Genomic DNA, 64,503 nt, shown 5'->3' with positions numbered 1-64,503 from the left:
GATAGCAACTGGTACATGGATACTGGCGCCATAGATCATGTCGCCGGTGAATTGGAGAAGCTGACCGTCCATGACAAGTATCACGGCGACGAGCAGGTCCACATGGCAAGTGGGACATGTATGAGAATTAATCATGTTGGTCATAGCACCTTGCATTCCCTAGTCAATAAACTTCATCTCAACAATATACTTCATGTCCCTAATGCCAACAAAAGCCTTGTTTTCGTCAATCGCCTTGCATGTGATAATAATAGTTTTCTTGAATTTCATCCGGATCGTCTTTTCATCAAGGAACAGGTAACAAGGAGGACTCTCCACAGAGGCTGATGTGAGGGCGACCTCTATCCTTTGAAGCCACATCCGAATAAACAAGTGCATGGCGTCTTCAGGCCCACCACTTCCTTGTGGCACCATAGACTAGGACATGCTTCCACTCCCATAGTCCAGCAAGTTCTTAGTCGACACAAGCTTCCTTTATTAGAGATTTGAATAATTATGTGATATGTGATGCATGTCAGTAGGGCAAAAGTCACCAATTGCACTATCCCAAATCTACTAGTGTTTCATCTAGTCCTTTGGACCTTGTCTTTTCAGATGTATGGGGACCGGCTCCAACTTCTGTTGGCCGACATGATTATTATGTGAGCTTCATTGACGATTACAACAAATTTTCCTAGATTTCTTTGTTGCATCATAAGTCCGAGGTGTTTCGTTGTTTCCATGATTTCCAAAACTTGGTAGAAAGACAATTTAATCGTAAAATCCATGCGGTTCAAACTAATTGGGAGGGGAGTATCAGTCCTTAAATTAATTCTTCACGCACATCGGCATTTCTCATCATGTCTCTTGTCCCCACACCGACCAACAAAATGGGTCTGTCGAGCGCAAACATTGACACATTGTCGAAGTAGGCCTGTCCCTTCTCGCACATGCATCCATGCCACTAAAATTTTGGGATGAAGCTTTTCTTACTGCCGTGTTTCTCATCAATCGCCTTCCCTCTAGAGTCATCAACAATGAAACTCCCTATGAGCGTCTTCTTGGTAGTCCACCAGATTATACATTCTTACGATCGTTTGGTTGTGATGTGTGGCCAAATCTTTGGCCCTACAACTCCAAGAAGCTTCAATTTAGATCCAAGCGTCGTGTCTTCCTAGGATATAGCAATCTACACAAAGGATTCAAGTGCTTGGATCCCTTAGAGGGGTGTGTGTATGTTTCTAGGGATGTGGTATTTGATGAGAACGTGTTTCCCTTTGCCTCACTTCGTCCCAATGCTAGTGCCCGGCTTCGTGCAGAATTAGCACTCCTTCCTGATATCCTTCTTAATCCTTTTGCTGACTTTGGGGATGCATCTTTGCATGATCAAACAGTGGTTAATTCTGTGCTACTAATGTTGTGTCTAGTTCTCCAGTTGTTGTGGATGTCACAGGAACAAACATGGCTGTCTTTGGTGAAGAAACAGGGGAGATCCATCCATATTTCATGTGTTCCCCGTCGGGAGGCAGAACCAGCGCGTGGCCCCATGCTGATTCGCTTGGACCACCTGCGGATTCTCCTGCACCTGCGATGCAATCATCATCGGGATCGGCGGCGCCAACAAACTTGTCTCCGAGTGTGTCGGGGCCGGGATCCTCTGTGCCTGTCCCACCTCAGCCAGTGTCGGTGGCCTCTGGTCCGCTGCCGCAGATGGATCAAAGCGTGGGGGAGCGACTTCCCAGGATGATTCGCTTGGGTCCGGTGCGGCAGGTGCTCCTGTGGCGCAGGATGTTGCATCTGCTGATGGAGTTGCAGCGGAGCAGCACCGGCCTTCTACACGGCTTCAGCAAGGTATACACAAACCCAAAATACATACTGATGGTATGGTTCGCTGGTATATGGCAAGCACGTCTGCTACAGAGGAACTAACTACTGTTGCTGAAGCATTTGGAGATGAGAGATGGGTATTGGCAATGAACAATGAGTATACTGCCTTGCTGCGTAACAAGACATGGCATCTTGTGCCACCTCCGAAAGGCAAGAACATCATTGGATGTAAGTGGGTCTATAAAGTGAAGAAAAAGGTAGATGATACCATCGATAGGTACAAGGCATGGTTTGTTTAGCAAAGGGCTAAAGTAGCGGTATGGACTTGACTATGAGGACACGTTTAGTCCTATAGTTAAAGCCGCTACAATTCGGATCATTTTGTCCATTGCTGTCTCAAAAGGGTGGTCATCACTTCGTCAACTTGATGTGCAAAACGCTTTCCTTCATGGTGTGCTTGAGGAGGAAGTGTATATGCATCAACCGCCCGGGAGCCATTTATGGACTTAAACAAGCTCCACGTGCCTGGTATGCAAGATTATGCAGCAAGCTTGCTTGTAGAGTTGGGTTTCTCTCCATTCAAGGCAGACACCTCGTTCTTCTACTATAACAAAGGGAGACATACTTTGTTTGTGTTGGTGTATGTTGATGATATTATCGTGGCAAGTTCTTTACAGGAGGCAACTAACGCTTTGCTCAAGGACCTTGAGCGTGAGTTTGCCCTCAAGGATCTGGGTGATCTGCACTACTTTCTTGGCATAGAAGTAAAGAGATCCAAGGAAGGCTTGATCATGTCCTAAGAGTGGTATGCTACTGATGTTGTGAAGCGTGCTGGTATGGACAAGAGTAAGCCAGTTGATACTCCCTTGTCTGTCACAGAAAAATTGAGTGCTACAGAAGGAGTTGTTCTTGGACCTGAAGATGCATCAAAGTATAGAAGCATAGTAGGAGCCTTGCAATACCTTACTCTTACGTGCCCAGATATCTCTTTTGCGGTAAATAAGGTTTGCCATTTCTTGCATGCACCTATACCACTATACATTGGAGTGCGGTCAAGATCGAGGATTCTGCGGTATATACATGGAATTTTGAGTCTGGGATTGAAGTTTAGACGATCTAATTCCATGTTGGTCAATGCTTTTTCAGATGTCGATTGGGCAGGATGAGTTGATGATCGTAGTCTACATGTGGGTTCGCCGTGTTCCTTGGGCCTAATCTGATTTCATGGAATGCTAGAAAACAAGCAACAGTGTCTCGGTCTAGCACTGAAGCTGAATACAAGGCGTTGGCCAATGCTACTTCAGAGATGATGTGGATCCAAAATTAAGTTGCTCACTGTGTTAAGAATTCATCATTCTCAAGTGGCTCGGCTGTGGTGTGACAATATTGGTGCCACTTATTTGTTAGCCAATCCAGTCTTTCATGCTAGAACTGAACACATTGAGATTATTTCCATTTTGTTCAAGAGAGGGTAGCCCCGAAGCTGCTTGATATATGATTCAATCATTCCAGTGATCAGCTTGCTGATGGATTCACAAAACCTATTAGCACCGCCAAGATGGAGTTTCGTGTCAATCTCAACCTTGTAAGTGGCTGAGATGGAGGGGGGGGGGGGGGGGGGGGGGGGGTTGTTAGACGATAGGCTGTTATCCCATCCTCGGTTGTTAGCTTTTATCTAGAATATCTTGGCTTGCAGTCCAAGATGGGAGTTTGTTACTCCGTGTAATCTATCTTGTTGTAATCTACCTTGTACTACAAGTCATCAGGGGCTTCCAGATCTATATTAACATGCAGCCGAGTACCTAGAGAGGTATCTCGTTCCACACATTTCCTGAAGCGGCTCGAGCTTTTAGCCACCAGATGTTAGATGCGCTGCTGGTTCTAAACATTATTAGGTATATGTTTTTTCTCTTGAGACAATGGTATATGATCCCTTTCTATCCCAGGTTTCAATTTAGAAAAATGATGTCCCGTAGTCTACAACCCAACTTCTTAATCACATATTCTATCCGCTGCAAATTATAAGTCGTTGTAAGTTTTATAGATATGGAACGGAGGGAGTAGACCTGGCTGCAAATGGACACATGAAGGACGTGTTGCCAATGTGTCTAGCTCTGTTCACTATACTACTCAAATCTTTTCAGAGGTAGGCCAAATAGATTAACCGAGGCGGGCATCACAACCGCCTCGGTCCAAACGTCATGGTAAATCAATCTCTCCTGAGTCGGTTAAAATGCCTGGCTGCCTCGGAAAATCGAAAAAAAGAAAAAAGCCGCAGCCCACTGGGCCTCGATCAGGGCCTCACGCCGCTGCCCCTGCAAGCTCCCCGTCGCCGCCCCTGCACTCTCCCCATCGCCCGATCTGCCGCCGGGGAAGCCGGATCTAGCCTCCACGCGCGAACCGCTGCCTGATCTGCCGCCGGGGAACCCGGATCCAGCCTCCACGCTCGAGCCGCCGCCTGATCCGCGCCCTTAGGGAGGGAGAAGAGGGAGTCGACACCTGATCCGGCCTCCCCACCACCGGGTCCAGCCTCCCCGTGCACGCCGCCTCCGGATCCGTAGAGCTAGGGGAGGGAGAAGAGGGAGCCGCCGTATCTACACCGCCGCTGCTCCGCTCGCTGGAGGGAGAGGGAGGCCGCGCCGCCGGAGGGAAAGGGAGGCCACGCCACCACGCCGAGGGAGAGAGAGGGAGGCCACACCGTGGCGGGGCGGTAGGGGAGAGGGGCGCCGTGTGTAGAGGTGAGGGAGAGGGGCGCCGTGGCGGAGAGGTGCGCCGTGGGAGAGGAGCGCAACTTAGAGCGCCATGGGGGAAAGGGCCGCGGCTGGGAGAGGGGTGGGGCTGCAAGAATGGACTAGGGTTTCCTCGATATATATACTCCTAGCCAGAAACCGGGCTCATATGGGCTTCGCCAATAGTTAGTGGGCTCTCGGCCATATTAACCGAGGCGGGCTATTTTAAGAGGCTCACCTCCGAAAATAGCTTGATTTTTGCAGGCGGGCCTCCTGTTATTAGATTTTAGGAGGCGGTTATTTTCTACGGAGCGTCTGGTAGTGACTACCAGACGCATCACACAGTCAGTGGCATAGATGGGCATGTTGCTGCTCATGTCTAGCATAGTTGCCTTCTGCATGAGTAGTGGTGCGGGAATTGAAACTGGGACAGCTAAGGCACTGGCATGGCAGCCGCAAACCGTCTGCTACCTTGAGCCGCTTTCAGGAAGCTAGCTTAACACAGCCGCTTCTATTTTTTCCTTGGAATTCACATCTTCACCACAGAGAAGACGACTTTGATTAAAAGAATCAATCAATTCATATGATTTTCTTGGGTCTTTCTTGATTTTTGAGTGATTCATTCAACATGTAAGGACTACTTTGGAACGTAAAAATTTCATAGTAATCATGTAGAAATTTTATAGGAATTAATCCATTAAATCATTTTTATAGGAAAAAATGCTGGAAATAGTAAAATTAAAAGGCCTTCATTCCAAAGAGGGCATAATATTTGTGCCTTTTAGCTGAGAATAAATTCTGAAATAGCTAGTGGTGATGGCTGGTAGCTCTACGTACGACTATATTTTTATGTCCGATGGTGGAATCATAAGTATCCATGTCTGTATATAAACATACCCAATGGAAATTAAACTAAATATAACAGCTACGTGGGTGTATATTCATATATATAAAATATAGATCCATACAAGTGATATAAGTTTTGTTTAATTGTCCGAAAATAAATGGGAAAAGAAACACCTAAGTACAGTAATAAATTAAATAATAATGTACTCCAACGACCGTCGTACTAATAATAAACTCAACTCTATACGTAATTTAATTTAGTGCTATCAGTTCGCTGTGCTCGTACATGATTGTATTAATGTGCACAGGGTGAGCTCTACACACCATGCTCACAAGGAAGTGCTCGTATCGATCAGCACCTATATATATCTATGTTTGATGGTATTTCTATGCTGAAGTGCTGCACAACAAAACTGAAAATCACATGCTCCGCTCTGGGTTTAGCTTTTAGGGAGGTATGATTGCACTACGCTTACCAGTGACCTCCTGTATGCGTGATGCCTAGCTTGTCTTGGTTCTTTTTCCACTTTTCCTATGTCTCTGTCGCCTGATATCTGGCTGCTCTCTTCAGGCGATGCGTGGTCCGTTGGATGCGCTTTGTGATCCGTGCGCCAGGTGTGGTGCTTGTCGGGTCCGCATCTTCTTTTATCGGGTCTAGTATTGTTGAGCGCGGGTTCAGGAATGTTGAGCGCGCCCGCTACCGGTTATGGACAAAACACCGAACCCAACACTGTTTGTATTCTCGATCCGCGCGCCCAGACAGAAAGGGACTCGGTGCTTGTCCGGGCGGAGGGGGCGATTCTTCTTCCTCTGTCCTTGGTCCTCCCCATCCTGCTGCGGATCTTCTCCGTCGCCGGTTCGGAGGCTTCGTCGCGGCGGCGCTGCCAGAGGTCGGCAGGTAGCTTCGTTCGCGGCTCCCTCTCCCTTTGAGTTGAGGTATTTTTGTTTGGGATTTCGTGGTGCCTGGATCTGGTATTTGAGTTGGCTTTGTTTAGTAGAACGTATTTCGAGGGCTTAGTTCATTAGATCGGGTGTTGTCTGTGTCGATTTGCCTTGTGGTGATGTTTATTCTTCGCTGCCGGCAGCATACGACGGTTGTCCGTCTGTGATGGTGGTGTCGATGGGGAGACGAGAGTTTGGAGTGTGTCCAGATGTATCCATTGCTCTGTAGTTCAGTTTGGAGTGTTTGATCTATTCATGTAGAATGTCGGTGCAAGATTGTGGTCCTGCATGTGGTGGGGGGCAGGATCTCCTCCTTCGTCCTCCCTGTGTTTGTGATTTGTGTTTTAGGTGCTAGGATTGTCTGTCATTAGTCATTACTTTACTGACCTTGGACAGTTAATGGAGGTTGCAGTCTGCTTCCTTTCCCCTCACCTAGCCATTTGAAAATAGAGATTATTCAGGAAAGCTCTTACTGTGGATCTGTGGATGCATAGGATGTAGCCTGTACCTGCATTGTATTCAATTTCCATTTTAGTGGATGTGCTGCTTACATGTATCTGTGAGTTGAATGATGAAGCTGCAGGCTACAGGTAGCTGCTCTGCTCTCGACCAGCCACCAACTGCGTCATGTATGCTATATATGCTATTGCTAATGCTATGATATGATTTCGATCCTCCATGCATGTGCAGATGTGCTCGCTGATACACATGCTTAAATAGGACTGCCATTTAGCAGTTTTTGTTTATTTGGTTCTGTCAGATACGTTATACACATGATTAAAGAGGACTGAACATATCAGGAACTTTATTTTCTGAACTACTATATGTCTGCTTGCAATCGAAACATCGCCTGGATTTTTCTGAACCTTTTGTATGTCTGAACTACTATATGTCTGAACCTTTTTCTGAACTACTATATCAGGGTTGGCATGTTGTGGTGGTAAGGACTGAATTGATTTGTGTTTGTGTCTGCATGTGTCTGTGTTCTTCATGTGATTGGTTCTTGCATGCAGTAGGCCTCTTCTAAGATAACATAGCTGACAAAATTGCAATGGACCACATGGTGTTTGAGGTTGCACAATTGGATGGAGCAATATTGATTTGTTACAATAACATTTTTTAGTAATTGCATGGAGCTCATCCAGTTTTTACCGTCTCCTGACTTTGGCAAGTACTGCATATATTGGGATCTGTTTTTATAAGTTTGAGCTCACATGCATGGTTTATTTTAGAAATTTGTTTAAGCTCCCACAACTTACTGCATGTTTTGGAGTTTTATGGGCTCCTGGTATTTCAGTCAGTCGTTGTGCACCCTCTTGACATAGGTGATACACATGTGGCACCTGATCGTGGAAGGATTACATGGCTGTGTCTTATTAAGACACAATTTGTTTCATTCTTTGTGGAGTATGGGCATTGGGCAGGGTTGTTGCAACTCTGTCGCCCATTTGCCCCTTTTCCTGCCAGATTGGAATCAGATTGTACTAATCGGCTCAACGACTTTATTTTAGGAGTTGATAGATCAATCAGGGATTTTGACCACCAGTTTGTTTGGTTGACATTGATTTGTTTCTTTGTTAGATCTAATCATGTAGAATGTCAGTGGTCCTAAAACTGATTTTGTGTGCCTTTGTTATGTAATTTTGATAACTGAATTATGTGTTGTACTATACTATTGTACTATCTGCATATTAATAAGAAACCATGAGAGTGCTATGCATTCCGCATTTCAGGACTGAATTTCCTTTGCACAATATATGAAAATTCTATAGGGTGAGCAATACTGTCCACAAGCAGCATGTCAAGCATCTAGGTGTTCTGGTCAAAATCATGCTCCTGTTCTAGTAATTTCCTTCTTTATATAGAAGTCCTTGTACTAGTAATTTTAGCTTCTTATGCACTTGACATGCTAGGCCCTGACCCCTCATCTGTAGAGAGCTTTGCTAAATTTCAATTCGATTGGTTTTTTACTGCAGCTAGCAATGAGATCATTAACCATTTTTTTGTTATGTAGCCATGGATGATGATGAGTTTCTTTCTGATGGTGAGTCTACAAATGGTGAGAGTGAGGATGATCTTCCTAACAACTCAGAAGAGGAAACCTCTGATCCTTTCAATGATGGCGAGGTACTAAGTTCATTTTGACTTTGTTTTTGTGTGTGCACTTGTGTATTATAATAATTTGATATTTGATATATCTTGTTGCCTTTTTTAGGATCCAAATCCTGAAGATGATAATATTGATACTAGTGAAATGCTGAAAACTTTGAAGCATGTTCAAAAAGTCGTTTGTGGAGTATGTTCTGAAACCTTTGTCTGTTAATATCTGATATATCGTGTTGTGGCTGTTTTAGTTTTGTATTACTCCTGTAGTAGTAGTAGTTTAGGGTCCATGCTAGTTTATTGTTCCTGTATATACTGCATGATTATTATACTGTAGATGATTGAGTGATACTGGTGGCATTGGTCCTTGCCTATTTTTCTTTTCTATTCTTGAATGCTTGATCTCATCATGCACTTTTGTTCTTGTATAGTGCTATTTGCATTTGAACTGTACCTGATATTTTTGTTTCTATTATGTATTCTCAGTTTGCTAAGTTTGTTGAGAAGAAAGGGAAAGCAAGGGGTTCAGGTGTCCAGACTGGAAAGGTAAATTCAGTAGCATTACGATTGAGCGGATGCATGATGAGCATGATATTTCAGGGAATAGGTTTTGTTCAAAAAACATAGCCAACTAATCAAGTTTTTTGCTAAATTTGTCACCATGTTTAGTGATTCTAGTATCCTAACCAGATTTTCTTTTTTGTTGCATTGTTTTACAGAGTATCAGAACAGTTAGAGGTAGAGGTAAAGGGAAATTGAGTGGCGCTGCAGGTACATCAGAGAGACCAGGAAGTAGGTTTAATAGCAAGTACTTTGGAGAAAAGATAATAGCAAAGTTGGATGAGCGCAAAAAGAAAATTATCAGGCATCATGGCTTTGGAATTTTACTGGAGTACGATGGTTGCTCAGCACCCAGAGGCTTTGTGCAATGGATAGCAGATCAAGTAGATGTGAGTTGTAGTGACATAGTAGTTGGAGGGAAAGTGATTCCATTGGATCCATTGTCAGTCCATCTCTTTTTAGGGCTTCCAAATGATGGTGAAGATATTAAGGAGAATTATACTGAGTCTACGAAGAGCAACTTCCTTTCAGCAATCAAAGAGCCCTCTTTGCCCACGATCAAGACATTTGGGGACAAGTTGGTAGGAGGCACGTTATCTGATGATGACGTGCTTCGATACTTCATGGTTGTAGCCTTGTCTACATTTCTTTGTGCTAATTCTAGTACTTATCCGAGCCCGTAGTATCTAGGTGCATTGATTGATGTATCTAAGGTGAAAGAATGGAATTGGTCAAAGTTCATCTATGATTGGATGTTTTCTTCCATTACAAACTACTAGAAAGAAGCATCGGAGTACAATTGGTGGTTGCAGATACTTTCTAGCTGTAAGTGTGCCTATATTTGTATTTTTTTCCTTTATTCAGTTGTCCATTTTTTGGTTATGCAGCATGTTTTAGTGATGCCTTTGAAATCATATGTAGGGTTATTATCTTGATTATATCAACTTTGGAGTATGTAATCAGCTGCCCCTAGATCTGCCAAGAATCCATTGTTGGAAGGGCTCGATGATCAAGACCTTTGCTTCATATGATCGTGTGTCTGGTGACATTTATGGAAAGCGACCGGTGAGTAGTGAACCTGAAAATTCATATTTGTAGTTGTGATGTTGTGTATCCATGAGCTTTATTGATGTATCATGTATCCTTGCTGCATGAGTTTAGATCTTTCTGGAGTTGTATAAATGTTTCTTAGTCTTAGTGCCCTAAGGCTCTTCTGATTCTTACTGTCAGCAAAATGTTGACCTTGTGCTTTCTTAGAAAAAATTCTCTTCTGATTCTGCTAACACAACTTTTCATCTATTTATTGTGGTTTTGCTTGCCCAATATACATTGGTGTTGTATTGTCTAGTATGAAAAAAATCTACCAAAAATCTTGAGTGTTGATCTTAGGTTGCTTACTTGATCAAAGGCATTTATTGCAATCACCAATAATATAAATTACAAGTTACGACCATTGCAATTTTAGTTATAAGCATGTGCAATATGCATGTTAAATCTGTGCAAGTGTCATTCTTGTATTAAGTTCATAGCTCAAGATTGTGATTTCTGTAGCGATGTTGTTGGTCTGACTGTGATTAATTTCAGAGGCTGCCTGTTTAGTTTTTAGAACCAGTGGCTATCTATTTAGTGAAATTTGGTAATACATTGAAGAAGCATGTTTTAGCCAATTATCTTGATGGATTGATAATGTTCTGTAGTCATAGAAGAACAAATCTTTCTATAACTTTTTCCTTTTTTATATCTTTGTAGTAGTTGCAGGCAGTGTTTCATTTTGTCCTGTGCAGTATTTATTAAGTTTTAGAAGTAATTTATCTGCTGTGTGATATCTCAAAACTTTCTACATCTACTTGTCCTATCCAAATAAAAGCTCTCCTTTACTTCTCTTAGCCAAATAAATGGTCTGAACACCCTACTGAAAGAAAGCTATGTTGAAATAGAAAATATCTTCCTCTAAATTTTATTCTAAAAATCATACATGCATGATGAATCCTGGGGCGTTGGATGGTAATCTAATAGCCCCTAGTTCTCTATGAAGTTTGTGTGGCTGCCCATGCCTTGTTAACATTCTGTTATTGGGTTTTTGTTGACTTCTAATGCACATCTAGAGTTGTATTAGCTATAAGGGTTTTTTGAGATCACTAGTTGAGTTGATTTTATGTAGGTGAAATCCATCGATGACACATGCTATGCTGAAGAGTATCTACCGGAAGAGGCTTGTGCTCTTTTTAGGAGAACTTTGGATAGACGTTGTGATTTCATCAGGACAAATGTATGTGTCTTTGTGCAATCCTTTGATTTGATCATTTCATTACTCTTGTATAATGAAATTTACATGATTCATATGTTACTATTAACTTGGCATTACAGGACATGGATAACATGTGCAAGATTTTTGAAAACCACCATACAAGACTAGGCTTTAGGAGCCCGGGCACACTTGTTGCTAAGATGTTTATGTACATGCATAGGACTCATGTAATTAATCATGGTGGTGATGCTTCTGATGAGGCTGAGGGTTCTGCTGCTAGAGTGCCCCCTCCAAGACATGATGGTGATGATGGAGTTGTTGATGGTATCCCTGCTGAATATGAAGCTCCTCTTCCTTCTCCAGCACATCATAATGGTGATGATGATGCTGTCCGTGCTGAATATGAAGCCCCACTGCCTTCTCCAGGACATTTTGTTATGCAAGATGATGTCTTTGATGCGGGAATGGCTGGTGATACAAGTAAAACAGCTGTGAAAGAAGTGGATGGTGTTGCTACTGCTGCAAATAATACCATTATTGAAGATGTGCATCCTACAGTTGCTGCTCCTACTGAAACAAATGAAGAAGAATGTTCTGTGACTGATAAAATTGAATCTGATGGATTATACGATGGATCTGGTGGTGAGAATTGTCGTGCTTCTTAGTCAACTGAAATTATTCGTTCCAAAGACTCATTCAGCTGAAGGTACATGGAATGTTGTGTAACATTTATTTCTGCATTTAGTTGATTTGTTTGGATGTGTGTTCATAATCTTATGATTATTTTTAGGTTCAGCTATAAGTAAAAGGAAGAGGAAAAGATGTGCATCACAATATTCGAGCGACAATAGTGTAGCGTCTAGGACTCGACTCTCTCAACGTCTTGGCAAGTCCCCTCTGAGTCACATAAAAGATCATAATGCTGAGGTGAATGTTCCTATTTCTCATTTTATTTGTCTTCAGTTGTGTATTTTCTAAATTGTTGGGTCACTTTTGTCTTTTTAGGCAACTGTGCCGGATCAAACTAGAAATGAATGTAACAAGGATAATCCTGTAGTTATTGAGGAAGACCAAGTGTTAACTACTAATGTTGCAACTAAACATCAAAAGCTCCATCTAAAAGTGAGTTTTGCATTATTTGGTTCTTGTTTTTATATGCTTTTGTAGCTATTCTGCTATTCCATGATCAGATAGGCATAGGTTCCAGCATATTTTTGCTATTAGTAATATACACTACTAGGTATTGATGTAGTAAATGAAATACCCTACTGAATAGACTTGTTTCATTCTGTTCTCTATTGTTTAGGAAGGCAAAGCAACTAGTGCATATACTGCTTCCCCCTTGGTTCCTACTATTCAATGAAGGCGAGACAACTAATGCGGCCGCTGCTATCCCCTTGGTTGGTACAGTTGAGAGGGCCCCAGGTTTGTCCCGCTAATGAAAAAAAATGCTTTACGAAATCTAAGATATATGAATTGGGCTCATGTTTGAGCATGGTCTCTATGTAGGACAAATAGGAGAAGCACCGAGTCTAAGGAATGCTATTGGTTCTCTGAGTGGTCTTAGTCCTTGTGCAGTGGAGAATGCTCAAGCTGGTTCTAGAGCTGACTTGGATGAAAATACAGTTTTTGCTCAAGATCTTAATGGTTAGTCCCTATTTTTTATGTTGCATTCTCTTTATCAGTAAATTGCACCTTTGTAATTATGCAATTGTAGTATTTGAATTGTGCAATATGACTTTTTTTTATTTCATTTAAGTTTCAGCCTTCTTTATTGTCTTATATTTTTTTGCTAGAAAAGCACCTGTCAAGGAACCTTGTCTGAAGACAAAGACTCCATTCTTTTGTAGCCCTAGTGTACCTTCATTCAGAATGTTTGAAGAACTAGGTGACTTAGGAAATTATGTTGCAGATCCTAACTTGAGGCGCCCTGTTGGTACAACTTGTGATACATCTTGTCCTCTTGATAGAGCGTTGTCTATGGTACATGTCCTCTTCCATCTTGTTTATTCTTCCCATGCTAAGTCATTATATATTATGTATATGAAATTTTATTTATTCTTTGTTGCTGCAGTTGAGTAGAGTTTCTACTTCAGGTCAGAAAGTTGGTGCTAATATGTCCCATGGAGGTGTCCCTGGAAATGTATGTTGTTTTGTTTCTGTAGATGCCAAGTAGTTTTTGATGTACAAGGAATGTTTTCCCACCTGATTTAGTTTCATTTTTTCATAGGTTGAAACCAAAAGCAACTTGAACTTGAAATCTAGGTCTGCATCTAAAGAATGGGTTTTTGTTGATAAGCCGATGTCTCCTAGAGGTGGTAATGTGAGCAATGAGGAGACCATTGGCACTGGAAATGCTGGGACTAAGATAAATGGGAATGTTGAAAATGTAATCCTCCCTATTGCATTATATCGATTTTGTATTATGATGTAACTTTTGATCTCTCTGGTCTTATTTCTATATTTATTGTTGTTTTAGGACGTTATTCGTATGGAGTCTTTACCTTTTACTGAATATTCTAAGATCGAAGAAGATCCAAGTCAACCTGTTCCTCTTGCTGCAGTCAGTCCTTATGGAGATCCTATAAAAATTGTAAATAGGCGTACCTAATCTTATCATTCTAGAAAGTTTGTGGTGGGAGATAATGTGATGGTGCCTGCTTCCTTTTGCTTTATCTTTTTTGGAGACATGGTAGTAGAAGGGGAAGTAGTTAGTACAATGCTACATGGTAGCAGTTGGGGCTGCTTTTGGATCATGTAATAGCTTGTATAAGTAGTTGTAGTAATGTTCATACTCTTGCGAACCAGTACTAGTGTTGTATATATATTTGGAATAAATGCCCCCTTCTTTTTTCTTTATAAGTGTATCGTATTGTGTTTGTGTGATTTTTTGTGATGCAATTTTAGGATATATTGAAATTATTAGATCCTTGCTCTAACACTATTAGTTTTTCCATTTTTCGAACAATTTTATGTGTTCCTTGTTGTATGTTTTGCAGACACCTATTCAATCACGTCTTCCATCCCATCGTGAAAAGTCTGTGGTTGGTGGGCCTTGCTTATCTACAAAGTCTATTGGCAGCAATGGATCTGTATTGAACTCTGAGTCGTCCAATGAAGCTGTTTGGCAGTCTTCGAGTTCAAATGTTGCTATTCATCGTCCTAGACGGCTTGCGAAGCCCAGCATGTACAAGATCAACCCTTTTATTATCCCTCAATCCAAGATTAGTGTCCAAACTTGAATCTGATGTATATGAAGCTGTTTTGAAGATGGGAGAAAGTAGCGAACACTTGAAGTAAGTTTAAAATTTACACAATTTTCCCATTCTTAGCCTTCTGCAGCATCGTGTGTTAATACTTGTACCAATTCACTGTGAATTGTTTTGTTTTTGTGTTTGCAGTCTAAAAGTGGTGGATTATGGGTTTGTTGTTGTCTTGTTGAGTGCACTTTCATCTTCTCTTCGGCCTGGCGGAAAGGTCAACCATTTTGTAGTGAACGCATTTTGCAAGCTGCTGTTCCTTAGAAAACACCCCAGGGATTCTAGAAAGGATTACTTCTTCTCTAAAGTTGGGGTTAGTAGTCGTTGATGTATTCTTTGTAAACTATATGTTTGCACTATATGGAAATAATATCGGTCAATTTGTTATTGTAGGATTATCTTATTGGAAATCATGGTCGTGATGATGAGAAGGAGAAGGAGCTATTTGAGACTGCTGTGAGATGCTTTAGGGTGTGTTTGGTTGAGCTGTGGCTGTGGGAAAAAGCTGTTGTGGGCTGTGAGCCGTGGAAAAGCTGTTGTGGGCTGTGAGCTGTAGAAAAGCTGAAAGCTGTTTGGTTAAACAAGTATAAAATATACCTTTTATCTTTATCTCTCTTGAAACAACTATGAAAAAGCTTTTTATGCCACCAATTTCGAAAAGCAGAAAGCCAAAAGCCAAAAGCAGGGTCAAACCAGCTTTCAAAAATGTACTACGGAAAAGCAGCTGCTTCTGAAAAAGAAGCCTGGAAAAGTAGCCCCTTTGGTTGGGCATTTGGCTTTTTAGGCTAAAAGCCAAAGCCAAAAGCCCAACCAAACGCACCCTTAAGGGTGCTCATTGTGCCAGGCCTTTAACATCTAGCGACTATGTGTGTAACATATCTTCTCTATTATTTGAAAAAGAGTACTAGCATAAATGTTGTGTTCTAGTCCTACTATGTGATGTTACTAATAATCACAATGTTTGTTATTTTGTCAGCTCTATTTTCCAATACTCTTCCATGATCGGTGGTATGTTGTTGTACTGTATTTTAGCCTGAGATGGTGTATAATCTTGGATTCATGCACAGTGTGCTTTGGAGTAGACTCAGCTTTCCACAAAGCTGTGAAAGATGAATTTGTAAGTATCAGTTTGTATTTGTATATGCACCATTTGTCTATTTTCAGTATTGCAGTGGCAGTTTTTCCCATTATTTTTAGTGCTACAGTAGTTTACTATATCCTTCATCGAAATAAATATTATTTTGCATGGTGTAGTCATTTTCTTTTTGCCTGATTTGTAGCTAGACAACTTGACCACTGTCTGGAAACAAGTTGTTAATATCGACTATGGCTTACATGCATTCCATGTCTTCTTTGGAACTGTACCCCAGCAATCTAATAAGTATGTGATTGAAATGTAGTCCTTTGATTTATATAGATCATGTGGATTTTGTTTGTGCTTATAGTCCCATTGTTTCCTGTTTTTCCCTTTTTGTTTTTCTTTTTTCTGCATAATCAATGATAGTGGTGTGTATGCTATAAAGAATCTAGAGCATTTTGAAGTCCATCTGAATATGTTGGAGAAGTACACCGAAGATGATATTAGTCAACTTCGCATCAAACTTGTTAATGACATGGTTTTCAATGAATACAATAGTGCATATGATGGTACATGCAAAGTGAAGGAGGTAATATTAGTTCCAACGTCACTTTGTTTATTATAACTTCATGTTTTTGAATCTGATTGTTTGTTTCTATTTTTTTCTTTCTTAGGTCTCTGGCAATTTGAATCAGGGAGCATGATTTGAGGCTTGTCTCTAGATCTTGCGTTTAGGTCAATATAGGGTGTAGGTTCTTGCTATGAGTGCATGCCACTTTGTAAAGAAGTAGCTAGTTTGGTGAGAGCATTTGATGCTAAAGTGGTTGTAAATTTTAATATACATTGAAGAGGCTAAAGTAAACAAGATGATAATATTCTGTTGGATTGCTGATGTTAACTCTTTTGTACCCATTATTCTAGCTTTATGGTTTTGTCTATAAGTGTTTTTTGTTGTGTACTACTAACCTTTTATAGGGAAGACAAGGAGAAGTTTGAGGGTTGTGCATGTTCCTCTTGTCTTCTTGTTTATAGATAGTTCAATTGGGTCTTGTGTTATATTATTATGAGTTTGATTTTGTTCTTACAGACCAAGATGTTGAAGTATGACTTTTGTGCATGGATACTAGAAGCACCATGAGGGTACGCGGTCAGTTAAAGTTCAACCAGCATCTTATTGAGATCCTTTGTCCTCGGTACCATGGCAACAGGTGAGTTTTGCATTTTTTAAATTTAGTCTGCGTAGCACTTGCTTTTTAACTCATTGATAGTTGTTGAATTGATCATATGATGACAATATGAGTCGCCTTGTTATATGTTTATTGTGATTTCTTTGTTATTTGTGATTGTGCTTACCCTCACCAAGTTTTTGTCCTTGTCCTTCCATAGAAAGAAATTGTCCTTTGTGATTTGTGCTAACACACCTTGTCTTATGTTTGTTGTGTTTGTGATTTCTTTGTTATTTGTGATTGTGCTAACCCTCACCAAGTTTTTATCCTTGTCCTTCCATAGAAAGAAATTGTCCTTTGTGATTTGTGCTAACACACCTTGTCTTATGTTTGTTGTGTTTTGTGTCAGCCCACACCAAGTTTTTATCCTTGTCCTTCCATAGAAAGAAATTGTCCTTTGTGCTCTGTCCTATGTGATCTGTGTTTGTGTTAGATGAAGGTTTGTGGAGGTAGGCCAAGATGTGGGGGCTGTTCCATCTGTATTTTTCAACAAATTATATGCTTGGTCTAAATATACCAGAGTATTTGTTACTACATAGTTCACAGGAGGTTCGATGGCCTCATCAACAATTGTTATGAGTTTTTCTTGATCTAGAATGATTTCATCATTTAGTTGTCTTTCCTGTTCTGTATATTCTATGCAACCATTTCTTGCATATTGATTATGTATGCAACCATGCTTTTCTTGATTGGGCTGTTTTTGTATTTTATTTAATTTGGTTGTTTTCTTTAGGGGTTTAAGAATTTTTCCAAGTCTGCAAGAGAACTAGTAGACCGAATGCAGAAGATTGATAGTCCATGAGGAAGTAAGTTTATCCATTTGCCTTTGTCGTTACAGTTGGATCTAATTTTCCCTTTGCTTTTAGTCTTATGAACTGCATTTATCATGCAGTTCTACTTGTGTCCGTGGTACCTTGCAGTATATTATACTGTAACCATGCTGCCATGCTTGCTAATATTTCTGTCAACTTTTTCCTATGTATTGTGATTTGACTACATTGTCTTGTTTGTTGGGTTTGTCTGTACAGGAAGATGGGAAGGCCACCTAGCTCCAATTCTGCCGATATCAGGAGTGGGAGGCCACCTGAGCAAGTTAGAGCAGAACATGCCATTGTTCAAGTAGAGGGTCGCCTTTCTTGATATTGCTAGGATTTGTGAACTCTTTGTGTGAGTGATTGAAATATTTATGTGTTGATAATTTTAGTTGTTAAGCGTGATGGTAATTTTCATAACAAGGATGACTCAAAAGTTGTTATTTTTTTGCAGCTTGCAACAAAAAAGAAAAATGACAATCCAATTGAAACCATGGATGAAGCATATGGCAGGTATGTATGTCTGCAGCAAGTTCTCTTAGCAGTAGCAGTAGCTGTAGGCCACTGCATATGTAAACCAAACAACTTAAATATTCAGTTATGTAATTGCAGTTTGATGTAATGTAAATTGCAAGTGTAGGTGTCGGGTACCACAAAAAGGGGTCCCCTAAGCAAGAACCAAAAAACCCGCTTAGACCCTGTCAAAATCAAAGCCAAGAGATGACTATTGGCTAAATCCCCGATCTTGTCTGAGGCTACCGACTCTCCGCCTCACTCGAGGCCCCGCGCGTAAGGCCTCGGATAGGAAACTGATTCTCCGTCTCGCTCGAGGCCGGCTCGTAAAGCCTCAGACGGGGAACCGATTCTCCGTCTCGCTCGAGGTCGGCTCGTAAGGCCTCGGACGGGGAACCGATTCTCCACCTCGTTCAAGGCAGGCTCGGCAAAAACCTCGTCACCTCCCCCTCGACCGATTTCTCTGACAGAACATCACGTCCAACTAAACGTGCCCAACCGCTCCCGCAATATCAGCCGAACGACGGCTCAACACAGCAAAGTGGCCGACGCGACGGGGGTCACATCGACGCCATGCCATCTAGGATAGGACAGGGCAGGGGTTATCGACCGCTGTGCTCGGCACTATGCCCATGACGGACACCCATGCGGCGCTGTGCTACCTGACTCCAACTGCTCTGAGGACAGCGTGACGTGGGGAGTCAAGTCTGGGTCACTATGGCCTTAGAATCAGTGTACAGGACCAACTGCGCCCTCCAAGCCTTGGCAATCCACTTTAGGGTCTCGGCAGCCTCGAGATTCGCACCCGCTGAGCCCCCCACGATGGCTCAGCCTCGGCGCCAACTGAGCCTCGGCTCTTTACACTGTCAACATACAGTGACCAGACACGTCGCCCGCCATGCCCTGCTTCAAGCTATCACTCAAGCTCCCACGTCGCACAGGATCGAGCGTGATCGGCGCGTCGCTCCAGTACACCAAGTACAAGACCGCTCCGTCGACCATGCCGCCACAGTAGCAAGCTACAGGGCTCGGACACGCCACCGCCGCTTATAGGACGCTGCGTAGCGAACACATGTATCACCCCTGTCCTCCCTTTGACTATAAAAGGGAGAGACCAGGGCCGTTTCTAGGGAGGCTTAGGCTCTCGCTCTAATGAACTCACGACGAGTTCAGGTCCACGAACACGCTCACATGCACAAAGATGAACAAGCGACTCATGCCACTACGTAGAGACCTGGGGCTAGCTCCCTCTCTCGCCCTGCTTGTAACCCCCGACTATGAGCACCTCGATGCAAGGAATACAAGATCGATCTCTCAGACTGGACGTAGGGCACCTATTGCCTAAACTAGTATAAACCTTGTATCTCTTTGCATTACCATCTAGGATTAGGGACATGTAGTACAAATTCACTAGTTGGTTGAGGGCCCGCCGATCCAAAACACCGACAGTTGGCGCGCCAGGTAGGGGAACTACTGCATGTCATCTTCGTCATCCCAACAAGTTCCGGATGGCAGACCCTGTACGACCGCTATGTCTTGGCATGGTGATCTGGTTTGGGAGCCTAGAGTTCATGTCTCTAGGATCTAAGTACGACATGGTACTCCTCACACCTCGAGCCCCACCGACCGACGACGACATCACACACCAGCAACCCAAGCAAAGGCGATGCTAGGGCCGCCGCCCTCACCATGCCCACCAAGCGCGATGTGGGAGGGACCACCCCGACACCACGCATGCTCAGGGCCACACGCCATGCTCCGCCGGTATCCCATGCCCAGCTATTGGCACAAGGTCCCTGGTTGGGGACTTGTCTAGCCTGAGCCTGGACAAGGGAAAGACACCGGTGGCGTGCAGTGACGCCCCATCATCAAGCTCTACCCCGCCACCTCCTGAGGGGTCGACTCTGGTGGAGCAAAGCCCGGCGACGGCACCATCCCCATATCCCTTCGGGTTGCGTAATGCTGCCGCCTATGCTTCCGCCTACGCTTCCGCTCACGCGGAGCCCTCAGGACGCCACCAACGCTTCGCCCTCGAACTCGACTCCACAACTTCGACCCACACCCACGCCAACTCCTCGGAGGAGGATGAGGCGTGGTCCAGAGCGAACTTCTCCAGGCTTCGCAACCCTAAAGCCATGCGCCGCTTCTTGGCCGCAAGCCACTATTGCTTCGGCTACTCTGACTCCGACGATGAAGGCACTTACGACACCACTCGCAAGTGTTTCCACATTGGGCTCGGGATGCCGAGAGCGGGCGAAGAGGACGAGGGGGCAGGCAATCGTTCCCCGCTTTGCTAGGGAGCAGGCGACGCCACACCTCCACGCGCTGTCCCACCGGCAGCATAGAACGAGAACCTTGCCCCTAGACAACTTCAATGCCCGGACCTGGAGCAGCTCTGTGAGCTTTAGGCCAAGGTCGAACAAGACCGACTCCTTATGCAACAGCTCCGAGACACTCTCGAGGAGGAGCAGCGAGGTTGCGGTGATGGTGGAGGAGCTCGGCGGAGGGCCCGCGACGTCCACCACCGCATCAACGATGATGAAGGAGGTGAGCAACCCCAATCTTCAATCGTGCTAGCCAGAACGTCGCGGCAGCGGCGATGCTAGTCCGAACGATGCCTGAGCCCTCTACCATAGAGGGGCAACAGGTCCATGGTGAGCTTCAGGATCTCCTCGAGACCACCGTGGTATAGCAGGCTAAAAGCTCTGCCTCTAGACGGTGTGGAGGCACCTCGGAACTTCCCATGGCACCGCCTTGGTAGGATAGGGAGGCCTCGGTTCATCCCAAGCCTGCTCGGGCACTGACAGCCAATAGGGTCCCCTCGGTGCATGACCACCTCAGCAACCGATGTGAGGCGCAAGGCAACCATGATGTGGTCAGCAGGCGACAGCGCCATGACAATGAGGGGCTCGCCCGGGGCTACCATACGCACCGAGGTGGCCGCTACGACAGTGGGGAGGACCGCAGTGGGAAGTCAACGTAGAGCCTCCCGATGCCAACCAGGACATGGACTGGTGAGTCCCATTCCTTGATTGCCTCGCTCGAGGAGAGCTCCCTGCAGACAGGACCAAAGCCCAACAGCTTGCGCGATGAGCCAAAACTTACTTTCTCAGCAACAGCGAATTGTATAGGCGAAGCCCGTCTGGCATGCTCCAACGATGCATCACCACCGAGGCAGGCCAAGCCCTACTTTGGGACTTGCACGCGGGGGCCTATGGGCACCATGCAGCGCCTCGCACGCTCATGGGAAACGCCTTCCGCCAAGGGTTCTACTGGCCAACGGTGGTTGCTGACGCCACCAAGCTCGTACGCTCCTATGAGGGATGCCAGTACTATGTGCAGTAGACGCACCTCCCGGCCCAAGCCCTCCAAACCATCCCCATTACATGGCCGTTCACCGTGTGGGGGCTCGACATGGTTGGGCCTCTACAGAAGGCCCCCAGAGGCTACACCCATCTGCTGGTAGCAATCAATAAGTTCTCCAAGTGGATCGAGGCTCGTCCGATCAATCGAATCAAATCTAAGCAAGCGGTGCTGTTCTTCACTAACATCATCCATAGGTTCAGGGTTCCAAACACCATCATCACCGATAATGGGACACAATTCACTGGCCAAAAATTCCTGACATTCTGCGATGACCACCACATCCATGTGGCCTAGTCGGCCATAGGAAACCCTAGGACAAACGGCCAAGTAGAACGTGCCAACGGCATGATCCTACAAGGCGTCAAGCTAAAAATATACAACTGGTTGAAGAAATTTGGCAAGAAATGGCTTGCTGAACTCCCATCGGTCATCTAGAGCCTAAGGAACACCCCAAGCTGAGCCATGGGGTTCACACCATTCTTCCTGGTCTATGGAGCCGAGGCCGTCCTCCCCACTGACTTGGAATACGGTTCCTCGAGGCTACAGGCCAACAACGAGCAAAGCAACCACACCACCCACGGAGATGCCCTCGACCAACTGGAGGAAGCCCGAGATGTTGCGCTTCTACATTTTTGGCCAAGTACCAGCAAGCCCTACGACGCTATCAAGCCCGACGCATTCGAAGCCAAGACCTGAAGGTGGGCGACCTGGTGCTGAGGCTGAGGCAGAGCAACAAGGGCCACCACAAGCTGACCCCGCCATGGGAAGGACCATACATCGTCGCCCAAATGCTGAAGCCCGGGACCTACAAGCTAGCCAACGAGAAGGGTGAAATCCTCACCAACGCTTGGAACATAGAACAGCTATGTCGCTTTTACCATTAAATTTCTAAGCATTGTATACATCGTTTCTCGAAATACAATTAAGAAGCGTTCTTTAGTTGTTCTAATTTTTTGAGAAACCCCCCGAGCCTATCAAAGGGCTCAGCGTTATGATAACACCATAAGGGAGACTTGGCTCTGCCTCTGCAGAGGTGCCCACCGCGGGGCTCGAACAAGACTTGACTCTACCTCTGCAGAACCGAGCCTCCCTCGGGGCTAGAAGGGAGGACTCCCCCCCTAAGTCCCATGTACCATTTTTTTAGTCGTTTTTTTGAAAAAAAATCTATGCCTAACTCTCTAGCACGCTCTGACAAATCGGTTGTAAAAAAACTAAGGACTGAAAGTCTGTCTCAAGGCTAAAAGGCCGGTCAAGTCGCGAGACGACCTACGCCTCCGGGCTATGGCACTCCCTCACCACCTTTCGCCCAAGGGGCAGCTTAGGCTTCGAGGAAGTTTTTTGCAAGAGATATGTTCAGAGACGAGATAGAGGGCAGAGGCTCGGAAATACAGTAAAAATGATTAAGAAGCGTAGACGCACAAGTACTTTAAAAAAGGCCTCGATAGGCCACAGGCGTTACGGTACAAAAATAATCCTAATCTGTTTACATGGCCTCTTGGGCCCAGGTCAAGGCTCAGGGTCTCCAGCATCAGTGGACGGCATGGGAGGGACCACCTCCTCCTCGAACAGCTTGGCCAGCGCCATGTCGGGGCCCTCAGCCGCCTCCATCAGCTTCCTGACCTCCTCATCGGCCTCCTCGTCATCCTCGGCCAGGACGTAGCCATCGCTAATGGCCTCAAGGTCGACGCCAACATAGTGCGAGACGACGATGGCCAGAGCACGCTTGATGCCCATGTGTAGTGCCCCTCGGAGTCGCTCGCGCACTTGGCCGCTCAACGCAATCAGGCGGCTCCCAAGGGAGCTACCCGACTGGACTCCCTCAACCTCTAGGGCCTCGCAGGCGGTATGGGAGGCACTCTACAGCACATTGTGCTCCCCGATCTCGGCATCGAGCACCACCCACACCGCGACGGAAGCCTTAGCAACCCAGGAGACCTCCTTCTCCAACCCTATGCCAAGACAAGCAGGATGGGGTTAAGCGCAAAGGGAAATAAGCCGAACAGGGGTTAAGGCCTATGGGACTCACCCCCGGCTTTCTCTTCCCAGCATTGGGCCTCGACCCGAGAGGCCTCGGCTTTCTCCTTTAGGCGCTGGACCTCGACCCGAGAGGCCTTGGCCGCCCTGGAAGCCTCCTTCTCCAGCTCTGCATCACATTGGGGGGTTAGGGGTCGAGCGCAAGAAAAACAAATAAAACAAGGGGCGTGGCTCAATGGGACTCACCGTCGGCCTTCTCCTTTAGTGCCAGGGCCTCGACCCGGGAGGCCTCGGCCACCTTGAGGGCCTCGGCTAGGGTGCCTTTCATCAACAGGTGCGCACCCTGCTCTGTCCCCAGCTGCCCAGCGATGGCCTTGGCAGAGGCCTTCGCTTCTTTAGCCTGGGACCTAAAGGTGTCCCACTCACTGGCCGCCCAGGTCAGCTCCTCCTCCAGCTCCTTGATCTGCACCGCCAGAGGGGCGGCCTGCTCCCGAACCATGGCTGCCTCGGCCTTCGCATCGGCAAAGCAAAGGCAGAGGTTCTCCACCTCCGCGCTCCACGCCGATAGAAGCTCGTTGGCACCAGCAAGCAGGTCCTTCTGCTGCTGGAGCTGGTCCTAGATGCCCCTCTCCCGCCAGAGGAACAACGACTTCCTGAGGGACCAGTCCTCGAGCTCCTGGATAGGCAGAATAGACATCAAGCGCTGCGAGAGAACTCGGGAAAAAGACGACACCACACAAGAAGAGAAGGCGCGTACCTGGGCGACATCGGGTAGATCGTCAGCCACAACGGACAGCGCTGTCCGTAGCGACCGCTCTGCCAGACGACGGTATTGCTCGAAAGTGCTCCATTGCCCCCCTCAACCATGTCCTCAAGAGCGAACAAAGGCTCCCCCTTAGGGTCATCCCGGCTCCGCCATAAGACACGCATATGATCCCACCCACGGGGCTCAGGTTGTACCCACACGAGGGCTGAGTTTCCCTCACCAGAGGTTGGAGCTGGCTGCTCTGTGGTGCTGACCGCCTCGGCATCCACCGCCTCCTTCCCCCGGGAAGTATCATCGGAGGAGATCGGATGGACCTCCACTTCTCGGGCGCTCTCCTGAGTCAGCGGTGGGCCTTGGACTGGGGGCAGCACTGAGGCTTGCCCCGCCTCCATCTCCACTTCCTGGGCCACCAGCTTCGCCGCGCTCACGCCGGCCTCTGCCACCCCAGCCTCGGTGGTCCCGAGGGCTCCGGCCTCCGCCACCCTGGCCTTGGTGGTCCTGGGGGCTCTGGTCCCCGCCACCCCGGCCTCGGTGGTCCCGAGGGCTCCAACCTTTGCCACCTCGGCCTCTATCTCCTCGGCCTTAGGAATCCGGGGGGCCTCAGCCTCGCCCTTGGTGGCCTCGGTGACTGAGGGTGCCTCAGCTTCATTCAACCCATGGGCCTCGGCCTCGCGGGGCATAGGCTCCTCCTCCTCCACTTGCTTCATGGCCGCCTCGGTAGCCTCTCCCTGGGCTACCGGCTCCTTCGGGTCGGCCCTCGCCGACTCTGCGCCATGTTGTATGGCGGCTTGTGCCTCCACCACCTAGTGGGCAGTGGAGCTAGGGCTCACCTTAAGCACCTTACGTGGCACCAAGGCGGGCACCTCCGCATGACGCTTCTGGCTAAAGATGAGATACTTACACGGTCAGCATACGACCAAAAAGCGAGCGGGAGACGATACGAACTCCGCTGACAAAGCACTTACCTCGAATAGGGACGCAACCGCTTTGGCACTGCGACCCTCCTCTGCAACAATAGTGGCGGCAGCGGTGGCACGGCCTCTGTATCCGCTGGTGCCAGCCGGCCCTCGCCGGACTCCGACGCCCCCTCGATCCTCTACAGGGGCAGTTGCATTGCCCCCGCCGCCACCAAGCTCCACCTCTGCCTTCAAGCCCACCAGGCAGACGGCGCGCTTCCCTAATGCCCGTGCCGCGGGTGTATCGGCCTCGGCTTCGGGGGGGCGATCGCCGGCCCCGAGGCATCCTTTCCTCCACCCCCTGGAAGCACTGGGCTACTCGCCGACGCCCTGAGCGCTATCCCCCGATGTCAGGGAGATGGTCCAGGGGACCCCACCCCACCTCGCTCTTGTCATCTTTGCCCAAAGAGTCCGTCGACAGCGATGGCGATGGGGACGCCTCCATCGGGAGACCGTCCTGCCTCTACTATCGGTGGCGCTTCTCCAGCTCCTCGCGCTCAAGGATCTTCCTCATGCGCTTTGCCTCCTCGGCATCCTTCTTCTTCTTCTGCGCCTCGGTGTGCGCCTGGTTCACCGCCCACCGCTTTGCGTCCTCGGGAATAGGCGGCGGGGAGGCTCGCACGTCCCTCATTCCCTATAGGAACGACGAACACAAATAAGGGAATAGGAAATGATGAGGAATGGGGAGGCCTTGGGGGCTGCAGCGGCGCGTGACTTACCAGGGAGAGGTACCCCCGCGACGGGCACATTGCGATGGGGGTCAGACCACCGCTCCTTAGCTTCCCCTCCACCGTCTCCCTCACCCGACGTAGAATCTCCTCATCGGAGAGGGCGTCGGCGGACATCCGGATGCCCTCGATCAGCTCATCCGGTCTCATGTCAAACAGGCACCGCCGCTGAGCCATCAGCGGCAGCACCCTTCGGCGGTGGAAGGCCGCCACGACCACAGCCGCCATAAGGCTACAACTGCGCAGCCTCTTTAGACCCTCCAAGAGTGACTGCAGCTTGGGCTGATCCTCCTTCGGGACGTCATACCTCCACTTCTCCAGCTGGCTCTCCATGACCTGCCCAGTGTAGGGGGGAAGTCCGCCATCATCGTTGCGGAGGTAGAATCAGCTGTTATACCAGTGGCGGTTGGACGACACGAGTTGCGCCGGGATGTAGAGGTGCTGCCGGTCTTGGCACACTTGGAGAGTGCAGCCTCTGGCCCTCACCACCTTTCTCATGCCTGTTGTGCCCATTGGCTTGGTGGTGTGCCCCGCCCAGAAGAGGTGGAGCCACAGCTCCCAATGGGGGGGCAATCCCTAGGTACCCCTCGTAGACGGCGACGAAGATGGCCGCCTACGCGATGGAGTTGGGGTTGAAGTTGTGGAGCTCCATGTCATAGTAGTGCGGGAGCGCCCGCATGAACCGATCCACCGGCAGGCAAAGACCGCACTCATAGAAGGACACGAAGCTCACAAACGTAGCCATCACGTGGCCTCGGCTTTGGCTCGCCCCCCGAAGCAATCCACTCCGGTCTACTGGGGTCAGTAACCGGACGAAGGAGGCCATCATCGATGAGCGACTGCAGCGTCTCAACGGATATGTCGGACTGACCCCAAGGATCCACCTAGATGACAACCACGTTGGCCATGAGTATGGTGGGGAATGCGACTACGGCGGTAAGCCTTGCTCTCTCCCTCTCTTCCTCTCCCTTCTCCCTTCTTCTCCCCGGCGCTCTCTGTTCCTAGCAACAGCTCGAGGGTAGCAAAAGCAAAGGCAGACAAGGTAAGGAGGAGAGGGGTGAGGCTCGACATGTATTTATGCAGGAAGGGGGCAAAATGGATGGGCGATGAAACCGGGGAAGTTTCCCTCAGATCTAGCATAGTTAATCCAGATCCGATTTTACCGCCCACGCGCCCACCTTTTCCTTATTAATCGCGTGCACAGTTATGTCCCATTCGCTGACACCACGTCGCATCCGACCACAGCAGCAGCAAGCGCCGTTTTGCCTCCCCAAGAAAACCGTCTAAAAAGGTGCTCCTACCATTGTCAGCCTATAGGAGGGGAATACCCCCCACCCGATTCCTTCCAAACTAAGGAACTGGGCACCGAGCCCGCTACGGTCCAAGGGTTCGAAGGCTGGGCCCTCGAGGGTTTCGACAGCCGCCCCAGGACAACAGAGTCAGGGATGACTATGGGTGAGACTATACATGGCTGAGGCCCAAGCAAGCGAAACACTTGGGACGCCCTAAGTCGTGTCCGAGACCGGTAGGGTGGTCTCTAAATGGGATCCCATCGTAGGGAGGCATTGAGCCCCCGGGGCCAATCGAACGGCCCTAGGACCCACTAGAGAAGCCCTCTGGTACTTTTGGAGTGTGTCTCTAGACTGCTAGCTGACCCTATCGAATTGGGCACGTGCCTCCACTCGGACTCACCCGATAATAGCTCACCAGAAGTGTCACCGCTCGCGCCCATCGAGGGTAGCCTGGCATATTTGACCCCTTCTTCTGAGCGAAAAGATGCACGAGGGTCGCACAAAAAGCTAGGGGAACTCCTGATCGCCCTCTCGCTCCATGCAGAGGCTTAGGGGCTCTTCCTGCAACCTTGCTAAGACCCAGCAACCTAGGCTTGCACCTAAGGGGGCTCGACAAACAACCCCTCCTTCTGAACGAAAAGGATGCGTGAGGGTCACACAAAAAGCCAGGGGAACTCCTGATCGCCCTCTCGCTCTGTGCAGAGGCTCGAGGGCTCTTCCTGCAACCTTGCCGAGACCCAGTGACCCAGGCTCACACTCGAGGGGGCTCGGCAAACAACCCCTCCTTCCGAACGAAAAGGATGCGCGAGGGTCGCACAAAAAGCTAGGGGAACTCCTGATCGCCCTCTCGCTCCATGCAGAGGCTCGGGGGCTCTTCCTGCAACCTTGTTGAGACCCAGCGACCCAGGCTCACACTCAAGGGGGCTCGGCAAACAACCCCTCCTTCTGAATGAAAAGGATGCGCGAGGGTCGCACAAAAAGATAGGGGAACTCCTGACCACCCTCTTGCTCCATGCAGAGGCTCGGGGGCTCTTCCTGCACCTAGGACGAAGACAAGCAACCCAAGCTCACACTCGGAGGCTCGGAAAAACACGATAAAGGGCACCGAGCCCGTTACGGTCTAGGGGTTCAAAGGTTGGGCCCCCTAAGGTTTCGACAGCCACCCCAGGACAAACAGAGTTAGGGATGACTATGGGCGAGCCCATACATGGCCAAGGCCCAAGCAAGCAAATGCTTAGGATGCCCTAAGTTGTGTCTGAGACCGACAGGGAAGTCTCCGAATGGGATCCCACCGTAGGGAGGCATCGAGCCCCCGGGGCCAATTGAATAGCCCTGGGACCCACTAGAGAAGCCCTCTGGTACTTTTGGAGTGCGTCTCTAGACCGCTAGCCGACCCTTATTGAACGGGGCACGGGCCTCCACTCGGACTTACCCGATAACAGCTCACCGGAGATGTCACTGCTCGCGCCCACCGAGGGTAGCCTGGCATCCTCCACCCCTCCTTCCGAACGAAAAGGATGCATGAGGGCCGCACAAAAATGATAGGGGAACTCCTGATCACCCTCTTGCTCTGCGCAAAGGCTCGGAGGCCCTTCCTGCAACCAAGCCGAAGACCCAGCGACCCGAACTCGCACTCATGGACTCAGCAAACGCAATAAAACCCCTCACACGACGTGAGAAAAACCCCTAGTGGAATAAATCCACTCCTCCAGGGCCTCAGGGGCTACACCCGGTGGGTGCGCTCACGCACACCCACCGAGGCCTCGAGTACAAAATATCATCCTGTCAGGAGCTGCCGCGAGCCAAGTCTCGTTGAAACCTCAGGAAGAGCGCTCACACTCTCCCTGAGGCTCGAGGGCTACTGTCGGGTACCACAAAAAGGGGTCCCTTAAGCAAGAACCGAAAAAATAGCTTAGACCCTATCAAAATCAAAGCCAAGAGACAACTATTGGCTAAACCCCCGGTCTTGTCCGAGGCTACCAACTCTCCACCTCGCTTGAGGCCCCACGCATAAGGCCTCGGATAGGAAACCGATTCTCTATCTCACTCGAGGCCGGCTCGTAAAGCCTCGGACGGGGAACCGATTCTCTGTCTCGCTCGAGGCCGGCTCGTAAGGCCTCGGATGGGAAACCGATTCTCCGCCTCGTTCAAGGCGGGCTTGGCAAAAACCCCGTCGCCTCCACCTCGACCGATTTCTCTGACAGAACGTCACGTCCAACTAAACGTGCCCAACCGCTCCCGCAATATCAGCCAAACGACGGCTTGACACAGCGAAGTGGCCGACGCGACGGGGGTCACATCGACGCCATGACGTCCGGGACAGGACGGGGCAAGGGTTATCTATCGCTGTGCTTGGCACTGTGCCCACGACGGACACCCATGCGGCGCTGTGCTACCTGACCCCAACTACTCCGAGGACAGCACGGTGTGGGGAGTCAAGTCCGGGTCACTATGGCCTCGGAATCAGTGTACAAGACCAACTGTTCCCTCCAAGCCTCGGACAACCACTTTAGGGTCTCGGCAACCTCAGGATTCGCGCCCACCGAGCCCCCCACGATGGCTCGGCCTCGGCGCGAACTGAGCCTCGGCTCTTTACGCTGTCAACATACAGCGACCAGGCACGTCGCCCGCCATGCCCTGCTTCAAGCTATCACTAGAGCTCCCACGTCGCATAGGATCGAGCGTGATTGGCGCGTCGCTCTAGTACACCAAGTACAAGACCGCTCCGTCGACCATGCCACCATAGTAGCAAGCTACAGGGCTCGGACATGCCACCGCCGCTTATAGGATGCTGCATAGCGAACACATGTATCACCCCTATCCCCCCCTTCGACTATAAAAGGTAGAGACCGGGGCCGTTTCTAGGGAGGCTTAGGCTCTCGCTCTAACGAACTCACGACAAGTTCAGGTCCACGAACACGCTCACACGCACAAAGATGAACAAGCGACTCATGCCACTACGTAGAGACCTAGGGCTAGATCCCTCTCTCGCCCTGCTTGTAACCCTCTACTACGAGCAACTCGGTGCAAGGAATACAAAATCGATCTCTCAGACTGGACGTAGGGCACCTATTGCCTGAACTAGTATAAACCTTGTGTCTCTTTGCATCATCATCTGGGATTAGGGACACGCAGTACAAATTCACTAGTTGGTTGAGGGCCCACCGGTCCAAAACACCGACAGTAGGGCACTGCAATTTTAGTTATGAGCACGTGCAATCCAAGTTTTATCAAGTTGTGGCCCAGTAGTCTCTTCTAGTAGCCTCAGATAGATACATTTCATTGTAGGTCTAAAGATATAATAGTACTGAATTTACAATTACTCTATTACTAATAAATTACATAAATTATTTGGCCACTGTAATTGCAGCTATTAGCATTCCATCTCTTGTTTTTGGTTTTCTCAATTCTTGACTTTCCCCTTCTTTGGTTTGCTTGCTGCACTTGCACTACTACTATTTATTAGTGTTGTCAACATCTCCTGCATGATAATATCAACAACATTAGATGAATATACATATGAAGAAGTGACATCTGTTGTTGTAGTGCTAACATTTACTTTTTGCCTATGTTTCTCTGTGTTACCTGATTTCCTTTTCTTTGTTTTTTAGGCACAGGAGGAAGATGCTTTTTTTTGGCATGTCTTGATGTTATGCCCTCCTTCATGACAGTGTGTACATGTAAAGTTGCTTTTTGCTTTGCTTCTGATGTCCTCAACTATTCCTATTTGCCTGGTCACTTTCTTGGGCCTTCCTCTTTTCTGAGCATTATTAGGGTCTTGCAAAAGCATTGTATCACTTTCTTGAGCTGATTCTGTTTGAGGTAGTCTGACTACATCATTAGCATCTTGCAAAACATTAGTACCACTTTGTTGAACAGATTGTGATTGTTGCAGTCTGACTTCATCTGCTGGTTCATTGAGTTTTCTTTGCATTCGCTCGACTTCTTCTAGAACATAGTTGAATGTTTCCATTGTTCTTGATCCATCTGAAGCAATATTGCTCAACTTGTTTGACAATATGTTGTGCCTCAATGGCCTACTCTTCTCAATCTCTATTTCTGGTACAGTATTCTGCCTTGTCAACTGTTTCCTCTCTTTAGCCCTCCATCTTTCAATGAAATAACTGTCATCTAGCTGAGATATATTTAGGTTTGTGAGCACCTTGATGATATGGCAGCATATTATACCATCTTTTTCAAATTTGCAACACAGACATCTGTAGTTTTTCTGTGTCAAGTCTACTGTCACAATGTATCTCCTTGTTCTGAACTCAAACTACCTATGGTACTATGATTTTAACACTGCATAAACTTTATCTTTCTAGAGTTCTTGAGCCTCATACTTTGTTGCCAATATGAGCTCCTTTTGAAACTTGAAGAATATCTTTCTGTTGTACAGCCTTGCAGCCTGCCTTTCGAACTCATATGACGTACTCAACCAAGGCATTGATCTGGTTTCAAAGTCCTGTTCTGCTTGATTCTTTTCTGTTGTATCTGAAATTCTTTGGAACTCATTCATAAATCTCATAATACTATACCTTGGTGTGACATCCAGTTTGAATAATGCATTTGTGCCTTCACTTCTCACTGTAGAGTTGATGAAAGGGAAGAAATGCTTCTTGAAGTAACATGGAACAAAATTTTCCCTATTAAACCACATATCATCAAGGTATCTGAAGCCACCGACATCATATGTTTGTGGCAACTTCTTGTACAAGTACTCAAACTCTGTTTCAGTCAATGAGTTCCTAAGAATGTCAAAGAGATCGTCATGCAGCTTCTTGTTCCTTTCCAATGAAAATATCCTGCCACCTTTCTCCTGAGCTTTCTTCACAATGTGGAAGAAGCAGTTCTGATGAATAGTGTCCGGTAGAACGTTTCTGATAGTAGCCTTCATTGCTAGGTCTAGGTCAGTGATTATAGTTTTAGGGTCCTTTCCTCCCATACAAGTCAGCATTGTCTGAAACAACCACTCAAAAGTTTTTGTAGTTTCATCCATTTTGAAAGCGCAGCCAAACAGGCAATTGTCCCCATGACCTGTAATACCAACAATTGGTGCAAACTTGAGGGAGTACTTGTTTGTGTTGTAGGTTGTATCAAAACTAATGCAATCTCCAAATTCCTCATAGTACCTTCTGCTTGTACCATTGGACCAGAAAATATTTTTCACTTTGTTGTTTTCATCTATGGAAAACTTGTAGAAGAACATTGGGTCCTCAGCCTGTTTCTTAGAGAACCAGTCATACACTTGCTGCATGTCATTATCCGATGTTGGCTTATTTATCTTTGTCTTCTCATTGCTGATATGTTTCTTGTTGTATGGAGTGACATCCCCTCTTATATAAGATAGGACTGTCATAATCTTCCTATCTGGTAGGTTCACTTTATTGAATGTTGCAATAAGTTCCTTCTCCATTTCAGTCATCCTAATCTGTGAAAACAGTTTATTCTTCTAATCCTTGCTTGCAAACGCATGATTATGCTCAAGATTCAACCTGGTTATTGTTCATTCTCCATTCTATAGTGTGACAACAAGTTCAGCGGGGCACTCGGTTGGTACAAGCGTACTTGTTTTCCTTTTGTTTGGCACAGGATTAGGTGTTGGCGGTGTACCAGAAATCTTCTTTTTGTTCTTTCTTACGCTTTGGACTCCTGAAACAGAAATCTTCCTTTTGTTGTTTCTTGTGCTTCGTACTCCTGAAACATCAGTGCTATCATCCTCCTTTCTCTTACCAGACAAGTTACACTTGTATGTGACCCTTGTTACCTGGCCATAGTTGTGATCTTTCTTGTCTTGGCACTTGTATGTGTGCCATTTGACCAATGAAAACCTGACTATAAATGCGTAGTCATTGTAGAAACTGTACGCATCTTCTGTTGTTTTGAATTTCATGCCTAGCTGAGGAACATGCCTGCTAGCATGTTCCTAAGATAAACGCTCAGCTGCCATAATACTTTGGCTTTCAATCTGAATTGCCCTGAGCTCTTCTTCATCTTGTTCTTCACTTGCTACTAGATATTGTTTTGTCATGTTGCCCTCTGTATCTTGCTCCTCTTCACTGTCTTGTTCATCTTGTCTTTCCTCATCTACCATGTTTTCTTCATTTGCAAACTCTAGTACTGCTTCTGATTCTTCATTTCGCTTGCCGTCTGCATCATCTTGTGGCGGCTCATAGATTCTGCTGGTAGTGATGAACATCCGGTTCTGTTTTCACCGATAAGAAAAAAGGTGTACTGTTAGATATTTCATCTTGTATTGTAGCAAACAAAGTAATTTAGCTGTATATGTAGAGAACAAGTAAATACCTCTAGTGGAAATGACTCATTGAGTATGTCCATGAAACTTCCTATCATTTCAGATGACAAAAATTCTTCATAATTCTAATTTGAAGATTTAGCCTGAGCTATGACTTGGTTCATAGGGCTTGTATAGCTTGATCCGCCCTGTGATAGTACATAACTTGTTCCTCTTGGTGACATGATCACCTGCAAATTTTGGGGTTCACCATTACAATAAAATCTTAGTTCTTTTGTTAGTACCCATTTTTTAAAAAAAATTGTGAAATGTGAGTTTTAGGAATCTCACTTCTTGTCTCTGCATTTCTTGTTCTTGTCCATAGCTGCTGTAGTTCACTGGTGGTATTGAGCTCTGCTGTTACAGCATGAGGTCAGTCAAATGCCAAGGAGATAGAGAGGAAGACAAAGTAGTGGAATAACACATTGAAGCAAGACAAAGTAAGTCAAACTTGTAGTGCCTGCTGCATTATTATTATTATATTTTTTGCACAGGGTTTGACAAACTTATATATGTCACACTGACAATATGTGTTATAAGTTGAATTCCTTTTTACCTCATGAGTATTGTTGGCATTTTCAATGTTTGTATGAAACATGTAGTAGCTCTCATGATTGAATTCCACTTCTCTTTCGGACGCACCCTGCATATGAAGAAGACTATCATGTCCATAACAGTTGTAGTCCAGTAGTGCTGATGAACTATCCTGTTCATTACAAACAAACAAAAAGAAACTCAAATATCAGTAGTTGCAATTAGGAATAGTCTAAATTACAAGTTTGTAGCATTACAATTGTAGTTTTCTTAATATGTAATAACTGCAATTTTTATTTACCTCATTAGTATAATTAGGGTTTACAATGTTTGAATTAAAATTGTAGTAACTTTGAATATTGGCTTCTAAATCTCTTGCTAAAGCATTCTGCATATATTAAGATAAACCGATTAGTGAAAGCAACACTGCCAAAGCACTCTGCATATAATAAGATAAATCAATTTTTCAAACCTGTTCATAATGTATGTTAGCTATTATCTCTGATAATTGTGTAAGTTCCAGTCCAGTGTCATCACATCCAATACCCATTTCCCTTAAGAAGTTTGCATCTCCTATTTGATGCAGTCCTTCGTTGTGAACCTGCATAAACATGCAACAAACTGTTATTTTTAGGTGTAAGAATATCTTTTGCATTGTAGTCAGCCAGTGGGCAGTGACATTTGTGGTGGTCATCTAAACTTACAACCAAAACAAACAAGCAAAAAAAAGGGTGTCTGCCTCTATGGCAATTCTGTCATGTGCAAGGAATTTCACAAGCTGATCAATTTGTGATCAAGTTGCCTCTGAGTTCTTTACAAGTTTCCCCAAAATCCTATACAAGTTACCTCTAAATCCTATACTAGTTGTCTCTTAATTCTATACAAGTTCCCTCTAAATCCTATACATGTTGTCTCTGAATTCTATACAAGTTGCCCCTAAATCCTTTACAAGTTGCCTAGGTTCATAACACATTGTTCTTGTAGTCATCAACCACCATGTAGGCATGGATCCCACTAGATTTGCTCTATGGTCACTGTTATGATTTGTGCTACCACTTAAATGCAGTTTACATAACTCATGATGTACCATCCTACTCTTAAATACAGGTGAATGTCTTACTAAATTTTTTAGGCTCTGAAAATGCAAATGTGACTTTGACATACTACTCTGTTCCTCACTCCTTGATGGGCTTATAATACTAGTAATTAGTTTGTATATATACATGTATTTATATAAGTAACAATACGTTACAGTTGCACTATTTGAAACTTGCAATTTTCATATACTTGTTTTGTAATTGTTGGAGACAGATAACTGGAAATCTAAATCGGTTTGACAAGTGTACTTTACTTTGGATAACTATAGAGCTATAGCAACAGCAACAAAGAAGACAGAAGCAAGATGGTTACGGTTCAGGTGTTTCAGTGAACTGATGCAATGAGAAAAAGGAGATGAAGGCAAGAAATAGAATAATCTTGCTGATTAGTACCTTTTTCCTAGGCAGATTATATCCTTTGCCCTTGTTCATCTTCTTGTGTTTTACCTGTGCATTTATTCTCTAATTTTCGCTCTTCTCTCCACTCTAATTCCCCTTCTAGATCCAGATTGATCGGGGGTGTTTCTTTCTTGCTGGAGGGTGTAGTGGCAGAGCTGTAATTTCTGTGTACTATTTTATTGGGCCGAATAGCTACTTTGTGGCTCGAATGAGTAGTTATTTGATATAGCGGGTATCGGATCTTGCACCTGTTAAGGTTTGGCGGGCCCGATAGCTGCTTTGGTTGGGTTTGCGGTTCATTTGCAGACCCGTTTTGTTGTCTGCTACAGAAAAACAACAGAGAACAGATCTGACCCTTGGATGCAAATCCAAGGGCCCTGGATGTCGCCTGAGATGGTTCATATATTTCAGGCGACTGAAATATAGCAACTCCCATATTTGTACCTTTAATATGAACCTGACCATTGACCAGGTCTTGCTATAAATAAATATGAGATGTATGACTGATGCTTTTATATATACATGCACTCCATCTCCATGAGACTGATGAAAATTTCCTGGCACCCTGCTTGTCTGTTTTAGTTTTAGTGCTCGATCGGTTCATTATTCATTTTTATGTGTCTCGATCTCTGTATCTGAACTTAAGCTTTGGAGTTTTCAGGATTCTGTGTGCTAGCTAGATTAAGAAGTTGAGAAGACAGCACGTACGCGCAGAAGAGCGCTCATTAGTCCTAGGAAGTAGTCATGTAAAACTATATATGTAGAGGCACGTCACCTCCACTCCATAATGAAAAGGCAACAAAGCAAAACCAAATGCAAAGCTTCAACGTGAAAGGGAAGACGTCATGCATATAGACGATGGCATCTGTTTGCTAGATGATTATCAAATGCCACTACTACAAAAACGATTTATGGCAACGCATCCCTTTCTTTATGTGGTGGCTTGAGTCGACCCTACAAATGGTTACCAAATAAGCCGCTCTTACAAATAGATTTATAGGGACGGCCAGTATTATCAGTCGCCCCTATAAATAACTCGATTTATAGGGGCGGCTCTATATCCAGCCGCCACTACAAATCAGATTTGTAGGGCGGCTCAATATTGAACAGCCCCTACAAATAGACACCGAGTATTAAAAATTAAGCACTAAAATTCAAATTTTGTAAACAACCTCGGATGGAGAAACAACCAAAATGAAAGTTGTAGACCTCGAAAAGTTATGAAATTTTATAGTTGATAATTTTTTGATTTGAAATCATCTTGTCAAGAAAAACTAGGTTTGAATTTTCAAAAAATTAAAATTTTAATTTTTTAAACGACCTTAGATGGACAAACAGTAAAAATGAAAGTTGTAGATCTTGAAAAGTTATGAAACTTTATAGTTGACAACTTTCTCATTTGAAATCATCTTGTCATGGAAAACTACGTTCGAATTTCTGAAATTTGAAATTCAAATTTTATAAATGACCTTGGATGGAGAAACTACCAAAATGAAAGTTGTAGATCTCGAAAAGTTATAAAACTTTGTAGTTGACAACTTTTTCATTTGAATTAGTTTAGGGCCTCAAATAATCAATTTATGCTTAGTTTTGTATAATATGTGGGGAACCAAAATGAATCGTAGACACAAGTGATCGTGAGGTGCAGTGGTAGAGGAGTTTGCGCGCGAGGGAGAGGTTTCAGGTTCGAATCTCGGCCGACGCAAAGTGTGCAAAAATCGTGAAAAATGCTGCAACCATAGAGTGGGGTGTGTGGCTGCCGGTGGGAACCTCCTCGGATTAAAAAAATTGCTATTTTCCCCCCTTTTTCGTGATTTCTGGAAATTGATATACAACCGCCCCTACAAATCGATTTGTAGGAGCGGCTGATAACACCAGCCCCAGCCGCTCCTATAAATCGATTTGTAGGGGCGGTCTGGGAACCGCCCTTACAAATACATGATTTGTAGAGACGCTTAGGTAGGGGCGGCTGGGCAAACTACCCCTACAAAGCCTCTAGAGCCGCCCCTACAAATATTATTTGACGTATTGTGCTGTCTTCAATTGGTATAAGTCTTAGAAAGAAAAAAAAACTCTTCATGGTATATGTTCATACCAAAAAAATACCATAAAGGCAATGAAAAAGAAAGATATTTATACTCTAGAACCTTTGGCACCAGGCAACCAGGGCCCGGCGAAGCTGTGTCCCTGCCCGCCTAAGATTGGGCACGTGTGTTCCGTCGTGGAGGAGGAGGCGCATCTCACCGCCTGACACGGAGGGGTGGCGGGAGGTCCTGCACAGGCAAGCAGAGGCGACGCCTGCTCAGCGCGCCGCCCCCTTCAGGCCACCTCGCCGGAGGCGCATCCCGAAAGTGTTGTGAGACTGGTGCCTAAACTGCTTGTCTTATTCTCACCGCATCGCCACGTGCTGCTTGCCTCTACAATGCCTTCGATGCCGTGGGTTTCAACACTTAGCCAGAGACTACAAGCGATTGTGCTCCTTGGGCCACAACCGAGTTGGCCCCAGCGCTGGAGACTGTCGTAGTTCCGGCCACGAGGGCAACCCAGACCGGCATCAAACCTGTAGGGGGTATGGGCTGCGCACCCAAGGCACCTAGAGACATCGTGACGATGCCACCGGCAAGACGGAGGTGAGCACCGTGATGCTTGTCCAAGACGTTGAGCCGACGGAACAGTCCAGAAGATCGACTGCCAAGGTCACCGACTGTTGGGCCCTGCTCCATTTTTAACAAGATCCAACCTCCCATTTCCAGTCGATCGTGGGAAGACAGACTGCCTTGGATTCGAAGGTCCTTGGGGCAGGGCTGCTTAGCGGTCGTCGTGGCGCAACGGAGCAGTCTGGAAGATTGCTACCTATGGTCACAGACTGCTAGGCACCACCAAGTTTTGAGCAAGACCCAACCTCTCTTGGCGAGGTGATTGCTTGAGGGCAGCCGGCCTTGGATCAGATGGTTCTGGAGGCAGGGCTGCTCAGCGGTCCCCGCGGCGCAACAACCCCACTCTCCGGCGTCCCAGGCAACGACAACGACGGTCATCCATCCCTGAGGCATGAGGCGGCCAAGGAAAGCCACCTGCTCCCTGGCCCCGATGCAACACCAACCACGGCGGGACAGGCCATTCATGCGGGCGCAACTATGGACCAGGAGGGGACGGAGGTCCTACCGTCCTCACCAATGAAGGCACACACCTCGATTGTGCCTTCGGCCTAGTGCATGGTTGCCGGACAGCAAGCTGAGGCGGCCAACGGCACGGCAATGGGCGGCAATCGGGCAAGCGACAAGTTGTGCGCTGAGGGCACGCCCACACCAAGGGAGGCTGCCAAGCGACTGTCATGGTTCACTAAGGAGGTCTAGGTAATGAGGCAGACACCTCTCATCAACTCCCCGCCCAAGCAGAAACCGGCACCAAAGCGAACCGTTATGCCCATTAGGAGCAGACGGATTGCTGCTCAGCAGATGGACCACATCCCGGCGTCCAAACATGGTGAAGTACTGCTCATGAAGAATATGGTGATCCTGGCACCTTCAGCACCGATTTCCTCTATAGCCAAGCATTTGTATGACTCGTACTTCTAGGGCACCCTATCAACAGAGAAACATCAAGGTACTTGATGAACTATTCCCAGCATCTAGGGCGATGACTGGTGGAGCAACACGGTCTGGTACCACAAATAGATCATACCTTAGGTTGATCCCATTGGATCCCAAGGTTGCCATAGTCAAAATGTGGCCCCTTTGAGGTAACTGCTGGGCTAGGAATGACCTTTCTTGTATTTTAAAACTTCTATCTTCTTAATACAATGGTACGCAATGCTCTTGCGTATTCGAGAAAAAAAACTTTTGGCACCAGGTATATATACCAGCGTTATTAGAGGTGCTATGGTACATAGGCTAATGCTTTGATATCTATAGCAATACACTATGACTTTATTAGAGTTTTGGCATGCAGCAGAAGAGCACAAATGGAGGATGTAGCAATTGAAAGGCTTCAGTTTTCATGAGCTAAATAACTAATACATCAACTTAATTATTTATTTTCCAATATCTAATAAATACGTGGGCCAGATTGAAGGTAAATAAAATTGAGCTGTTTTAATTTTGACCTGCCTAATGCTATAAACAGGGAATGTCCAATGTTGTGGATGAAGATGTGTGCCGTGCACATGCATGCCTTTCATGGAACGAATCAGAAGAGTAGAGTAGCTCTTCCTGTCTCTGGTTTGTGTCGCCGTGCTCCTAGTTCATATAGTGCTTAAGAGCTCATCGATCCATTCCTCTGGGCATCGGAGTCACTGGGAATTTTTGGAAGCAGGTGTTGAGCACAACCAGACATATCACGGAACCAGTGGCATAAATAGGCCAGTTGTTGCTCTTGTTTAGCTTGGTTACCTTCTGTGTATGAGTAGTAGTGCACGACTTGAAACAGCGACAGCTAAGGCACTGCGATGGCGGCCGCTACTGTCTCCACGACGAACTTGAGCTAGCTTAACACGGTTGCTTCTTATTTTTTTATTGGAATTCATATCTTCACGGGAGAGAGATTTTATTAAAAGTAACAATCAATTAACATGGTTTCCATACATGGATTTTTCCTGATTTTTGAGTGATTCATTCATTGTGTAATACTAGCTCACTGTGTGAACGACGACTATCTTTTAATTTACTTCCAATGGGTAAACCTAAGTATTGATGTCTATATATAATGGAGCTTATACTCTTGCCATATGGCCATATCTTGCATCAATAATTTCTCATGACAATGGCAGCATATTCATAAGCATGCCTAACAGAAATCAAACTAAATATAGCAGCTGACCTAGTTGTATATTTAGATGTATATGTCGAACAGAAATCAAACTAAATATTTATATGGCCAAAGTAGCCCTAAGGAGGAGAGTAGAGAGGAGAGGAAGCGAAAGCTACAGTTTGCAAATGAGAGTGGGAGCGAGAGAGATTCTCTTGCCCACGTACCCTTGGGCTCCATATATAGGAAATGGTGGATGTGGGTTTTATATGCCACTACACTGTACAATTTGGGCCTCTTCTAGTGGGAGACTTGACCCATGTACCATATGGGCTCTCCCCAACAGTAGCCCCCTTAGCTACTAGGTTATGGTTAGTATTACATGACCTAGCATACAAGAAGAGCACTACTACAACTCAAAATTTGGTTGCGAGGATCACCTTTCGCAACCTACATGTGCACGCATCACTAAAAACTCCATCCCAAAACCCTGTGGGGAAAAAGGAGACAAAGAAAAGAGCACGCGTACGACTCTAGTCTACTTTACTTTGGGCTTCAGCTCCTTGTGTCACTTTCTTAACATGGCTCAACGGCTTCACTCAGCCCGCAGGTCTTCGCCTCCCGGACCTTCTCAGCGTGTAGATCTTCGTCTCCAATGTCTTTCTCTCTAGGACCTTCTCGCTAGAAGCTTCACTTGATGTAACAGCTCAGCCTGTTAGGAGACTGTAGTAGTTGTGTTGTTAGCCCATGTGGCCCATGTCGCACATGAGGAGTTGTAATTGATGGGTTTAGTACCACCTTGGAAGTTTAGGAGGGTGAGAAACAACTTATAATCCTTGTTGTTTCAAATGTAGCACATTCGGGTTAACCCTTTTACACAAAGCAAGGACAAAATTATAGGAGAGGTGCTATGCGTATGCAGGCCCATTCCACATGCAGAGCTCAGCCATATAGCAGATTTTGGGCGCTGCTGTTACAGATGATAATATGAGAGCATCAACCCTTGCTGCATGTGCCTGTGGAGGGGTGTACCAAGGGGTGGTCCTAGACATCTGTTGCATATATGGTGAGCTGCCAAGGGCGTCAGCCCCTGAGGGGGGAATGTAACACCCCAACCCATTAGAAGCTTGTAGTTGTTGGCCTGTGTGGCCCATGTAGCACATCAGAAGTTTTGGTGGGTTTAGTACCACCTTGAAAGTTTAGGAGGGTGAGGGCCAGATTATAATAATCCTTGTCATTTCAAACATAGCACCTCTGGGTTAACCCTTTTACATGAAGCGAGGACAAAAGTGTAAGAGAGGCACTACGTGTATGTAGATTCGTTCCACGTGTGGAGCTGGGCCATATAACAGATATTAGCAGACGGGAACTCAGGAAGAGGCCACTTGATTCATGAAAGGGCAATACCTATATAGCTATTCACGTAAGACGAAGCACACAAGACATAGGGATTATACTGGTCTAGGCATGTGGTGCCCTACGTCCAATTTGAAGTAGCTTCTCTCTATATTCGTATGCTCGGTTCAGCTGAGATGTGAGCAAAGACTCGAGGTTCCATTATTCAATGATTGACTTCACCGATACCAAACCTCGCTTGAGAGATCTATCACGGGCATCACTATACCACAGCCTATCTTTAGCGTCACCCAGTGGGTTGTTAAAAGCCATTTCAGCGACATACGGTCGGTCATTATATCTTTTTAACGACCGTTATATCTGTCGTTGATACTGGCGTCGTTACTAATCTTTAACGTCCGACCTTTCAACTCTATTTCGATACTTTTAACGACCCACATGTGACGTTAATTTTGGGCTGTGGTGTAGTGCATGTGGTAAACCATACTAGTAAATGAGCCATATCAAGCTGTGGTCTTACTCTAGAACTCAAGTTCGATGAGCTCTTAGCGGAGTTGTGCCTACTATCTACTAAGTGTGTGCTAGGGAAAGAAAGAGCAGTTCTCACTCTGTCCGGTGACCAAGAAAGAAAGCTTCAAGAATACCATAAACAGATCGGAGAAACCTCATACCGAATCGCCACGTGAAAGCGGGGTTAAGGTAAGGCAGGAAAGACTGACGCCGAAAGATATGTTTTGAAGAGAGCTCCATCGGGTTGAAGCCGAATTGCAGAGAATCAAGATATTCTACCTTTGTTTGTTCCATCAATGCCCTTCGGACTGGCCTAAGAGTTGGGTCCCTGTCTGTAATTATGTGGCTAGGTAACCCATTTATGGCTTGTGGTCTTTCTGCTTATGACGTAGCACTATTCCTTGATCCATGGCAGCTGTGACAAACAAGCAAAAGTTAGTTAGCAGTCAGTTCAAATGCAGAGTTTAACAAGCATACGCAAATCATAATTGAGTCGCTCATGTATTATCAGTGGGTGAATGGCTTATTATCACTGACTGACTGAATATAAAATCTAATATGAACTCCAATCTACCAATTCACTACTTTCTCTTGACCACATAAAAAAAGATAGCAGAAAAATCACTTGTACCTGTTACTTCTGTTTTAAATAATGGAAATATATCTGGCTTCATCTCTTGTCAACAAGAGAATCAGACCCCTTATTACACAAAAGTTTTACCACACAAGAGAATCACTTGTACCTGTTACTGATATCTCATCTACTACATTAGCATGCTGCCTCAAAGAAATTGAAATCGATCTCACAAATTTGAGCACTACCACATATCGCCTATCTCAATTGCCGAAAAAAAAACACTACACGACATGTATCAGACCACCACAAAAGCATCTCACCTGAGGAAATCTCTGCAGCCATCTCAGCAGAGCGCATCTCGTTTAAGGAGAAAGATGGAGTCCGGCCATCGACACCAGCGGGAGGAAGGCAACAACTCCAGCAACCTCCAACCAGTGCAACGAGGTGTGGCCATCCTGCTCGCACCCACTGGCTGCACGGATTGAAGAGGGGACACTGATTCCTGCAGATGGGAGAACTGGAAGGACCATCCACGGTATCCCTGCCACGAGGAGGCACGAACTGGGTCACCTGGCGGCTGGGGCATAGCGACGGCGTGTAGGGCGGCGCTATCGGCAGCAATGCCCGCGAGGAAACGGAAAAAAGCGAGGTGCACCTGCTTGCTTGGAAGGAGCGGGAGAGGGACGCGCGCAGATGAGGCCCGCGGGAAGGGAGTAGCGACCGGAATGCCGAGCGACGAGGCTCGCTTTTTCTTCCGAGCGGAACTCGCGGGATAGAGGTGGGGAAAGTTGGAGAAGCCGGTGGAGAGCAAACGACGCTATTTGGCACGCCGCCGTAGGCCTTGCGTTTGCCTTGGTTTTATATCGAAATTGTGATTTTGTTTCTATTTTTATTGACTTTGTGAATTTATTCCTATGGTGTCATTTACGAAGCACTAGTTTATCCTTGCTCCGTCATCCACCCATAACGATGTTAAACTTTGTACAAAAGGACATAAATGCCCATGTGATTTTGCCCCTGTTTGTTAAGCCTAATTGTGATTTTACCCTGATTTGGAATTAGACTTTTTTATTATATGTTGACAATTGATTAAATTTGGTCAAACATATTTGGCACAATTTGTAATTATTTGAACTCAGATTTAATATTTATAAATATTCAAAATTTTGAGACCAAAAGGTTCATAATGACGACAGCCGGAAAAGAGAATGACATGAATCAGCGGTTGCTGTTGCATCCTTCATAAAGAAAGGAGCCGGGCTGGAACCTCTGGCTGTGCTCGTCCGAGTGGAAAGAGAAATCCAGCGCGTCTGGGCTCTCCTTGGATGGCCGAACCACATAGATGAGGCAGGCCAGTAGGAAGAACACTAGCTGACACTAGAGCTCCGCCCAGTCCACCAGGTAGGCGCCGCATTTGATCCCTTCCAGAGGGACAGGAAATCCCCCAAACTCGACTGCTCCAATCCGACGCGCCAATCAGAGCCCCTTAGCCGCCTCCGCCTCCCCCTCCTGTGGCATCAGACAATAAGCAAGAACAGCGAATCAATCGACGGGGCCGCCGAACACGAGAGAAGCATAAAACGAATTCCTGGCCATTTCCCACCGCGAGCTGCTCACCATGCTCGCCCACCACGAAAACAAAGAGAACGCGACCGGTGAGGGAGACTGAGGAGGAATGAGTGCGGAGACCGTCATTCCTCAGAGCACACAGGAGGATACAGGAAAGGGAAAAAAGCGAGCGAGAGAGACGTCGCTCCCAGGCAGACGCGAGCTCTGCTGGCGGCTACCGGCTACCGCCCCGCCCAGGACTGGAAGCTCGTTCCGCCTTCCTCCTTCCGCAGCAGTTCGTGCACCTCGTCGTCACGGAGACTGCCGGATCCGCTTCTTCCTCCTTCGTCAGCCGCCGGAGCAGTATGCCGTGACCTCGACGAACCACGTGCGCCCGTGACAGAGCTCACGTCTACGGCGGCGCTGGCACCCATGGTGGCCCTCGTGCCCGCATCTCCGGCCGACGAGGAGGCCGTGTGCTCGCACTGCACACGGCCGCCGCGGCCTGCCGCCTTGCAGCCCGGCCGTGCGGCCACCGCGCCCGCCCACCCAGCAGCCCAACCGCGTGTCAAGGCGCTGCCGCCGGAGACCCGCCGCCTGCTCCCTATGCGTGCTACCCGCTCCTGGTCCCGCACCCCGGAGTAGCAGTCGCGCGCCGCATGCCCGCTCCACGCCACCGCACGCCCACGCCACCAACGGGCACCGCGCCGCTCGCTCCCTCTCCGATGTGTTTTGGAGGAGTCGGTGTTTTGGAGGAGTCGAGGAACAGCCCGGAAGGATAAGGGGCAGCGTAGGCATTTGGTCTTTTCTTTAAAGGTTTGGAATTTTTTTAATTCATTTATTCACTGGACATCAGACGGACATCCAAAGTAGGGGTAGACGCATAGTTCAGTTCAAAATAACGAGGACAAAAACACAAAGTTGAAAAAACAGGGGTAAAATCACAATTGAAGTACTGGACAAGGGCAAGAACATCATTTTCCCATTTTTTTTTTGAGATGCCGTTTTTTAATAAAAAGCAGCTTCAAAACGACTCCGCCAAACACCCCCCTCAATCGGATTTTACTAAGCCATTTACAACATCTCTTGAAGAGAAAATTAGAGATGCTCTTATTAGTTTGGAGTTGCAAAAATTTTATTAGCATGAGCGTAGCCAATCCAACCCGAATCCATACAGGTCGCAACATGGCACATATGCATGTAGCGTACCTTTATCTTTTCTTAAATTTGAGTCAATTTCCAGGGTTTTTTTAGCGGAGTAAACCCTTTATTGATCTTCATAATAAGTACAAACGCCATCAAAAATACAAAACAAACATGTTTCTCTAGTTCGGCATAAATACAACTTCTAGCTAAGTTATGAGCATCCACGTTTAATTGCCTCCGTTCATGGACAAACTCAACAAATCTAAGCTCTCGTGATCGAGCTCTAATATCCTGTACTACGTGACCATAAGAGCCCATGCTTCCATCACAGATGCTTCTAACAACTCCGGCATTTCCATCACAGATGCTTCTAACAACTCTGGCATTGGCACACGACAATCTGAAGTCGCGTAGGACCAAATCGCTGGCGAGTGCCAGACCTTCTTTGCACGAAATGGCTTCACCGTGTCCGGTTCCATTCTTCCTTCCATCACCACTGCCGAGGCACCCAAGAACCGTCCCGTAGAGCCGCGAGCAACAGTCGCTGCAGTGACAACGCCTTAGCTCTTGGCCAAGGCTGCGTCAACATTGATTTTCATCAACCTCGTTGGGGGAGGAATCCACTGAGCCGGGCTTCTCTGAACTGTCCCTTATGGCTTCACGGATTGGAGGTCAGCCACAAAATTGGTAATGAACTTGTGAGTTGAGATCGGGCTTTGGTAGAGATCTTCATGCACAACTTTTCGCCTCGCATTCCAAATCGCCCATAGGGTAACGGTCACCCGGATTAGGTCCTCATGATTCAGGGACTTCATCACCGTGGCCAACCAGCCCTTTGCATCTTGTCCCTCAATCTGACAGATATGTTTAGTTATCTCTTCCTTCTCGAGCGCCCAAACATAGTGTGCTATATTGCACTCGAGGAGCGAGTGGCGCCACGAATCCCCTGCTCCACATATCGGCCACGAATCCCTCCACATACCGTGTCGTATTCCTGTGAAGAAGAACATCCTTTGATGGGAGAGAGCACCTCGATAGCCTCCACAAGAACACACGCACTTTGGAGGGGACCTGATTCCCCACAATGTAGACCGCTCCTTCTCAGCGGCTTGTCTGCCAAAGGAGCCAGTAGTTTCGGCTAGAAACTTGCGATGTGCAAGCATTCTTTACGGCGATCGGACCAAGAAAACACCACACTTCTCAAAGTGTCGAGCCCAAAATTCTTCTTGATGCCTCGTGATTAGTGGGATGCTTGTGATCACATCCACATCAACTAGTGTAAAAAATTCCATTAACTTCCCACGATCCCAACTCGCTGTCATTGAGTCAATAAGTTCACTGACCAATTGAGGGGGGTTTGCCTGGTTGCATGGCACCGACCTTCTCAACCACGACATAGGCATCCAGTCCATCGACCAAACATTGGTTGATTCGCCTGTCCCAATTTGTCGTATCAGACCCCCTTTTAGCACCTCACAGCCCTCAACAATGAATCGCCAAATACGAGGGGGAGACGGTCTGATCCTAGCATCTAGGAAATCTCCGTATGGGAAGTAAACCACTTTTAGCACCCGAGCACTCAGTGAGCTACCATCCTGTAAGATCCTCCATGCTTGTTTCATTAAGAGTGCTAGGTTAAACAACTCCATGTCACAAAAGCTAAGACCACCAAAACACTTCGGTTGGGTCATGTCATCCCACGCCACCCAACATGTCTTCTGCTTACCATCTCTGCAACCCCACCAAAATTTGTGCAGTATGCCATCTATATGTTGGCACAGTCCGCGGGGCAGTTTGAAGCAAGACATGTGATGAGGACATCCGACTCAAACATGTAAACCATGACTCAAGTCATGTAAACCATAAGCTCAGCCAAGAACCAATGGACATAAACCATGAAAGTGATTATGTAAACATTGGTCGAAGCCATACACAAGCTGCACCAAGCCACGCACCAACTACGCCAATACAAGGACCGATTACGCGAAGTCGTGCAAAGAAACTACAACAAGAGGTGAACTCTTTCCTTACCGAATATGAATTTATTAAAAATGAGAATTTTATACTACCTAAATGTTCTACATATGTTTTACTAAGGTTTACACAAGAAGGGGATGCCGCTGGACCAAAGGAGATCAGTCACACCAAGGAGAAAATGGTCAGTACATGGAAGCTGAACCATCACACTACATGCTGACAGAAGACTAAAGTTCCAAGAGCTACACACACCAATTGATGAATATTCACCATTCAAGATGCATGTGGACAGAAAGATAATCAAGTCTACTTTCACCTCCAACAAACGGCTTGTCTTTTCGACTTTCCATTAAGTAGTAATGTCCAATTTACTGCCAGGAAGGATGAAGGACAGGCGAGGCTTCTCGGGAACCCCTTGTTTCCACCCTTTCACCTCCCTAATCATAGAAGGAACTCATGAGACATTCACACCTATCTAGGAGGGGCGTTCCTAGTCTAAATACCTGTTGTATCTAAGCCAAAACCTAGACTTTTTGGATTGAAGAAAACCCACCTTATGGTGTTCCAGCCAAGAGCTGAGTGACTTACCCCAAATTTCTTGCGAGTTCTTCCTAGGCTTGTGAGAGACCATTTCACCGGTATACGCGAAGGTTCCTCAGAGACCCCCTAATTCGTGCTCAAGGATTTTGGTCCTCTTGTGTGGTTTTGCAGCCGTTCGGAGATCGAGTCGAAGTCCTTCAAGGTTTCGGTGCCTCTCTCCCCATCGCTTGGCTTCATCCAACCTTGGCCAGGTCTAAAGCTGCTGGTTTGTGTTCCTGAGTTCGTGGAGATCGAGTCGGGTCAAAGGATTCTCGGTGTCTCTCTTCCCATCTCTTGGCCACACCCCAACCTTTGTCAAGTATAAAGCTGTTTACCTTGGCTGAATTTTCAGCAAATTATTCCTTGTGCGTACCTACTGCCGTGAAGATCGGACCTTCACTCGGGTTTGTCCCTATCAATATGGAGAAGGTGGGAACTGCTTGCGCTACAGACTTGATGAGAACCTCCTTCCCACCAGCTGATAGACATTGCTCCATCCATCCTTGTACCCTATTCCAAACCTGATCCTTTAAATATTTGAAAGCTCCATTTATCGCTGAGCCCACATCTGATGGCATTGCCCAGATATTTCTCCATTTAAGAGTTTCAGTACCTCAAGGATATCCTTGATCTCCTCCCTCAAGCTTTGGCTGCAGCCCTTGGCAAAGTGAATCGAAGATTTGTCCATATTTATTTACTGGCCCGAAGCTTGACAATAAATGTTCAACGCATCCTTCACCTCACGAGCACTCTCCCCAGGGGCGAAGCTACGAATACATTAGTGGGTGCAAATGCACCCACAACAAAAACAAAATTTAGTATTAACTATCTCACATTCACCACTTGTGCACCCCCCTCAATCAATGATCATGCACCCCCCACGAGCCAACATGGAAGCGTGAAAGCTCAGACCAATGGCAAGCTAGTAATTATTGCTTGTTTGCAGATTATCTCCATCATAGGGATAGATACAAAATTGGTGTCCAGATTTGTATTGTGTTCAGGGTACAGCTAGGCTCGATATCAAGTACACATAAGAATAGTACGGTTTATTTAGATAGGCTAAGACTAATTATTAGCCAAGCTAAAAAGCTAGCTAAGAAATTAGCCATCTAATTACTAGTCGGTGTATGTTTGTATCCTTCGCTAATGGGCTAACAACTAGTCAAGGCTTGTTAAAAATTAGGCCTCCTATTTGGGTGAACTGAGCAAAATTTTAGCTACAAGTTGTTAGCCACTTAGCCTATATGATCCAAATAGACCCTAAGTAGAGACTCATTTTTCATTATTTCATAATTATTAGGAGCTCCCGTTATATGGCCTTGATTTATCAAACTATACAGTTCAATAAAATTTTAGGATTTAAATGGTTTGGCCATGGTAATATGCCATTTGAATTACTAATGTCATCTGATTATGTGGCAAATAATCGACATCTAATTTTGTATACACAAACTCTACACACATTTCAAGGGATGTCACGTAGGTCAAACTTTGAAAAATGTGTAAATGCTTGAGCGCCTTGGAACTTTTTAAGGGGTGTCACTCAGGTCCGCGAACTTTAAAAAAACATTTCTAGGTCCCTAAATTTGTTAATAATGCACCACAGTGGTCGGTATAGTCCAGAAATGAACCTGCAGTGCATCATTTTACAAGTTTAGAGTGTGCAGTGCACCATTTTAACCTATGTGGCAGCCCACAAGTTCAAAGATTGCTGATGTATTTGACTCTTAAAAAAACAAATTTACCATGTAAATATTTGCATATGGTTATGTACTACTGAAGTGATACACCCCCTCGTTTCAGCTCTAGCTTCGCCACTGACTCTCCCCATCCGCCCTAGAAAACAGCACGTTATCAGCTGCAAAGTACCATCGGAGCTGACCGGTCCCACCCTAATGCCATTGAGCGCTAATGACTGATTCCTTTTCAAGAGGCACGAAAATGCCCTCTGCTGCTAACAAGAAGAGATAGGAGTGAGATTGGGTCATCTTGTCTGATTCCCCGTGTTGGAGTAAACAGTTCCAAGCAGTCACCATTGAGTTGAAACAAAAATGACACTGACGTGACCAACTTCATTATCATCTCAACCCAAATCCGATGGAAACCTAGACGAAGTATAATTGCTCTCAAGTATGGCCATTCGATCCGATCGTACGCCTTCCTCATATCCAACTTGAGTCAATTTCCAGTTAACCCGCTGGTACGGGATTAATCCTTTGTAGCAAGTACTTCCTCCGTCCAAAATTATAAGACGTTTGATTTTTTTGACACCAAGTTTGACCTACTCCTCTTATTCAAAAATTTGTGTAAAATATCACTTCTTTTGTCATGGCTTGCTTTATTAATAAAAGTTCTTCAAGAATGACTTAAATTTGACTATATGTTGCATAAATTTTTTGAATAAGACGAGTGATCAAACTTGGGGTCAAAAAAGTCAAATGCCTTATAATTTGGGATGGGGAAGCACTATTTATTATGGGCCTTACAATTTAATTAAAATAGGTTGGACTAAGCCCAATTAATATCTAGTTCATCTTCCATCTAGTTCAGTCCATACGTGGCTTTATCCAAGGACACATCCATGGCTTCGGCGGCAGCAACAAGCAAGAGATGAGGATGGTCGATTTATGGGAGCCTCGACATTGGTCCTTCGGGGAATTATCGACCTGGAGGTGATAGAATCCATTGCATGCAGAGAAGGGATGGCTCTCGCTTCATACCTATGAGCTGACAGTTTTAGGTTAGCCAGTGACTATCTGGATGTCGTGAAGAGTATCCAATAAAACGACCTCGGAATCTATGGATGGGTTATTTGGGAGATCAATGTGAGGAAGGCAACTTTTAGAAGTACCGAGTTTGTACATGAGCATAGAGACCCAAATACCGATGCTCATAGTAGCTCGTAGCTCGAACGATGCTGAGTTAGGTTCGCATGTTTGGTTTTGAACCCACCTGATGGTGTTTATAATATGTACAATCCTTCCTAGCTAAATAAAAAGGGTGACGTTGCTAAAAAATCTGTTATTCTTTTGTCCGCACGATTTTAGTCGTGTCTTTGATTGGTTTTAGTTCCCCGTTTCTGTTTGTGATTTTACTTTTTTATTTAGTCCTTTATTTTACCCGCACGTTTTGATTTGTTATTCCCCAAGTTTTTTTTTCAGTTAACCTAGCACCCGGACGTCCGGTGCACCACGTGCGTTCGGACTCCCGCTCAAAAGTGCTCAACCCCCCGCATCAACTTTCGCCCCCACCCCACTGCACACGCCCCCAGCGTGCCCCTAGCCCAGTCTGCTAGCCCTTCAGCGAGTCCGCACGCCCCTAGCTGGCCCCGTAGCCCTCCGCGTCCGCCTTCGCACCGCCCACGTGCGCGATGTGCACGCCCCAGCGCCCCCCTAACCGCAGCACCCCCATCCGCCGGCCCCCAGCGCCTCCATCCGCTAGCCCCCCCCCCCCCCACACACACCTCGCGAGCCACTCGCCCCCGTCCGCTGGCCCCGGCTCGCCCCCTGGCCGAACAACATAAAACGCTTCGAATAAAACACTTGCAACAGCATAGAACAACTGCTACAACATAAGACTGAAGAAGCTGAAACATTTGGAACATATTATTACAGCATTTGTGAGAAGCATATAAAACATCCAAATCAGAACGATTGCAACATACGCCTAGAAACAGGTGAAACATTTTGAACAATTGCTTGCAACATGCCTTTGAAACACTTGCAACATATACAACATGTGCAACATCCCCCATCTACTTTTGCAACATCCATATGATTCAACTGCAACATACCTCTGAAATATCTTAAACAATTGAAACATGCAATTGCAACACATGGGGAGAGAGAGAGCCTGGCCGTGGGGAGCACCATGGCCGTCGAATCTGAGGGCGTTGGGAGCTCCCTGTGGGGAGGACGCCAGTGTCTGGGGAGGGGCGCCGCCGGGGTGGGGGAGGAGGACGCTGGGGTGAGGAAAGGAGCCGCCAGGGTGGGGGGAGGAGGACGTCGGGGTGCGTGAAGGAGCCGCCGGCGTGGGGGAAGGCACCACCGCGGTGGGGGAGGAGGATGTCGCGGTGGGGGAGGAGGACACCGGGTATGGGTGAGGGCACCGCCGGCGGCTAGGGATGGAGCTGGCGGCGCACGCCACGGAGAGGAGCGGGGTCAGCTGGAAGGAAGAAAAATATGTTGTTCATTTTTTTTAGATGGGTCATGAGGGGGGCAGGCCGGATAGCTCCACAGCCCAGGAAGGCGCGTCCGGATGGGACGGTCGCCCGTATCCAACCATTATCGTTTTTTATTTGCCCGCTTTTCACTGGTTCCTCCGCTGTTGTACGCTCGATCCTATTTTTTGCCCGCCTCTTCATCAGCTCTGGTGATTTTTTTTTTGTTTTTTCCTTATATAAATGTCAAAAATAAATAATAAATATAACATCATGGACCTTTCATCCATCGACTCTTTCTTAATAAATAAATATATTTTCACTCCCAAATTATTGATGTAGTTTTTTGAGATTACATAGTACAACGCACGCACACTCACCCATATAAACACACGCATACAAACCCTACACCTATGAGCACCTTCTAAGACTAGGACGGTAAATCCTCAAAATTGACGAAGTCATCAAAGACGTCTCGCTGTCAACAGGAACGTCACCTACCACTGAAAGCACAAAGCCGTTAACTCCGGAATATTTGCTCCCTAGGCTCTGGTAACCCCTAGGCTACATGCACTTTCACAAATTATTGATGTAGTTTTAATTAGAAACAAAACATATACTTATTAAATTCTGAAGCAGTCGATGGTCCAACTAATCAATTAGTAAACTGAAATATATATATATATATATATATATATATATATATATATATATATATATATGTTGTCTACTCCCGTCTAAATAAATGTATCTCTATAATAATAATCTATAATCACCGACGAGGATTGCCACGTGAGAGATGTCTTCTATTATAATCATCAGTGAACAAACTAATCCCTGACAACTCCTTGTCGACTTTAATAAGATATTAGAACCACGGATTTTCATGGTCCTCAAAGAAAGTCATGTGACTCGATATTTAACTGTAGCTATTCTAAAACTAAGTTATGATATTTTATAAATATTATGTGCTTTGCATCAGGAGAAAAAAAAAACTACCAAAGTTGTATTAAACTCGATACAGGCGCGAACTGAGCCTAACTCAGTTGGTTAGGTTCCTTGTGATGTAACCTGCCCACCCGAGTTTAAGTCCTCGACTTGGCACGGGTGCTCATATTTTCCTAGATTTATTTCAGGATTTAATGGCGTTGTGCTTTCAGTGGTAGGCGACGTTTCCGTCAACAGCGAGGCGCCAGTGGTGACTTAGTTAATCTCGAGATGCGCCAACAGTGTCTTTCAGAGGTGCTCATAGGGTTAGGGTTTGCGTACTGTGTGTTCGTATGGGTGAGTGTGCGTACGTGTTGAGCGTCTGCGTCTGTACTTGCGTAATTTGCAAAAAAAAAATCGATACAGGCTTAGTCATTGTCATATTATCGCCAATGTTAACTAAAATTGTGGAGGTAAAACATAAACAGCCGTATAGCATTTCCTATCCTCATTTTTTGTAAATATAATAGATAACTTTTTTTTCTCCCGCTGTAACGCATAGACATGTTTGCTAGTACTGAGGAAGATACTTGCTACAGCCTACAGGCCAATCGATATGCTCTTAGTTCACCTTCACCAGTGTTTGAGCAAGAAAGAGGTCACCAGTGTTTTCGCAAGAAAGAGGGCGAAAACTCTAGGCTTTTTTAGCTTGAAGTGCTCATAAAAGATTTAATTCAGGGACCGGCTCATGATGTCGCGGCTACTTTAGTTTCAAGTCAAGGGGTGGACCGTGGACGTGCAGTAGCAGCTGGTGAAATGACACCATGTGCATGTCAGGAAGATGGAGCTGCAAGGACAACACCGAAGGGGACCTATCACTTATATCAAAACCATATATCCTCCATAAGGCTTCTGGTGGACTTACCCATCTAGCATTCATGTACTGTTTGATCTCATCGATGTTTCCTTCATTGTCCTCCTTGTCAACCTCTCTCACAGCCACAGATGCGTGGTCATAACCCTTGTAAATATACTTAAACAAATACTTGACGACATTGATGCTCCCACACGCCTCAACATTGATGTGGCAATTGAACAGACGTAGGAGGTATGGGTTGTAAGGCACGACCCATCTATTGTCAAGGTCATGCCCACGAACTTTTTCTTTTCTACCATCGTCACGCCGTCTGTAAGCTGGGTATGAATCCTTGCCCAGTAATGTGGCATCACATAAAGGTCACGGGTAACGGTTCTTGCATGATTCATGGCCCTTTGTACACGGGCAATTGCGATTAAGTACTCCACAAGGGCCATTCATCATATGCTTTGTAACCATTTTATACAAGTCCGGATACTTCTTCTTGTTTGGGAGCTCGGCTGAGATGAGAAGGTCATACTGCTCTAGGCACGTGATTTTGTAGTGTCCCTCCATGATTAGCAAAAAATATGCGTGCGGTAGACCCCTCTTCTGGAATTCCACAACATACACGTGTGCACGAACCTTTCCAAGGATATCCTTTTTTATCAACATGTGCTTAAGCTCTTCCAGTTTTGCCCTAAAGACTCGTTCAATAAGATCTGGACGATCATGTGGTGTTTGTCCAGGGTACAACTCACACATGATCTCATCCCACTTTGGATTACATGTCATAGTCAGGAAGATGTCTGGTTTTTTAAACCTCCGCACCAGTGCCATGGCATCCAAATACCTACGCCTCATGTCCCTTGGGCCTCTGATAAACGACAAAGGCATCACTGTTCGCTTTCCAACAACTTCTGATCTACCCTCACCAACATGTAGGTTATCAACCAATCCTTGGTAGAGGTCGGCCCTAATCTCCTTTTGATGATTGCGTATGTAATCCAATCAAGAACTCTCAATTTTGATGTACGTGTCAACCGCAAACTGTTGGAAAAGACGTTGGCCATAAAGTATGGGATTAAAGATTCTTGGTCACATCTTAAACTTGTAGCAGTAATAGTCACGCACAGAAACACATAAATTTCCCGGAGAGTCTACAAAAAAAACTATGGCATTAGAGGTGTTTCTAGGATAACGGTTTGGTATACATGAAAAGTATATGAAGACAAATAAACATGTTTCTTCTTCTTCTGTACCAGCCTTACGCAGGGCACGAGCCATGTTGACATCCTCCATGGTAACACCTTTCTTTGAGATATCCATATGCCATCCAAGCTCACTGCTAGGGAAGAAGAGTGGGTATGAAAGAGAATCGTAGCATCTATGGTATGATCGGATGCTATGCCTACTCCTATCTTTCCCATGCAAGACAACACTATTCTAAAACTGACCAAGGAGTTCACCACCCTCGATCCAAATAGCAGCCACCTCCGAAGCCATCGGCACGTTGTATGTCCTTTGGTCCAATCGTTGATCAAGGTTAAGTGTGAGACGATAGTCCTCGAAATGTTCAACCTGCCCCATACTCCTAAAATGTTGTGAGTATGGGTTGCCACGAAGGATGGCCACCAATCTCTCTATAACTTCTTTATCTTTTTGGTACTTCTCTTCCCAACACCTTTGGTATCGGTGCTCAAGGCTCGGATCATCATCATAGAAGTAAAGCTCAAGATGTCTGGACTCGTAACCATCTTCTCTCCCAAATGACCTTATGTTGTGTTAGATCATGGAATGTGCACATAAGGTATATATGCCGCTGTTTCTGATGTTAGCAGTAGCACTGTCGAGGCGACAGTAGAGGGAAGTGAAAGAGAAGTGGCCATTGAAAAACCGGATATTGTTACGGAAGTGCCTAGCATCCACGTCGGAGCTCGTCCAAAGCCTCATGAGCTGGTTTGGTATGACTGACGCATTCAGCTTGACCTTTTCGCTGCGGCAACAGAACCCAGGAGGTTCTTTTGGAAACCTCTTCACACCGCAGTGGCTGCAATCTGGGACAGGTTTTAGCATGTGTGTCTCCCTAGGCATGTTACTATACACCTTTTCATATGGGTCAGGTACTTCAGGGTTAGAAACCGTGTCTTCCTCAGGAGTATCACTTTGGACATCATCATCTGATTCCTCTATTAAAATGACATTTGAAGCCAAAAATAAAGGTTAGATAAAGGAGTGGATGTTTATAAAGGTATTCGGTATTTAGTACAAATGCCTTGCCCAACAAACAAGTATCTCTTGTCCTCTTACTCATCATCCTTGAATATATCGCCCTCATCATCGTCTGTGATCGTGATAGTGCCATGAGATATTACAGCTTGGGTAACAATAAAGGAAAGCAAATAAAATAAAGAATGTAAAAAGTAGTGCAAATTACCGGTGTCATCAAATAATGGTTGTGCAGGTGTAGCTGATGCATTTTGTTTGTGTGGTCCAACGCTTTCTGTCAATCACATAATTGACATGGTTGAGATAGGAATAAAGTTGTTTCATGTCAAGGAACGAGGGTAGGGAGGCCTTGTTACTTACCGTTATTGGTCACTCTTGAGAGAGGTAAGGACGTATTTTCATCCGCGTGGTCTCTAGTCATGCATTCAACATCATTTGTTAGCCAGTCCTGTGTTTCGATCGATGTGGCACTCAAACGCAGTGTTGCGACGGGCTAACAATGCATGTCTTTGACCAGGTGGAACATTTTGTCTATGTGTCATATGATCAGGCAATATATCACCGCATTCATCGTCATCATTTATCTCCTCAGTAGCTTGTGGGAAGCAAATAGGTGTTGCACTGCATTGTGGGATAACACAGTCGCTGGGGCTTACTGTGGGTCCATGAGGCCTAGATGAGTTTGTAGTGGGCCACACCATCTTTGGATTAAATAGTGGATTCTCCATTGCGATGGATTCACTGTTTAAGGTGTGCCTCCACACCTCCCTGGAGTGTTTTTTAGCCACTTTCATTGCCTCTTTACAAGATGGAGTTTGATTGTAAAGCCTCTGTCGCTTGCGCCTTTGTTCCCGTTGCTCAGGTGTCATGTTTGCATGTCATCTTACACCTTGCACGATCAGCCATGACTTGCTCATTTGTTAATTCTCTCTTACGTGAAGCATCGGTGCATTGTGACTGCATTTCTTGATTAACTATACTACCAGCAGTAATTACTTCATCGTCATCACCTACATAGTTGTGTTTGAGTTAAAATAGTAGCAAGACAAACAAAACACACCAGATATCCATCAACGATCCTCTCATTGTATATAAACCTACAGAAAGATTCGCCAACACAAAAATGTAGGGATTGATGACATATTAATAACAGTTAAATTACCTGACAGCCGATTGGATATAAGTATATCATTTGCATAGAGTGAATCATTCCTATGCAATCAGTCATCTGTTTCATTAGGATCCATATTTTCCTTGTTTGATGCATCCTGACCATCTAACAATTGTGACACAACACATATAAGAAACATCAATAGTAATATCTATATTATTATTCATAAGAAACATCAATAGTAATATCTATATTATTATTCACCATCATTTCTACTATACAACCATTGGTAGTTTCGGTACGCAGTTGTTGCTCCTTTCTTCTTTTATATGCTTCTCGACGTTTTTTATTTTTTTTCGTCCCTTTTCTCTTGAGACATTGCGTGTCATCGAGCCTTATCTCTTTCTCCTGCGTTGTGCAACATCGCTTCCTGCAGTGTTACATCCATATACTATTGATTATCATTTATATAATATAAACAATAGGGTGTATTGAAGATAATAATTGCCCTTCTATTTTGGTTACCTCCATTAGTAGTGTTAGTCTTGTCTCGCAATGGTGCAGGAGAGGCACTATTTTCCATTGAAATGTACCCACAATTTAACCTCTTGTCTAATACGGTAACCATTAGTTGAAGAACATGAAAGATGACACATATAAATATAAATATTCCAAAAAATTCTAAACGCAGTTTATCCACTCGTCTAACATGAAGCACAATAGTTTGAATATACAGTATAAAGCAAAACAACTATATAGGCTTGGTATACATAGGTTGGCTAAATGAACCTGCTGTCATCATTGGTTTATAGATTATTCTCTACTCCATCAATGAGGTGATATTTGCAAGAGAGGTCAGCGCTGTGTTTTTTTTTTTTTTTTTGAAAAGGTAGCCTGCTACAGTGTATAATTATATATATATTGTATCGTATTTCATACTGAATTTCTGTTGTAAACTATAGTTTCTGATATGTGGTTCCACATATGAGTGCCCCTTTTCCGACAACTCTATTCGAGAGCTGATGGCAAAGGTAAAGCTATCATGTGTAAGCAAACCTATCAAGTGTATGTTACTCCCAGGTTTTCAGTTTACAGAAACAGTGCTAACCATGAATTACAAAACAAAATAAAGATTGAACTGCAGAATACTAACCTTGATGCTCTGATTTCACTGTCAAACAACCTAGGCCAGATGTACCTGCACATGAATATCACCTCTTAGTATTTATGGGATGATAATTAGTTTCTAAAGCATGGCAGTGTGCTGCAAGAAGCAAAGAGGTGGCAGTAGACTAAGTGCACTATAATTTTTCTAAATTTTATTCATGCTGCACCAGGCCAAATGCAGTAGTGACTACACAACCAGGTGAAGGCATATGTCATGTTGCATTTCGGAAAGAGACCTAGTTTGTACAGCATGGCAGTTTGCTGCAAGAAGCAAAGAGGTGGCAGTAGACCAAGTGCACTATAATTTTTCTGCATTTTATTCATGCTGCACCAGGCCAAGTGCAGTAGAAACAGGGTTCATTAGTGTGTTTCTTTTTTCCAAAAGCATTGCGTATGTTTGGCGTACGTACTCAATCTAAAGAAAAAAAAAATCTACCAGAAGAAAAAACTCTTTAAGCTCCACAATCAGCCCAGCTCCACCGTTGCAGTTCACACGAAATCACCTGAGTCCATGGGAGCTCCATTGGCTGATGCAAGTGGATAATGCCTTTTTTTTTAGCACAAGTGGATAATGCCTTTGAGTTCCCATTAACACACATAACATTACACGGCAAGAGCTTAGAGGTAGCATAAGCAGGGTACCTTTTTACATAAGTCACAAGGATTCTTTGAATACTTAATACAAATATTAAAAAAAAAAACATGTCTGCCTTACATCTTACTTGTTGGATCTACTAATTCAACAAATTATAGGGTTCTGAACTATCACAATGGCACTTGCAGAAACTTAAGGATTCTGATCCTCCACATTGGCCTTTGCAGCAACCAAGCTTTGGCCTTTGCAATGACATTCAAGCGAACTGTGCATTAAATAGATCCCATACATTGCCACGGCAGTCAAAACACACAAAATACCATTTACTAATCGATCAAATTCAGCAGCATCCCTGCAGGTCAGGAACAAATTTTGATAAAATGAATCAGAAACAAATATGATGAAATGAATATACCAACAGCACAACAAAAAGAACACAGTAAACGAACAATAGAAATGAGTAAACCTACAACATTCAGTTTGCTATTATTGAGCATGATACAATGCATTTTCTAGTCGTAATTGCCAAGCGGAAAAAAAAAACAAGTGAAGTCTGAAGTAATAGAAATGAAATAACCAGCAAAGAACAAGGAGAGCCAATTTGGCTCTCCTAAGCCAACAAAGAAAAGTTCGCCTACACAGAATCAATGAAAGCTAGCAACACATCCAAACACCCTGCCCACTCTGATTCCTAGCTTGGCAAGGCAGCACAATGCTTGGCAAAGAATCCAAGCATCACTCTGTTTGCATATTGAAGAGTAGATAACTGATTCAAAACATGCTACAGTGCATTTTTCTTGTTGTAATTGCCAAGCGAAAAATCCAACTAAACAAATAATAAACGTATAGCAGTGTCTTATGTTATTTGACTAACAGACTAAGTTGGCCGGTACAAAAGGCAAACTGATGCATAAAAAAGAACTGACACATAACATTGCCATCTTAGTGCTTCAAAATTACTTGCCAGCCGCCATTGACTTTGCTTTGAACACAGGATGAGTTGTTACATGTCATTTATTAATTATTGTGTTGAATTTGATTTGAGTTGGTACTTGTACCGTTAAAGTTTGTATTCTTTCCCAATCATTTAACTTAGACGAGCAAGATTTTCCAATTTCACCTCCAAAACTAACAAAAGCAACTTCATTGAGAAGCGGTTAATGTGCAAATAATTAGGAAACACATTAAGAGAAGCATATGTGCAGAAAACAAAATAGTGGTTTATTCAACCAACACCTTCGTGTAAGTAATCAGGAAACTTACTTGTCCATTTCAGCCTTCCAAGCTGCAAGGTCAGCATTAGCTGTGTCTGTTAGGTTTTCCAAGAAAGCTTTGTGACGTTCAAAGTCAGCACGGACATCTGCATTTTGGGCTTCCAAATTAGCACCCCTGGAAAATTTCTTGATGGCTTTCAAATGAGCTTCCATAGCTGCCCTCTCAGCTTCCCAATCAATATTGTGCTTGATTATTTTTGATGAAAAAGTTCGCTTCGGTCCTCTAACAGAATCAACAAATGCCAGCTTCATGGGATGGGTGATAATGGATGACATGCCAGTTGTTGGGCTTCTTGTTTTAGCAGCAGGATAGGAGAATGAGAATGTGCTGTTGTACCTTGCAACCTTTGTAGGGCAGGACCAGAAGTCATAATCTTAAGTTACGATCGGAAAATTAGCAGAGAAAATAAAACTGATTTGAACCAAGCTACATTATTATAAACATCTAGATTCTTAAATATGCATAGATAATAAGCAAATAAAGTACCACTATTAGGTCATAATAATATATAAAGCAAAGAAAAGTTGGCCAGCTACAAATGTAAATGTAGCCCAACAACAATGCAACATGCATCTCTGAACAACATATAGCCCAACAAGATCAATTACACATATAGCCCAACAAGATCAATTACAAGCTTGTGCAATCATCACGGCAACAATCCGCAGCACACATAAGGCAGGGAAATTGAGAAAGCTAGTACTTTACTTACACTGCCATGAATCACGTGGTTACTCAGAACAACAGTGCTAGGATGTGCAGGTAGTCCACGGAGATGGTTACTGAGGGTGGTGCCACCATCCTGGGAGTCATAACAAGATTAGAGATTTCAATCAGTGGCCTCTTAAAAACTTCAGAAATTCAGCCTCTTTCAGCGCAACAGAGAAAGCAACAGAGAGTTTATGAATTCACAGGTTAATTGGGAAGCACCGTGTGCTACAGCTATATGGGAAAAGAAAAACTGAGGGCTCTAACGCTGCTTTCTTGAAAGGGCGACAACAAAATGAGAATTTTTCGTTTCTCCCTTCCAAAAACAAAAATTTAAAACTTCCAAAAACAAATTTAAATTTAAAGTGGAGAAAGAAGCTCACGAATGTCGTGAAGGAACAATAAGAATTCAGATAAGAGAAGAGAAAAACAATACTGGCACAATTGGGATGGGGCAGCTCGATACAAAGGTGTCCACAACTTCATTGATAATTTGGAATCCAAAATCCTATCCGTTCAAATTAACACGCATATAGCTCTTATACGTACCGATGCAGTAGTGCGGATGAGCAGAGCAGAGGCAGATGAGAAATGTGCCCCAAGGAGGTTCCTCGATCTAGATGAATGGGAGAGTTTCTCCAACATGAAGCGTCCGGCCATCTCGGTTGCCGGCTGATGAACCTGAATTCAACATAAACTTGTGATTAGATCAGATCCAAATCCATGTATATACACTTGTAATTAGATCCGTTCCGGATAAAAATAGCCAAATTGACGAAGATAGGGTTTGGGTTTGGTTGCTAGGTTTCGCGCAACGGGAGGGGAAAGGAAAGAAAGGGAAGGGAAGAGAAGGGAAGGGAAGGGAAGGGATGGGCATACCCGGTGGGTGATCGTCGCCGGCGAAGGGTCCGACGAGACAGTCAACTGGCTAGGGCGGCGGCGGGCGACCAGCCGCGTAGCAAATTGATAGATGGTAGACCGAGGCTGTTTTTGGTTGTATATAAGGGTACGTTTGTTTGCCTGTACCAAGTGCTTCATGTTCAGCTACCTGTTTTTGGTTGTATATAAGGGGACTCCCGGGAACATGCTTCGTTGATGAAGGGGTCCTATAATTGCATTGTTCAGCATCGGGGCAAAAGATTTTAACCGTAATAGCAGGAGAGTCCCCTGCTTTTTTTCCATTAAATGAAAGAATTGCATTTACAAGGTTTCAGAAATAAGAGGCTTTCAAGCCCAAAAATAAAAGGAAAGTAAAACTATACAATGAAGCTATCTCTCCAAGCAATGAGGGGTGTCTGCCTGCTTGACTTGGCCTTAGTACAGACTTGACCAAGTTCTTCTTTGAAGTTCCTCTTTCAAACATTGATATCAACCTGAGCATTATCGAAGATGACTGCATTCCTTGACGTCCATATTACCCAACATGCTGTTATAAATATTTCTCTGAATATGGGATTCCCAAAGTTGGCTCTAGCTTCAATTATCATGTCTAAAATTTTGAAAGGTTCATGTTCCAGCGAATAGGGATAGAATTCCAACAGCTTTGGCTGAAACCACATTCAAAAAATAGATGAAAACTTGTTTCCTCATGGCCACCATTGCACATAACACAATTATAGTCGTCTAGCTCTATATTCTTTCTTCTCAACAAATTTCTTGTATTCAATCTATCTTTGATTAGGAGCCGAAAGAAAAATTTATGTTTGCCTAAGTTGCATGAGGCCTGGAGCCAAGAGAAAAGAGGGGAAGCTTCTGAATTACCAATTAGTATATTGTAGGCCTTTCTACTACTGAACTTTGAGTTGCCCCAGGAATATGACCAAGTGTCTGAACATTTCCATCCCAATCTCTTACAGCTGTCTTGCAGCTTGTGAGGACAATGGCAGTCTAAAAATTCTGTCAACTTCTTGACCAAGAAAGTATCTTATGGAGCATTTTGGCTTTCTGGTGAAGGAATAAAGCTGGGGGTATGTATCTTTGAGATTTTGCCCTGCCCAACTACGTGTCCAAAAAAGAGTTGTGTTGCCTCTGCTAAGATTGCAAACTAAGAAGCTTTGGAATTTATCAAAAAGTTTGATGATATCCTTCCACCAGAAAGAGCCAACTAGACTTCTGATATGTGGTGGTGTCTTAGTGTTGGAGTAGAATTTGCTCTCCATGTCAATGTTACCTAGGGTAATTCTGCATTATTATAAAATGTATCCAAATATTTCATCAAAAGTGCATTATTCTGACTCTCTATATCAATAATTCCTAGTCCTCCCTGATCTTTGGGTTTGCAAGCTGTCTTCCCCTGCAACTACACATGTTCCTTTTCTATTTATGTCTCCCTTACTCCAAAGGCAATGCTTCCTGTAAGATACTTGCGAACCAACATGAAGGTAAAGAACGAATCGACCAATAAAATAGAAACAATTTTACAAATAAAGCTAATGCTTGCGAACAGATCAGATGCTCCTTGATCGGTCATGTATGAGAAATACTATTCTCTACATAGAAACATAATATTCTGCATGCAACTTGCTTAGAAACATAATCTCTGGATCTCTTCGTCAATCATCAAGGTCTATGTAGTAGTACCACAGGGTCTATGTCGTAACAGCACGTAGATCAGAGGGAAGCCCTTGCGTCTAGCGACTCGGCCGCCGCCGCCCCCCGCCACCACCACCGCTGGTCCCCCTCCCTCCTTTCTTGGGCATATCGCCGGAGGCCAGCTAAAGTTTATAGGTGTCACGTCGGGTGTTACGTCGAGGTGTCACATGGGAGTGTTTTTACAGAAGTTCTCAGTAATCTGCGAGACGAATTTAGTAAGGCTAATCAATCCGTCATTAGCACGTGTACTGAATCTTTACTGTAGCACCACATTGTCAAATTATGCCTAATTAGTCTTAAAAAATCGTCCCACAAATTAGTGGCAATCTATGCAATTAGTTATTTTTTAGTTTATATTTAGTACTCCATGTATGTGTCCAAACATCCGATATGATAGAGACTAAATTTTAGGAGGATGAACTAAACCAGGCCTTAGATGAAAATCAGTTTCTACATATTTGTGTAATCCAGAGTGCCTGTAACATGTTGATGTACTGGTTTATTATCTAATATAATTCTTCTTTCATCAAAAAAAAAAAAAAAAAGACGTACGTAACAGTACCACTCGTGCTTTCATGAAAGTTGCCGCTTCGCTTTATCCATACTATAATCTCCATGCATGTAGCCTTTGCAAAATCAGCCTCCAAGAAATCTGAAAGAAAATCTCAGCGAAATTCACAGAAAATTAATTGAGGCTCCAAACGGAAAGTGGTGAGAGGCAGAGTTTAGTCATGTTGCGGGAGCTCAAGAAATCATGTCTCAATTGATGCTGAAAGGTTTCTTATATATTGGTTTGTAATGGATGAAGTGGGCAACTGTTTCAGCTGCGATATAAATATTTTTATGATAGCACTCTGCAAGTGCTTGGAAGGAGAAAAGACAATAGGAGATGGGGAGACATTACTGCGTCCATT

General features: G+C 45.3%; 5 protein-coding genes, 3 long non-coding RNA genes and 1 pseudogene across 8 annotated transcripts; 3 read left to right on the top strand and 6 right to left on the bottom strand.

Annotated features, from left to right (window-relative positions):
* Positions 1–5,958: 5,958 nt before the first annotated feature.
* Positions 5,959–9,670, top strand: LOC136465023 (uncharacterized). Its single transcript, XM_066463926.1, has 4 exons — positions 5,959–6,279; positions 8,338–8,450; positions 8,913–8,972; positions 9,146–9,670. Exons 1-4 carry the CDS (start codon positions 6,063–6,065, stop codon positions 9,668–9,670), a joined length of 915 nt encoding a protein of 304 aa, XP_066320023.1. The 5' UTR covers positions 5,959–6,062.
* A 279-nt stretch (positions 9,671–9,949) lies between these two features.
* LOC136462510 (uncharacterized) lies at positions 9,950–11,548 on the top strand. Its single transcript, XR_010760739.1, has 3 exons — positions 9,950–10,052; positions 11,149–11,256; positions 11,355–11,548. It is a non-coding gene; the product is annotated as an uncharacterized lncRNA (long non-coding RNA).
* A 1,533-nt stretch (positions 11,549–13,081) lies between these two features.
* On the top strand, positions 13,082–13,580 carry LOC136462508 (uncharacterized). Its single transcript, XR_010760738.1, has 3 exons — positions 13,082–13,218; positions 13,310–13,378; positions 13,466–13,580. It is a non-coding gene; the product is annotated as an uncharacterized lncRNA (long non-coding RNA).
* Positions 13,581–24,080: 10,500 nt separating this feature from the next.
* LOC136465022 (uncharacterized) lies at positions 24,081–24,937 on the bottom strand. The gene is made up of 2 exons (XM_066463925.1): positions 24,425–24,937; positions 24,081–24,140 (listed from the first exon to the last, which is right to left on the bottom strand). The coding sequence occupies exons 1-2, from the start codon at positions 24,935–24,937 to the stop codon at positions 24,081–24,083; spliced, it is 573 nt and encodes a 190-aa protein (XP_066320022.1).
* A 5,672-nt stretch (positions 24,938–30,609) lies between these two features.
* LOC136465020 (protein FAR1-RELATED SEQUENCE 5-like) lies at positions 30,610–32,622 on the bottom strand. The gene is made up of 3 exons (XM_066463924.1): positions 31,550–32,622; positions 30,946–31,315; positions 30,610–30,687 (listed from the first exon to the last, which is right to left on the bottom strand). Exons 1-3 carry the CDS (start codon positions 32,620–32,622, stop codon positions 30,610–30,612), a joined length of 1,521 nt encoding a protein of 506 aa, XP_066320021.1.
* Positions 32,623–33,278: 656 nt separating this feature from the next.
* On the bottom strand, positions 33,279–35,747 carry LOC136462507 (uncharacterized). The gene is made up of 7 exons (XM_066461610.1): positions 35,526–35,747; positions 34,508–34,636; positions 34,337–34,423; positions 34,058–34,207; positions 33,793–33,855; positions 33,513–33,692; positions 33,279–33,411 (listed from the first exon to the last, which is right to left on the bottom strand). The coding sequence occupies exons 1-6, from the start codon at positions 35,562–35,564 to the stop codon at positions 33,588–33,590; spliced, it is 573 nt and encodes a 190-aa protein (XP_066317707.1). The 5' UTR covers positions 35,565–35,747; the 3' UTR covers positions 33,279–33,411; positions 33,513–33,587.
* A 6,069-nt stretch (positions 35,748–41,816) lies between these two features.
* LOC136462506 (uncharacterized) lies at positions 41,817–43,527 on the bottom strand. Its single transcript, XR_010760737.1, has 3 exons — positions 43,373–43,527; positions 43,038–43,258; positions 41,817–42,555 (listed from the first exon to the last, which is right to left on the bottom strand). It is a non-coding gene; the product is annotated as an uncharacterized lncRNA (long non-coding RNA).
* Positions 43,528–44,507: 980 nt separating this feature from the next.
* Positions 44,508–58,932, bottom strand: LOC136465019 (uncharacterized; annotated as a pseudogene).
* Positions 58,933–58,984: 52 nt separating this feature from the next.
* Positions 58,985–62,006, bottom strand: LOC136462505 (uncharacterized). The gene is made up of 5 exons (XM_066461609.1): positions 61,877–62,006; positions 61,547–61,678; positions 61,002–61,091; positions 60,278–60,633; positions 58,985–59,366 (listed from the first exon to the last, which is right to left on the bottom strand). The coding sequence occupies exons 2-5, from the start codon at positions 61,655–61,657 to the stop codon at positions 59,207–59,209; spliced, it is 717 nt and encodes a 238-aa protein (XP_066317706.1). The 5' UTR covers positions 61,658–61,678; positions 61,877–62,006; the 3' UTR covers positions 58,985–59,206.
* Positions 62,007–64,503: the final 2,497 nt, after the last annotated feature.

This window comes from Miscanthus floridulus, chromosome 7 (assembly GCF_019320115.1).
Source record: "Miscanthus floridulus cultivar M001 chromosome 7, ASM1932011v1, whole genome shotgun sequence".
In the NCBI taxonomy this organism is placed as follows: domain Eukaryota; kingdom Viridiplantae; phylum Streptophyta; class Magnoliopsida; order Poales; family Poaceae; genus Miscanthus; species Miscanthus floridulus.
The sequence above is the reverse complement of the archived record's forward strand: the minus strand, read 5'-3'. Positions and strand labels throughout refer to the sequence as shown.

What these genes read in the sequence shown, in the direction of transcription:
- LOC136462507 (XM_066461610.1), bottom strand. Translation starts at nt 35,564, where the DNA reads ATGAACAAGGGCAAAGGATATAATCTGCCTAGGAAAAAG. An exon ending in ATAATCTGCCTAGGAAAAAG is followed by an intron (nt 34,637 to 35,525) that starts GTACTAATCAGC and finishes ATGTTTATGCAG; the next exon opens with GTTCACAACGAAGGACTGCA. An exon ending in AAGAAATGCAGAGACAAGAA is followed by an intron (nt 33,693 to 33,792) that starts GTGAGATTCCTA and finishes CAAAATTTGCAG; the next exon opens with GTGATCATGTCACCAAGAGG.
- LOC136465022 (XM_066463925.1), bottom strand. Translation starts at nt 24,937, where the DNA reads ATGAAGCAAGTGGAGGAGGAGGAGCCTATGCCCCGCGAGGCCGAGGCC. An exon ending in GAAACTCAGCCCTCGTGTGG is followed by an intron (nt 24,141 to 24,424) that starts GTACAACCTGAG and finishes CTGCCTATCCAG; the next exon opens with GAGCTCGAGGACTGGTCCCT.
- LOC136465020 (XM_066463924.1), bottom strand. Translation starts at nt 32,622, where the DNA reads ATGGAGAAGGAACTTATTGCAACATTCAATAAAGTGAACCTACCAGAT. An exon ending in GAGCTCATATTGGCAACAAA is followed by an intron (nt 31,316 to 31,549) that starts GTATGAGGCTCA and finishes TTTCATTGAAAG; the next exon opens with ATGGAGGGCTAAAGAGAGGA. An exon ending in AAAGAGGAAGGCCCAAGAAA is followed by an intron (nt 30,688 to 30,945) that starts GTGACCAGGCAA and finishes ATTATCATGCAG; the next exon opens with GAGATGTTGACAACACTAAT.
- LOC136462505 (XM_066461609.1), bottom strand. Translation starts at nt 61,657, where the DNA reads ATGGCCGGACGCTTCATGTTGGAGAAACTCTCCCATTCATCTAGATCG. An exon ending in TCATCCGCACTACTGCATCG is followed by an intron (nt 61,092 to 61,546) that starts GTACGTATAAGA and finishes TATGACTCCCAG; the next exon opens with GATGGTGGCACCACCCTCAG. An exon ending in ACCACGTGATTCATGGCAGT is followed by an intron (nt 60,634 to 61,001) that starts GTAAGTAAAGTA and finishes TGCCCTACAAAG; the next exon opens with GTTGCAAGGTACAACAGCAC.
- LOC136465023 (XM_066463926.1), top strand. Translation starts at nt 6,063, where the DNA reads ATGTTGAGCGCGCCCGCTACCGGTTATGGACAAAACACCGAACCCAAC. An exon ending in ATCCTTTCAATGATGGCGAG is followed by an intron (nt 8,451 to 8,912) that starts GTACTAAGTTCA and finishes ATGTATTCTCAG; the next exon opens with TTTGCTAAGTTTGTTGAGAA. An exon ending in CAGGTGTCCAGACTGGAAAG is followed by an intron (nt 8,973 to 9,145) that starts GTAAATTCAGTA and finishes ATTGTTTTACAG; the next exon opens with AGTATCAGAACAGTTAGAGG.